At 41.5% G+C, this 72,089-nt stretch overlaps 1 protein-coding gene across 1 annotated transcript; it reads right to left on the bottom strand.

Moving 5' to 3' along the window:
* Window positions 1–5,819: 5,819 nt before the first annotated feature.
* Window positions 5,820–31,549, bottom strand: REEP3 (receptor accessory protein 3). Its single transcript, XM_059821250.1, has 8 exons — window positions 31,527–31,549; window positions 23,247–23,319; window positions 18,834–18,910; window positions 18,193–18,313; window positions 16,760–16,873; window positions 9,385–9,532; window positions 6,742–6,893; window positions 5,820–5,954 (listed from the first exon to the last, which is right to left on the bottom strand). Exons 2-8 carry the CDS (start codon window positions 23,304–23,306, stop codon window positions 5,898–5,900), a joined length of 729 nt encoding a protein of 242 aa, XP_059677233.1. The 5' UTR covers window positions 23,307–23,319; window positions 31,527–31,549; the 3' UTR covers window positions 5,820–5,897.
* Window positions 31,550–72,089: the final 40,540 nt, after the last annotated feature.

Raw genomic sequence — 72,089 nt, forward strand, 5'->3', positions numbered from 1 at the left:
ATGCTCTGCTACCCCGTGGCTTTCATCCAGTTTGCAGAGTGCCACCTAAAAGCTCCACATCCTATGGACAACAGGAGAAACTCCAGTTAGTTTGGCAATTCTAGTATTAAGAATCAATACATTAACTACTATTAATTAGACCTGGGGAAAAGGGTTTTGACAAAGCATGGTGAGTGGCCACCTTTGGTGTAAATCCTTCAAGACTATAATACAAGCGGTTATACTTCCATTTTTCCTAGCATTAACATTTGAAGATGTGGCTTTACTATTGCACTAGCTTTATACAGGGGTTTTGTTTTGCTTTGAGGGTTTTTTTTAAGTCTTTCTCCCCAGTTAGCCATTATCAAGAAATTCTTTCCTTTGAGGCAGTAAGTTAGGATGAGCTCCCCTTAGGATTCTTAGTCCAGGAGAACTAAAATTAGCGGAAAGATTGGACGGGACAGCGCAGCTCACTGAGAAAGCAGTGAGTGCCACGTGACATAGCGGGTATGTTGCCCAGGAAGAGCTAAGTGAGGGTCAAAGTGCCACTTACCTTGGAACTGTGACAGTGTGGATAAAAGGGACTTTCTAAATCATTTCTGAGCTTCTTCATTCATGTAGCCCCTGTACATTAGCAGACAGTAGTGAAATCCTAGGTTTTATTTGAAGTCCTTGCTGTTTCTGCTCCAGCTGTTTTTGTGATTCCTACCCTAATTCAAACAGAGCAATCTGTTGCTGAACCTCGGCAAAGGCACACAGACATGAACAAGACAGGGTCCCCTTTTGCTCCTGAATAGATCTACAAAAAGGATGAAAATAATTTTGCAAGTCTACTGATTTTACAAGACCCATTATGTTCCCTCTCATGTTCAATCATCTGTTTTCCCATGTTAGTGTGAAAAACAGACAACACTCAAGGTCTCTTAAAAGGAAAAAAAAAAAAGCCCCAAAAAACTGTCACCATTGCTGCATCTGCTTTGTCTTGATCATTTTAGCCTAGGACATATGTACCAGCACTATTTTAGAATCACCAGATAATCATTCCCTGAGTAGGTCTCACAAGCATCATGTTAAACAGCAGGAAGACAGCTTTTAGCCCACATTCACGAATGTTCCTGCTACCTGCTAGACATCAGTTGAACAAATAAAGGAAAAAAAAAAAATCAGCATTGTTTTCTGACATCCACAATTTCTTCAGTAGGTAGGGGGTTTCTAATTATGAACTGTTCTGACGTTAGGAATTGAATCACTACAAGGTCCCTTACAGTCAGTCTGTGCTTCTGGGATGTATTTTCATAATGATTAGGAGACAGTATCAATAAATAGTAGTTTTTAAGTCTTTCTCCTCGATTAACCATATCAAGAAATTCCGTCTGTTGAGGCAGTAAATCAGGAAGTCTTGCAAAAAAGGCCAAGGAAACAAGGTTACCGAGGGTTTTTTGCTAGGGTTTTGCTAGGGTTGTTAAAAGCTTACTTGAATTGAGGCTTGAAAAAGTAAAGGCTCAAGTTTACCCATGCATCTGCTTCTCTGGGTTACCAGAAGAACTCTGTCTGACTAGGAAATGCAACCCAAAATCTGTTGGCACAAACAACAGTAAAGCTACATCAAATAAAAGAGACTAGCATTAGAAGTGGTTTAACAAAAAAAAAAAATCCAACAGTTCCCCAGGAGGCCATACTCTTTTGGGAGACTAAGCATCTTATTTTGAGTTTTCTCCAAATTGAACATCTGATCAAAATAGGTAACACAAAGGCAACTTGAAAATGCTGTAAAGTCTAAATCAGCATCAGGCTCCATGGCAAAACCTCAGTGACAGTTTAGTCATACTTCAAACAGTTTTAAAAGTCTCTTCAAAATTCAGGTATGTTGTTTCAGCACTGGAATCATTATAATAAATAACAGAATACAGACCACATAGTGACTGGTTTGTTAATCATAATTCAGGTAATAAAATACCCCCTGCATCCTGCTCAAAGCAGCATTTATTAAAGATAGTATCAAGATAAGTCAATGCATAATGAAGCTTTCCCTCCTACAAATATGTAAACAAGTTGACAGCAAGTTATTATTACAATATAAAAATTAAAGCTTACATTGCATTTTTTTTTTAAAGCTACTAACTTCAGTCTCAATGTAGACAGTCTCTGGCCTATAGCATTTAAAAAGACGAGTTCTCGAAAAATGTTAAAGTATTGCCTTTGCACATACGCATTTTTGTAGAAAAATACTTAAAAATACCAACTTCCCATTAATAAAAGCAACACCAAAAATAAAACGCATCTTTTGTCACGAACAGCATGTAAATACATCTAGCATTTACTCCACCATTCTGTTTAACCAAATTATCTTCTGTGCATTTTAAAATTCATTATAGTTTGCAAAAAGTATCTTGGATAATATTCAGTTACTTTCACATAGCAAAGCAATTAGCATTAAGTAGCTAACATTGGCAATTACCTTGTAATCAGAGCCTGGCCTAAGTTTATTTGCAACTGAGGCCATCAATTTAAACGTCATCTCGAACTGTGTATTTTAACATGTACACTAGGCTCTTGCTAAGAAATCTGAGTCAGTTCAGGTATATTTTGGAAAGGCTTGAAACCTTTATATGAGCTAACAAGAAATACATATTCTTTTTTAAAGTACCTTTAACCTCTATGTAAATTTTTCTTTATTAGCAGTCCTGTTGGTAGCAGTCAGTCAATACTCAGGAAACACTTTGTTCATGAGATATTATATAATTTGACATGAACTACATTTTACATTCCAAAACCAAAAGGAATGTTAAGTTAAATTTTGATTTTTGTTTAACATTTTTCCAAGAAGTCCACTGGCAAGAGCTAGACAGATCACTTTTGCAGCTGCTAAGGCAAAAAAGCTTAAAAATTCCCTGTACACAAGGTTTAAAAAAACCTGTGTAATATTTCAAAACCAAACTAAACTAAATTCCGCAAGCAGAGAAATACTTATCATTGGGATGAAAGCTAATCATGCCATTGTGCCCTGCCAAGCATCAGATGACAATGAATAGCAAGGAAAAAAAAAATTAAGATAATACAGTGAACCAGTTTCAGGATGAATTCAAAGAGAAAAACTGAGCTGTCAAGAAAAGAATTTTACAGTAGGATATTAGACTGAAAAAAAAAAACAGCTAAGAAAACACCGGGAGTTTTATCCAAGAGAACACAAGTACATTTATATGCAAACAGTAATGAATATGCATAATACTGCCAGCTTTCCTAGTTCCATGCATAGTTCAGAAAAAGGAGGGTTTATTTAGCCTTTGTCACTGCTTAATTAGCAAGTTAAGTCTGCCAGAAGTGACAGCCTCAAGTACTAATGACAAGTTGAGCAACTTACTGACCACGAATGTGGTAGAGCCTAAATGATCTCTAGCCCTGGAAATGTGAAAAGAACACAATCCCCGTAACAGGATCTACACACACCTGTAACAGGAACTGTAATTCTGGAAGAAGGGCTTACCCTGCTCCTTCATGCAGGATTCTGATTTGTAGGAAGACGACAATTTTATTGCCATGCTTGCTGATAAAACAAACATGACAAGTTAAAGCAAGATGTGGCAGCATGTGCTCAAGGAGGATGCTCAACTGGAGAGTAAGAGTTAGAGATTCCACCCAAGGCCCAGGTTAGTCTAATTTTCAGAGGGGCGAGATGCAAATACAAAAGCCTCAGTTTCCTCTAGCGTCTTACATACCTTAACACACAGACAGCCTTCCCCTACGTTCAGGGAAATGGATGAGAAGCACAAAGATTCCTGGGGCACAAGTGATGAACCATGCCCTGGGGAGTCTGCCTTTCTGATCACTGCCTCCCCCACAGAAAACAGCTCCTTATAAAAGCTAGATTACAAGTTGCAGTTCTGGTTAGAGAATGGGGTTTTTGCACTATACTCATTTGGGAGAGGGCAGCCTTCCTGACTACTGGTACAAAACCGCATCTTCGAGTAAACTGATACAAGCTTTGGCCTTTTAGTCACATATGGACCGTTGCAACTTCTTACTAATGCTTTTAACTTCCTAGGAGATGCTAAAAGCACTGTGCCATCAGTATTGTTACATTCGACCAAGGCTTGGCACTTGGCTTACAAATGCCTACAAGAAGACGTGAGTAATGCAATGCCGATACAGACCAGCTGCATTTTTATCCATACAATTCAAACCCTGGCCCAAAGTCTACAGACGACTACTTCAAATGCCAGTATATATTAACAGGCCGTTAAGTGCCTACCAGCAGTCAACCTGCTATACCTGTAATATAAAGAACAAAGAACTGCAGCAGGCCCAAGCCTTAAGAATATGCTTAGAAGTGCTGCAGTAGACTTGCAGATGACTGTCATACCTGGGGTAAGGTGTAAGGATTGGAGTCTGAGACCCAAGGATTAGAAGGATCACACGCCATTTTCTCTTCAAGAATAGGAACACCATCTCTCCCCATGCCAAGTAATAAAATACTATCTACAAAAAGGTGTTTTCTCCCTGAATCCACAGTAGAAATATAATCACACAGAAAACTAGAATCAGCCTAATTCTCAGAATTGCAGAACCAAAGGGGACCTCAGAAAGTAATTTTGACAAGTCCCTGCCTTGAATGACATTCCAAAAATTTATCTCTGTGCAAACAGTTATGCCATGGGACTCTAGGTTATAAAATGGCTGACTAAATCAGCTAGACTTTTAGAAAAAGCTATTTGTTTGTAAATATTTTAGTAATAACTTTAGCAATAAAAGAAGGTACTACACAGCCAATTTTAGAATCCACATATGATATGAAATATACACACATACATGTTCTAATATATTTTTTTTTTTTGTTTCATTCTTAGAGCAATGCAGAGCAAAACCAAACCAGGGCCTGAATAATCTATCATACATGTCAGCATGACTTCCAATACACAGCTGATGGGCTGATCAGATCCCTGAGGTCTATCACTGGAATTGCTACAGGTTTTACTTACCACAATTTTAACCAAAAACTGACTTAAATCATGTTACATCTCTCTAGGTGAAGGAGGAAGAAAGACACAAACTAAACAACAAAACAAAAAACCCCACACAGACAAAAAACCACACAGCCTTGTAATACATAGAAAGGCACCTGATAATATTAAGTGTTAGTAGCAATTATCTAGAGCATCCTAAGTGTACTTAAGCAATTAAGATAAATTAAAATAGATCATGAAATACAAGAATTGCTGGCATTCAAAAGATAAGTCTAACCTACCTAAGAAGTCACTAAAATGACATGTGCAGCTGTAAATCAGTAAGTGTGCAAAACTATACAGTTTTGCATAAAGTGCTAAATGTACCCCCAGTTTGCACCTATTAGTATTACATAAGTTTGTTAAGCTTGGCAACATGATGCAAGAAGATGATCTTAAGGATGTACCATATCTACCTTGTCTTTCCTTTTCCTTCTCCACCATCATCCACTGTCCTTTAAACTGTACACTTTTAAGTTACACAAAGGCCTTTTCAGGAACGGTAGTTCAGAAAAGTATTTCAAGTATACCTATCTTTCCATGTAAACTTGGGGACACTATGGGTTTGATTTTCACAAGTTCCAAATACTTACAACTTCTGCTAATTCAACTGGAGTTGCAATTATTTCGGTCTGTTCAGTACCTCTGGAAAAAGGCTGTTTCCTGTTACTCAGTTAACTCCCGTTTAAGGAGTGCTGAAATTCATATTATAACTTGTCCAGATTTAAGTCTAAACAATAAGCAATTACAGAAAAGCAGAGTAATACTTTATCCAACCATTTAGGTTGATAAAACCAAGTCCTACCACATCTATTCATACATACTCATATGAATCATACACAGATCTTTAACACTTGACACACTGAATTCAAGTTATTATAATACAGCAGTTTGTCTTGCAGGCATTGTGCAATACACTTAGAAGTATACAGCGGGTCTCTTCTTTACTCTGTATTTCAGTGATCCATACCGTATCTGAGGGGGAAAAAAAAAGGATCATAACTTAACAAAGAGTTGAGATCACTTCAGGCAGAAATATTATTTACCTTTCCACTAATCCTATCTAGGAAGCGTCTTTAAATGCGCTTTGGACACTCCACAGATTCTGTGAGAAAATCTACCTATGACTGAATGAGATACAGTTTCAACAGAACTGGGCAAGAAGGATTAAGTCTCAACCGTTTTCCCAGAATTACCCAAAACCTTTTACGAGATTCCATAGACATTTATCCTGAAGTATCTTTAAATTTTGTGATGCATGGAAATACAAAGCACTTTGAATCCTACATAGAATCTTCTCTTTGTGGGTTGTAAGTCAAAGCAGGCTATATGTCTATGGGAACTAAAAAATTCTCAATCTTCTTTACTCCATTAAACAGCAGATGTTTAAGTGCACACAACCAAGACACACAAATGCAGATGACAATACCACTATCTACACCCCTTTCAAGGTGAGCAGTTCCTGGAATTTGGGCTTGGTTGTGTCAGAATTAGCATTACAAGCACAGAGTCTATTTCACCTCTTCTCTTTTTCCTCACTTAGTTCATTTCATTCATTTATTTCCCTTAAAAACCCCGAAGTACAAAAGCTCCCAGCTTAGATATTATCATCACATACTTCCTTCTCCATTTAGCATTCTACAACCCAGTTATTGTTGATAACTCTTCCAAACTTAAGAAAAAAATTAAATGTCTGCATTATTAAAAATGTCAGGGTACATTGTTAAAAACAAACTCAGTACTTAACTAAGATTATACTTGCCTCTTTACGGCCTTTAATAGTTTTCACAGATTTCATGCTCTGAGTTCTTCGAAGGCCTCTCTGAGCAAACATTTCATCCTCTGAATGTGTCCCCTCCATCTCTTCATCTGTTTTATCATCTCCAGGATTTTTTTCCAGTGGAGTTTTGTAACCTTTAAAAAACAGTTTTATAAAAGTGTTTAGTAAGAATTAGCTGTAACTTTTAGATTTGTTAGAAAGCCATGAGTTTCATCTTTAAACACACATCCTTTACTTTTTAAACAATACAGTCAGTCTGCCAGCTGTTTCAAAACAGCAAAACATGTAGTCTGCCAGGAGCTTGTTACTTGCAATTCTGCCGTTTTCAAGCAATAAGCCATTTCATTCCATAGATGTGTAATGCAGTGGTCCCTTAATTGTCAGAAGTTAAGTCATCAATCTGCTACCATCTTCTGCTTTACACTGAACTACAAAAAACCTCAGTGGTCATCTTGAGAAGTACTTAAGATTGTCGGCCACAATCCCCTTGGAAGCGGGGGTTGGACTAGATGATCTTTAAAGGTCCCTTCCAACCTAAACCATTCTATGATTCATAGGATCTTTCTTCATACTTGTATACCTCTCTGCATATTTAATACCAAAGTTCCTTTCAGATAGATGCAACATGGGAGTACTATTAAGGGTTGTTGACATCCCGCAAAAACAGGACCGAGATTATTACCAAAGATTCTCACTAGAGGGCACAAACTGCTTAAAAACCACGTGCTGAGGAGCTCCTGGGGCCCAAAAGCCCTGCCTCCCCAGCACAGCCGTAGCATAGAGCCCCTAAATGTAGTCTGGTTCTTTCCCCCCGCCAAGCTCTCCTTTTATAGGGCCATTCCAGAACCTACAAGCTGTAACACTCGAAGACACCTTTTAGACTCCAAACCCAACTGTATTCATGATCAACATACATTTCATCTTAAGCCTATATTTTATTTAGGCTTAATTAGATTGTTTCGCTTTGGTCATTTAATTTTTTTTCCCCTGAGATTAGAATCACGCTCACCTACTCCACAGCTACTTAAGGCAGACTTGCCTCTTCTGCCATTCCAGAGGCAACAAGTCTCTGCCTCCAATACAGTTTCAATTCATCTTTTTCAATAAGGAAGATTTTAATCTCATTTGTTACTCATATAGTTTCTGACTAGGGATGTTTGCAGTGACACCAATACTTCCTTATCTCTATTTGTAACACCTCTTCTGATGCATCAAAAATCACATTTGCCTTTTTCGCAGCAAGCATGCTGGCAGCTCAGTCATCCTACAATCAATGTCCTTCTAGAACTAGGTCTTTTCAACTGATTTGCACAGGAGCCCCCAGCTCAGATTACAAAAAACTAACATTCTGTTCCTAAGTCTATCTGTGGTTTGTTCTTTTTCTTAGATTACTAATACTAAGGAAACTTCAGAGAAAACAGAAGAGATGTGTACACTAGATTTAGGTCCAGGAGTAGAAACAATTAAGTTAAACTAGCTCTAAGGAAGCATTTTGATGTGTGAGTTTGAATGTCAGAATCAGTGGTTACTTACACAGTATAATCTGTACCTGAGTAATTAAAAAAAAAGGGAATCTCAGCATTTTCAAGGTGTTTCAGATAGATAACTAATGCTGTCTTACTGAGGAATAGCCCCTGCACAACAGCTGCAGGGACATCATCCCTAACGCAGTTCTTTCTGAATTCATGGGCTTTCTCTCTGGCCAGTACCCCCTGCCTTTACACTGACCTGCACAGGATACCTTCTGGGCTCAATTAGCAACTCAGCTTAGGGCCATTCAGGTGGCCATTTATTCCTCCAAAACACCACTGGCTACCAAGCCATTCCTGGAATTCCTTGCACTCCACAAGCACCACCCCTCCCCAAAATGGAAGGATGAGAAGTGACAGGCTTAGGGGAAAATAGACCAGAGTTATTTCTTTTGTAGGAAATACCAACTACTTCACATTGTAGCCTCACCATTCAAAAAGGGGCAATTGACAGCCTTCCACTGAAACCCTCCTTCAACCATTATAGGCTCAAGAGCAAAGTGATGATGATGATAATAAATGTAATATAATAAAATAATAAGACTAATAATAAAATGTTTCTGCAAAAACATGTATTGGTCACCACATACCATCTTTTGAGTGTTGATGTGCATCAGCCTATTAGGACAACTTAATGCCTTCGTTATTCCTATCACCACAACCAATTTTACATTTTGAACTATCATTACAGATCTACTGAATTAATTTCCATTAATTTTCTCTTCCTATTTATTGAGCTTCCATAAATTTTCATGTTTAACTTTTTGTACATTTGTGACAGAAACACCACTTAACCACATATTTTTTCACTTCCAATTAAGCTTTACTTTGGCAAGGAATTCTCATTGCTAATTGGCAAAGATAGGAGTAATGACTACAGTACGACTATGCTGTTAGTGGCTGCAAGAAGAAAATAATTCAGGAAGGATTTCTCAACTATCATAATATATCTTGCTCAAGTCAACTCTGTTCAAGTGTACTGGAATTTTTTGAGGCCTTTTCAATTTCTAAATGGGGTAAACGTATTTCTGCTTTCCCACTTTTGCCTTCGATGAATTCTTCTTTTAGCTAGAAAAAAAAATAGATAGACACTTACCTGAAGATTCACTTGCTGAGGCTCTGGTTTTCTTTTTTGCTTCTGGTAATGTCTGATAGGGTCTCTGTCCCACTGGCTCATCTCCTTGTATAGTAGTCAAATCATGCATACTGAAACTTCTCAGTTTCTCAGTTATCGCACCTTGACTCTGAAATATAACAACAGCATCTTTGAAAACAAAGCAGAGGTTTAACTTTGCTGTTCAAGTTGGCTTAAGATGTTTAAGCCCATGCTTCCTTCTTGCACTACAAAATTCATGAACATAAGCATGCAGTAGGTTTACATTTGCTTTAAGTATTGCTTTTATCCAAACTTAACTGTATATTGCTCCTAGACGAAAAAGTTACAGATAAGCTAGCATTACAAATGTCTCATTTCACTCTTTTAATCTGAGCAAATAATGCCTTTTTGGGTGAGGGGAAGTGTTTAAAAGAAAAAAAAAACCACACATCAGAAATGCTCAATTCACTTCAAACATGGTATTTCTCTAGCAGTGCTAAGTAGCCTGACAGTGGGTTTAACACTTCCATTTTAAAAAGTGTGGTTGAAGATAAAGATTTCTGCTATTTTATATTTTACCCTCTACAGATTTGAATATCCATAAGAAAGGGAAAAAAGTGTTAAAAATACACTCTGTAACATTAACTCAAGTGACTGAGAAACTGGCAGCACTACAAAAGCTCTAGTTGACAGAAACTTGAAACCACAAAACAAAGAGGTCCTGCCTGGACTACAGGCTAGCAGGTTCTCTTACTGATGTAACTTTACAGACATAATACCAGCCCAAAATCTAACGCTACATATAAAGATAGTTGATCACATTTGAACATTAGTATTCCTTCTCCGATTGTCTTTACATCTTTTCGACATGGGACATACAGAAAGTTCCCCTTTGGAAAGAAGGGTCATCAAAGCAGCTCGCATCTTACATCAGATGACATTATTAAAGCATTGAAGATTAATTTATTGTATAAGCAACTAAAAGAACAAGCACATTACTCAATGTCATGTTAAAATAATATTTAATTCTTCCCTCTCTGGCATATGAGGCAAAAAATATGCGTTTCAGAGGAAGGTTGACAAGCCTGTACATGAATCCCACTTTGAGCAAGGGTTCAAGATTTTGTTTCATTCTTACAAATGAAGCTTAAGTAAAATTCCTCATTTGAGCATTATGTTAGCTAGCAGTAGCAGAAATCTGGGTACAATTCCACACACCTTTCTCTGCCACCAGCATAAGGCAGTTGTTACACCACTGGCCACAGCCATTCGTTCCCCCACTCTCATGGCAACAACTGTTCACAGATGGTAGACCAGTACACTAAATTATTCCATGTTAAAAATAGCCATGTAAAGTGAAGAGACAGTAGAATGATACTCCTTAAGCTTGCATGGCTATCAAAGGGGGGGAGGGAAGTGGCTGAAATCTAATACTCATTTTCTAATGACTAGTCATTAGTATAGCATGTAAAACTAAGTGTGCTACACGGGCAAAAAGAGCCTATTTTAATTCTTACACCACCATTCACACGTTGCCACTAAACAACAATGAAGAAAGGGTTTCTTATGAGAGTAGAAGCCTTTACTTTTCCAGTTCTTCCTACATACATGTAGGATGACTGACAGTTCTCAATAGCACAACTACAGCTTGCCTTTGAGTTAAAATGCACTACGGACACTATACAGTCTGTGTATTTAAGGCAGGAATCCTGCCCTTCCACTACTCCACTTCTTGCTTTGAAAAGCATTTGCACAGTAAACCAAATCAGGAACCAGCTATGCCTGAGAACTTACAGTCAGCTGCTAGGACACTAGAGAAAAGAAGAGAACTAGGGAGACAGGGCTGCTTCTTTTGACAACAAGTAACAGCTTAACAGCATCTGCTGTAACACATGAGAGTGTTGATCAGTCTGCGTCCACTGCTTGAAGAGATGCAACTGGACTCAGATCTCAATCACTGAACTCTGATGAATGCATAAAATGGACCCAGTTGGTTCTCAGCAGACTCCGTATAAATTCAGCACAACTGCACTCACTAAGCGTGGACAGAATCTACTATAAAATAGTGACAAAAGCTGGATTTGGCCAGAAGCAAAAGTCTAGAAAGACGTACCTGCCAAACAGTTGCACAGTGAGTTTATTCATTTTGTGATATACCACAAAAAGACATTTGGAAATTGTCCACAATAATGGAATTAAGATTCTAATAACTACCATGCTAAGAATAATTCACATTACAAGCCTGTATTTCCTATTCCACTGTAGATATAGAGGACTAGATCCAAGATGGGAACGTTCAGCCTTATTTTTCAGTGCAGTTTTTGGATACAGAATTTTGTCTTTCAAAGGGGGAAAAGTCAACTATGTGCCATAAAATAACATTGTGCCCTTAACCAAACTGCATGCTTGATAAGAAGGCTAGAGCTCCTGTGGAGCACTGCCTTATTCAGGGAGGACATAATGGGTTCATACAATGGGCCCTTCATTCCACTACTTGCCAAGACGGAAAGTTTTACTCAAGTTACAGCAAATATTAAGAAGTTTGAAAGGATACGTATACAAATAAGAGATGCAGTGCACATGCCTGAGAGTCACAGTAGGAATGGGGGCTACACAACCACTGCTGTACTGCACAGTCATGGTCACACATTATACTAAACCTACGCAGGTACTCCCTACAGTCCCCCCAATCTCCTGCCTGAATGCAGTCTCCATCCCACCCCTAGGAAGATCCAGTCCAGCCAAATCAAGATTGATTTCTAATTCACACCACTGCATAGACTAATTGGAGGACAAATTTCAAGAAGCTTTGTGTGTTTTTTTTTAAATTATTTAAAAAAAAAAACCCAACAAACCACCAAACACAAACGACCACATCACTGTGCTCATACAGCACTTAAGATTTATGAAGATTCTTCCACCCCCCATGCCCAAAAGAAGCACATAATTGCCTTCTGCCAAAACAAAGCATTCCATGAGGGTCTGGATTACTGTCAGCTCAGAATGAAAGTCTGGCTGAAAAATACTAAAAATCCTCCTACTGCAGGAAATGTGAGAGTAACATTCACATTTAGAATATTAATGCATTAAGAGCTTTGATACCTGTTTGAAAGTTCAGTTACTAGCCACAGCGTGAAAGCAAGATGTTTGCCCACAAAACAGAAGGCAGAGCAATCCAATTGCAGGTGGAGCTGAAGGGCTATCTCCCGCTTCCACATTCGTGCCACAGGTATGGCAGCAGCCGTCACCTCTCCCCAGCCATACACACAGCTCCAAGATGCTGCTCATGAGAAGATGGCAAAGCAGTTGCCACGCCTGCACTGGTGTTCCATGATTTCAACAGTTCCTACCAGTAAGGAAGAAATACAGTGGGCTGCATCCAGCCCAGAGGCTGCCAGCTGAACTACACCACGAAGATTGAGACACACACATTTACAATTACAACGTGGGCAAAAAAGCACTGAACAACATCAGTGCTCAAATTTCTATGTAAGTCAACATTGAAGAGAGATGAACTGTGAAGTTTGTGTTGTCTTAAAACGCAAGTCTTAAAGAATTAGTTTATTTATTCAATCCTATTTCCTAAAACATATTAAATGCTTATCAGAGACCACAGTCATTACCAGTGACCAATCTGAAACACTAATTAAACTTGCAATAGGTTTCTAAATCCAGTTTTTGATAAATATAGCCTACTTAAGGGACTCCTTTTGAGACTACTCATACTCTAGTAAGCCATCTCATCAGCTGACCCTCATATATGAAATGCCGTTCTCTATTTTATTACTGAGCATGTATTTTTATAGTCTATATACTTAACCCAGGGAAGTTGCTATAAACAGACACCACACAGTATGTCTGCCTCAGGGACTCTTTTTTTTGTTGTTTAAATTGGACTTGCACCCCCCTCAGTGGTCAGGATCACTGAATAAAGCTGCTTGCTTTCATTGGACAAGTTCTCAATGGACTCTGCATCCACAGAGCTGCTTGGAGCTTTGTGGGCACAGAGCTGCAGTGTGCAGCACCCACATTCCCAGCTGTTCTCTCCCTGATCCGAGACAGGCTGACAGGGAATGACTTCTGTTCCCTCTCAACCTGGAGAGGGAATGCTGTCCTGTGAATGACCTCTGCAGCATGCCAGGCAGTCCCAGCAGGGAGGAGGGATGAAAGCAATATTGCTGGTGAGCTGAGCGGCTCAGTGATACTGGCTGTATGCCACAGCTGGCTGCAAGATACCTCCTTCCTCTGCCACGCCCTGAGTGGGAAGAAGGGGAAGTCTGAGCAAGGCCATTAGAATAATATTCAACCAGCAAAGAGGCAGCAGATTCAGGATGACTAAAAGGCATGCAGAAACACAGTCCTCAAAATATATTACCACCACCAAATAATGTTTACAAATGAACAATATTTGTGTGACCTCATAAAGAGGGACAGTGCATTTCACAGCTTAATTAGCAGCCGTCCCGCACATGGTGATACAGAAACCAGTTTTGACTAGTAGTTTGAGAAGTCAGAATCTGTGTTGGCAAAAATTGAAACCTACAGGTAACCAGCACCTCGGACGATCTGGAAAGCAGATCCATCAAAATACAAGATATATCAGTGCAACTTAGTGTTCTGAATATAATTTCCACAAATCCATATACTATTGAGCTGAAAGAGCTCCAACAACTTTCCTATCATTAAAGGCATCTTGTTGTCGATTCTTGTATACCCCAAAGAAAATTTTTGTTAGTAAAAGCAAGCCTAGAGCATATTTCATCTCTCAGTCTCGTGAAATCAGGATTTTACAAAGATTTATTTTCTGTCATGTTAATTTTAGTAGAACAATTTATTTTGGTAACATATGCTATTTAGCAGGTTTTGAAACACTAAATTTTATATGAACAGTGGCTAACTAGTACCAGCTAAAAACATCAGTATAGGTATGGAAGCTGTAAGCCATGACTCCTGCCAATTACATTTCAACTGAACTACAGTGGAACAGGTTTAAATCTATGTCAGATTTCAGTAGACTGACCTGGCGGGCTGCCCCAGCCTCCCCTACACAGCCAGCTAGCCTTTTAATACTAAACCCCTATTCCTTTGACAGCCCTTGGAGAAAACTGCTCTTTCCCACACTTGATCTTGAAGATATTCCAGATAATTTCCAAACAATTTTACCACCCTCCTAAAGTCAGCATAAGCAGACATTATAGCATCTTTCGCCTGGACACTTTAGTGAACAGAAGCTTGTTCTGTCCTCTTGTGTTTAACCTCCCACATTCTCTACCCCTAATTTGAGCTCTGATATCTCAGAACAAGCATGCCTGCTCCTTAAAAAAAAGAAAAAAGTGTGTCTCCTTCCCATCAAAACTGATCCCACTAATAGGATTCCATTCCTGAAATCCTATAGCATGCTCCACCAGCTTATGCTGAAGGGATAATCTTTTCACCTGCTGGAGGCAGCAGTCAACTCTTGAAAAACAGGGAACAAAATCAAGAACACCTCCATTTGCTTGCATGGAGCAGTCACGCTCAGCTTTTTGGAGTGACAAACTGAAGAGAGGTTTAACATGCCAAAATAAAGTTTTTCAGAGAGTGTCCTCTTTCATACTGTTTAAAAGTCATGCCTATTTCAGGTCTTTGGTATTGTGGTGATTGTTTTGCCAAAGCATCTCATCTGCACAGAACTAATTCTGTACAAATATTCATGAGCATGTTTAACAAGTTCTAACAAATAGAGCAGGCATCTTGCCAGTCACAGCTGAATAGCAAGGAAATCTAAACACAGACATTTAGGAAAAAGTTATTCATTATTTCAGAAGAAAGTGGGAGGAGATATTTGTGTTATTTATTTTACAGTATTTCTGTAATACTGTAAGGATTAAACAAGGAAATATCCAACCTTAGCCAGACATAAGGAAAACGCACAGGGCATAAGTATCATTACAGGTGCACATTGTAATAAATTATGATTTGCTGTTTGGCAAAGAATTTGCATTTTAGCATTTAGCATAGTTCTCAAACTTTTTCCAAATAGAGTACTTTGAGGTTTTGTTTGTTGGTTTGGTGTTTGTTTTTTTTTTTAATAACCTATTTTCACTCTGGATAATTCCATTCCTTTAGAGGTGTACTCTATTTCATTCTAAATTATTTCATGTCTCAAGGCAATACTAAGAATTTGAACAACAGAATAACAGAAAAAGAACCAGTGATCAAATTGAATCACATTCTTAGTATTTTAGGCTCATTATGTCCATATTTTAAAACAAGAAAGTGGTATTTTTCTTTACACTACCACCCACATATATCCTTAAAAAGAGAGAAAAATTAAAAAACAAGATATGCATGACTATTTTTCCAAACCTTTTTGAGACAGCACTTGAAAATGTAGTTTTTAGAAAAGTCTTCTATTTGTAAATCAAGAAGTTCACGTACAAGCACAGAAAGCTAAGTTAAACGCTAGCTGTACCTACTTAACTTTGACAGCCAGGCATCTCTACATTGCTTTCTGTTATCTACTAACAGCATTCAGGTTTTTAATCCTGTTACTATGAACACAGCAGTTTCATTTATTCCCAGGAAGAAATTAATCCTGATCACCTTAAAACTACCATTTAACTAGGACATACACATCTTTCTTCCCATACATTTTTTGTGTTTTGGTTTAAATGACTTCGGTAGGATACACATTGTCTAAAATTATACTCCTTTTGGTGGGGCACAAGTTGCTTAGAATCTTATTTATAAGCTTGTATTTTGTTTTCCTAGACCTAGAACCCTCTGAATTTCAACTGAAGGTCACAATTTTTGTAGGAATGTAATTCGGGAACAACCACAGGTTACTTCATGATTTAATGGAAATTACACAACAAAGCAAGAGTATGCTAAACAGCAATATGCAAGCTTATGCTTAGTGTATTAATTTAATAATTCAATCAACAAGTTGCAAACAAGTTAATTGTGTCAAGATAACTTTTATCTGTGGTAGTAATCTTTCATGCCTTACTTCATATGTGGAGTTACCTCAAGTTGATTGGAGAAAAACAGCAGAAAAGCCAGAAATCCTTTAAATAGTTTGTTTACCAACAAGAAAGCACAACAGAGACAGAAAAGAAACAACGGTCATCTTTACCAAAAGCCTGCATAGAAAACTGCATGGTATCTTTCGAATTACAGTAAACTAATCCCCATCATCCAAGAAATAACTACAAGCCATCTTAAACAAACAAACATAGTATGAGGAGGACTAGAGGGCTGTGACCCTTAAATCATGTTTCAAGTTTTCAATACATTTGCAGAATTAATCTTTTTGTCAGGAATGGCAAATCCTCAGTACAATTACAATGTTCTCTCTCAAGGCCAAAAGCAATTAATGCAAGTAGAAAGTTACCTTTACAGCTGCTGTCACTGCAGCAGTTGCTGCCAAATTCAACCCTTGCCTTCCAAAATTCACCATGGTCTCATAGCCTCTTTCTTTGGCTTGTACGATGTACTCGTCAATCTCCTAAAAGAAAAATACATTTTAGAGGGCTGTGCATAAGAGTCACATTACCCCACAGTAGTATTTTTCCATCAATAAAGGAAGATAGTAGGATTCTTTAAGAAAATATTTAATGGGACAATTACTTTCGCCTTTGTATACTGACATTTCATTCACTTATACTCTCTCATTTAAGAAAGGATTATGTCTGGTCAAACAAGAAGATAAAATAGATCACTTTTGTCCAGCTCAGAAATATTGCAGCTACATAGCAAGTTCCTCAGAGAGAGTAAGCTTAACTTGTCAGACAAAAGTGGTTCATGAAATAACATGCTTAAGATGAAATCGGAGAGCTCCTCAGAAAGGTAGAGCCAGCTCACAAAGAGCTTCTGAAGCCAGAGCTTTGACACAGTTAAGTACCAAGGACAATACAGTCATGACATTTATCCCCAGCTGTGGTAAATGCCTGGAGTTGGAGATAAAAGACTTCAAGGTAGTTCACAACAGCTAGCAGAATACAGGGGAAAAATCCCTTTAGCTTATGAAATTGCAAACAGTTTATAGTTCAGCCTTAAGAAGGTCAAGATAACCTTACTCTTCATATCAGTGGCAATCATGTCAGCTACCTGTTTTGCTTAATGAAGGCCAAGCCCAGCACTGACCTTTATGAATGCTATTTTTTGTACTGTTGAGGTTTTTCAGTGGTAGTCTTCACACCTTTGCTAATCGCTCTTTCCACACATCCAAACAGGATACTGAAAAACAGCTAAGCAGATCTGTGGCCCTGTCATACTTTGGTTAAAGCTAAATATTCTTTAGCTATTTTCTGTTTGGGTATTTTCAGTTGCAGGCTGGTCTTCCCTTAAACCTCAGTAGAAAGTCTCTCCTCTTATCCTGTCAGTCTGCACACCAGAAAAGTCATTGATGTAATTTGTCCTGAGAAGTTTTATTACTAGGTTATGCTAGAAAAAACAGTAACATGAAGAGCTGTTGCTAAAACTACATTCATGCTGCTGCACAGCGAGTACTGCACATGTTCTTCCAGTAGAAAGTCAAACTGCATCACTTCCAGTCAAATGGGCTCCCCAAAGTGCACTAGGTAGACCAGAGAACACCAAGCTCTCTCATGTCAATAGATAGTATTACATTGTCTGCTCATGAAAGTTACACAGAAGCATATATATGGGCAGTCATATGCACTTGCCTCTGCTAGTCCAAGTTCATGCTGCCTGGCAAGCCCGTAACACACTGATCTGCTTTTATCATGTATCTAGCAACAGTTAGTATTTCAGCATATGCTATTTCCATATTAGGCATTAAAAATATGAGAAGTTTTTTCTTACCCTTTCTTTAGAAGAAAGAAGCGGGTGAAGAAATTTTCTGTAGATTAAACTTGCCCCTCTAGTATATGGGGAAAGGAGCCAAATAACAAAAGCTATCTTCAGTTCATAGTACAGTGGAAACCTACAGACAAGGTAAAGGTTGCATGAAATCAACAACTGCAGCAAGAAAATGCACAGTAATTAATCATCATGAAGAGATCTCTTCTAAAAACACAATTACATATTAGCATATAGGATTCTTCACATACAAGAAGTTGTATTAGACAAAAATTAAATAAATTCTAGACCTATGGATTTAATTTTTTTAATTGACTGTACTGTCATTTAAGAAATGGAAACAGTTAATTACTTGCTTTGCATTATTTCTCAGTGCAGGAATGTATTATAGTCTATCCTTTTAAGAGTTCCATTCCCCTATTCAGTTTCTACAGCAAAGGTGGAAGTTCTATAGTCCCTACTTCAAGTGACAGTGTATGGCAAGCTTGAAAACAGATGTTATTCTTCACATACACTGAGATCTTTTCCTAAAAAAAAGGTTATCAACAAGCACAACTTCTTTATAAAAATTACATCATTACAAATCAAAGAACATCAAAAACAAATATAGTTTTACCCACAGTTCATAAAAAGCAGGCTCTTACCAAGAGACTGTTAGGTCAGTTATTGTTTCAGTAACTGTGTAAAGGGCAAACACGATCCAATACATCATCCAGCGAACCTGAAAATTAAAACACCATCTTCAGTAAGAACTTTGATTTCACCTTTACACAGAATACACTATACACTGTACAGTCAGAACTGTCAAAGCAAGACATTCAACAGTATCTCAGTCTGCATCGACCACGTTTAACGTAAAATTATATGAAGGTCCTAAGGGTCTTCTGTTCCTAAGTAGAACTGGTGGCAACTGCAACAAGCTAAGTGAAATGGCTGGGTCACCAGGGTCACAACCTCAACTAGGCTGGCTTCACAGATTTGATTCCGCCTCTAGAAAGCTTTAGTGGTAAGAAAAAAACACTGCAAAGAGTCAGTACATTATCATAAGATTCTTATGAAATGAAATTCCCACTATAGCACTAAAGGATATTTCACTGTCTTCCACACTCATCCACATGTTTATACCACACACACAAAAGTCAGCATTAGTAAGTCAGGTAGCCCTTGCTTTCATTTCACAATATATGTTATTCAGCTATACTTTGCAGTTAAGTTCTACATGTGTGCTTAGCATTATGATATTAACACTGCAGCAAGGCAGGAAAAAAGCATTTTCATGGAAATTTAATTCTATTCATATGCCAAGAACTACAAAATTCTTATTAATAAAAGAGCTTACATGTAAGCATTTTAATGCTTCAGGGGTTTAACATCTACATACCTTTTTTTTTTTTAAGATTAACACTATACATCATTGTTTTGAAATCAGACAATGATCTTAATACAGGTTTTTAGCTCCTTTTTCTAATAGTTAACTAAATCGTTCATTCTTCTTGAACATTTGTTCAAATGTGGTTGTCTAAACCGATTACATCTTTCAGAATAAATATTAAAGAAGTAGCTCCATGCATTTGTCTTCTCTAAGATATCAGTGGCCAAATGCAATGTATTTCCAAAATAGGTCAGTGCAAACCACCACTGGTTATTCACACTAACTGAACGCCCACATGTTCTTTAAATTCCAACACTATCTATGCTAGAAAAAACCAGAAGTTTAAAAAAAGAAAGAAAAAGGAAGAAAAGCATCACCCACAAACAGATGCAGTAACCTCATTTCATTTGTGATACATAGTCTGCTAACTTTTCTGGTATACCCAGAGAGCATTAAGCACCACATTTGTTACATGTTACTTCAAGTCCTAAATTCATGGCACCCTCTTTCAAAAGGAACAATATATACTTTCCTACAGAAGACATGGCTCCGATTTTATCTTCACTTTCAAAGCAATCTTTTTCTGAAGTGGACTTAAATAAGTATTCAAAATCTAATGCTACACTGCTGCCTATTTCATAGCTGTGCATTATGCTTTAAAACCACCTCCTTTGTCACAACTTGAGACCCATTTATCTTAAATACTTTTCTGCACTTCAATTTGAAAAGAAACTCAGTCATGTGATGACATTCTTCACTTCAATCTCTCAGAGGATTTAGATATTTCAGGCTTGAATAAACTAAGACAAACATACACAACAGCTGAAGTCATCTCTGACAGGGCATGTGACATTTAGACTGGTGACCCTTCCATGAACCAGTGTCAACACCTGAATAAAAATAAGATTAACATCCACCCTTACCTCATCAACCTAAGCGTGATGCAGTGCAATTTTTACAATGCCATGCAAGACTGACTTTTTTTCCGATATATTTTAACCAGGCTATTCATTTTTTAATCAACATCTATTTATCCGATTAGGAACAACAGTAGAAGTGAAGTTTCTCTTGGGCTGCTAGGAACAGTAAGAAATGCTCTGCAGAAAAGCGCATGAGATCTGCCAGGAGTCCTGCTGAGGTCTGGGCAAAGATTCTCAAAAATCACAAGTCAAATCATATTCTAGACCAACTAATGCATTAGGTACCAAAAGTATCCTTGACAAATGAACCTGAGTGACTTACAGTGGTTTTCATACCAGAAAAAAAAACAGAAAAAACAGGTCATATTTGACGCTGCCCAGAAGACTATCATCTACTTAACTCTTAAAGATGAAGTTACAGAAGCTTTGATTGAGTTTTGCTTTTTATGTTAAAAGGGTGATTACAGATTTGTTTTGTTGAGCTTTTTTTCTACCATCCAAGTGTTAAGCTCATCTTTGTCTGAAGCACATCCTTTCAACTCAGGATTTTGAAGCCAGGATTTGAGAAGACTGGTTGTTCAGACTTCTAAACTACATTTCAGATGCTTATTGCAAGCACTTTGGAGTAACACAGTGAAAAAACTCCTCAAAGACCTTAGTCAACTCCATTAAACCAGGGTAATTACAAGAACAAATAAATCTCCTCAAAGGCGCAGATCCTAATTTCTAGAACTAAAGACACAAGTCTTTTAAATTACCAAACCAACAGCAACACTTTTTTGTCCAGAAATAATCTTTGAACAGTTTGCTGCATCATGACCTACACAGCAAGTCAAGATGTCAGTACGTTTGTTTGTTTTTTACTGGTGGAAGCAGTGGCTAAGTATAAAATTTCACTGTTACAAAGCTCTTGCAATCCAGCAAACAAAACCAGATAGCTCCTGAGCCACACATAACACTGGAAAGGAAGTTGCGCTCAGGCTACAATATGACTGGCAGCAGAGCTGTACCATTTGGAAGGCTGCAGTTAAACCTACATCCTCTCCATGAAAGAAAGTGGCCCAGCTGGGAAGATGAAAGCCATGGATCATCCCTAAGATCTACCGGGGCACTCAACCCAACCAGCAATGGAGTGGTCATTCACTGATGAATCAATGTCATTCCCTGCCCATGAAAAATTCACTGTGATCGGTCTCATTCATCCCAGCCCCATGAACATTTTGTATGCAACTGCAAGTTCAGGGACTGCTCAAAGACCACAGGTGACTGAAAAGCAGTGTTTTCACACTAAATGAAAATACACGGTTGGAAGAATGTAGTTCCAGGCCCTACTAAAGGTCATGTGTAAGTGACAGGCATCTCTAAAAAAGGATGCCCAAGACAGACAGCCAAGTCATACCTAACTGGACAATTGAGTTAAGAGTCAAAATCTCAGCATTCTACAAACATTTCTTTTTCTAGAAAACATATTGCAAGAGGCAATGGTAACCTCTTAAAGTGATTTCTTGTATTAGAGTTTGAAACTGCTATCCTCTACTTAGCCTGTGGATCCCTTTTGAGGGAGCAAGGAAGAAAAGCAGATTATAAATTCTTTGCATTATATACTTTCCTGACAGGGTAAAATAAGCATGAGACAGAGGAAATTCTTCTCTTATTTTTGATGATTTTTTTTCTCCCAGAAGCTTAGCTCTAGCAGGCACTAGCTCTATGTGCACAAATAAGCTCTAATCAGATTGTACACAGAAACCAGAAGTATGAATATGATGTCCACTTTGGAGCCTTGATGGAGTGATCAGACTAAACGCAAGACATACAAGGGGAGGAACAACAGCTACTGCATTCTACTACTAAAACCAAGTACAAAGCAGAGACATCACACATCCAACCAGCAGCGTTAGGTCACAGCTATGGCTGCCAAGTTGAAGTAACTGATGATACTGACTCCATCCTGAGTCAGGCAGCCAAGTTAAGAACAAGGTTCAGGAGAGAATATACGTTAGTTGCTGAAATCAAGTTAGGCTGCCTCTTAAAACCGGGAAGTAACTCAGTGACCAAAGCTCCTCGTGGCTGCAATTGGGTAACATTCTTGTGGTAATCATCATTGCTCACACTGAAAAGTAAATTATTTAGCAGATTAATTCTAAACTGCAGTAACTACAGTAATTGTGCTTTTCTCCCTCTTACTCTTCCGTCTGTTCTGTTTCTTTCCTCCACATCACCTTGAGCGAATCTTTTCCTTCCCTGGTTACATTTTTTCTCCTCTTTGATGAATGGTAGGTTAACCAGAGCTACCCTTTTCTCAGGTATATTTTTAATCCCCTGTTGACCTCCATACAGTGACAATTAAACTGCTGCCACTGTTCAAGTGATCACTAAGAAACAATTTGTCATTGCTTATGCTACAGGTGTTGGCAAAATTAGGAAACCTTTTCTCTACCCCCTGCCAAGAAGTGCATTATTTTAGGCACTTCACTGAAATATAGCCAAGACTTTAAGGTTTATGTTTAAAAATCCCCCTAAAAATATCCATATAGGGCATAGTATGTTGGACACATTTCAGCAAAGTCTAAGAAGTCTGAGAAACCTTCAGTTTAGCTCTCCAAACAAAATCACAAGATTACCACTAGATCCACACAGGTGTTGTATCTAATACTAAGCTAGTTGAATTGAGCTTTCATAGGATTTATTGCACTGCATAATGAAAATTTTGCGGTTGTATGTCAGCAGAGGCATTTAATTAAGCAATTAAAAGGAATGTGACTTACATATTCCTTCACGTTTTTTGTCTTCACAGCTTTGTATGAGTAATATGCAGGATACAGCATCCCAAACACCAGCCTATTGGAAAATAAAAAGATCTCTCAGAATCTGTTATACTGTATATGACAAAACAGTGACAATACATCATTAGAGCAATGCAGCCAACTTAAAAAAATCCCATTCTCTAGCTTAGGGAAAAAAAAAAAAAATCACAATGTTATAGGTTGCTTGGAGGAAGTTTAGCAATACGCAAAAATAGAGCAACGTGAACAGAAAGGGCCATATGCCCTAAAGGCAACAAACAGTTTCGTAAGACTGCCTGTAATAAATAATATAAAACTAGCAGCTCTTCTGGTTCAGCTACAAGTAAAACCAGTCCTGCAGTCTGCCCATACCAAAAGACTGTTTCTGCATTGGCAGTGCTATCACACTTAAAGAGCCTCTAACTACTATCGGTAGGTAATCAGAATCATCTACTTCTATCAGATTACCAGAATATTCTTCAAAACTAATCTTAAAACAACAAGGTGAGTTAAATAATTTCATCTCCTTTTGCTAGAACTCTGCAACAGCAACACATGGAAATGGAGGCAAGTGGGAATTAATCCAGTTTTGCTCAGACAGCCAATTTCTGCTAAAATTCATCAAAAGTAAGGTGCAGAGCAGGGTGAGAGGGAGCCAAGCAATCCATGCTGAGAGCAGGATCATAAAAAATACCCACTCTAACACAACTTTATTACAACACAGCATTTTCTAGTAAGAGTCTTGGCCATGGATTAGTGGAACAGTTCTTAACGAGAAATTGAACAGCAGCAGTTGCCATCTCCTTGACAAATGCAAGAGCTCCATACTTTTATTTCACCAGCTGGTTACACTTTGTAAAGTCAAGCAACTGCCTGCCCTTAGTTCCAGCTGGCCTAAAGCAGCAGTTACAGAAAAGTCTGGCTATATCTCTGCAGCACCGCTTACAACTTGCTCAGGATGGTTATGTGGGAGAAATTTACGCTTGTAGAAATATCCAGGGATCTTCTAAGAAAGCAGAGAACTCTTAAGTAATTTAACTTCTCGCAGTTAGGCAAAGGAAGATGCATCACGTTGTTTGGGGTTTTTTTTAGTAAGAGTCCACCTGGGACAGATCACAGAATCACTACAGTTCGAAAAAACCTGTAAGATCATCAAGTCCAACCATCAACCCAACACCACCATGCCCACTAAACCATGTCCCACAAGGTCACGTCTACACATTTTTTTTGAACACCTCCAGTGATGGCGACTCCACCACCTCCCTGGGCAGCCTGTTCCAATGCTTCACCACTCTCAGTAAAGAAATTTTTCCTAATATTCAGCCTAAACCTCCCCTGCCGCAACTTGAGGCCATTTCCTCTGGTCCTGTCACTAGTCACTTGGGAGAAGAGGCCAACACCCACCTCTCTGCAACCCCCTTTCAGGTAATTGTAGAGAGCGATGAGGTCTCCCCTCAGCCGCCTCTTCTCCAGACTGAACAACCCCAGTTCCCTCAGCCTCTCCTCATCAGACTTGTGCTCCAGACCCCTCACCAGCTTCGTTGCCCTTCTCTGGACACGCTCCAGCACCTCAATGTCCTTCTTGGAGTGAGGGGCCCAAAACTGAACACAGGATTCGAGGTGCGGCCTCACCAGTGCCAAGTACAGGGGCACAATCACCTCCTTACTCCTGCTGGCCACACTATTCCTGATACAGGCCAGGATGCCTGGCATGTAAGATTTCAACTCAAATGGTTGTTTACCAAAGTAAATAATCAACTAAAATTTAAGGCTGTGTCAGGTAGCTTTAAATAAGTGGTTCTACCTACAGAGCCACTGCAGGAGACTGCATGACACTACTGAGCTTTACGTTACTGTTAGACCTAGAAAAGAATTTTAAGAGCTCGTAGCCCAATTTACTTTTTTAAGCAACTACTCCAAGAGCTTTCATCTTCTACAAGATGTTATTTGCAAAGACTACCACAGAACTTTCCTATTACACAAGGCATCAATGTAAGTTTTAATTCAATCAGATTGATATACACCATCTTCCACGCACCACTCTGATATGCAGGCAGAAGTCTTCCGCTTGGTAGGAAGCCAATTTAGAGTACTAAAGTCATCTCCAACAGTTGACATAGTGCACAAGTGGAAAAAAAAAAAAAAAAGAAATTGTTAACAGCAAAGGTGAGATACTTTCTTCAACATCACAGATACCAAAGAGAGAGGTTTTTCCTCCATCTTTAGTGCAAGACAAACACAGTTACCTGTGAAAGGAAGCCTGTTGCAGGGGCAGGGGGATACTAGCAGAGGTAGTAATGTTAAACTATAAATGCCTCAAGCGAGAGGGGAGGACAGGACTAGAGGAAATGGCCTCAAGTTGCGCCAGGGGAGGTTCAGGCTAGACATTAGGAAAAAGTTCTTTACTGAGAGAGTGGTGAAACACTGGAATAGGCTGCCCAGGGAGGTGGTAGAGTCACCCTCCCTGGAGGTATTCAAGGAGCATGTGGATGTGGCATTGTGGGATGTAGCTTGATGGACATGGTGCTGTGTGGTGTTGGGTGGGTTGTGGCTTGTTATTGTTGTTGTGTGGCGTGGGTTTTGTGGTTTTTTTTTTTTTTTGTGGGTTTTTTTGGTGTTGGTTTTTTTTTTTTTTTTTTTTTTCTTTTTTTTTTTCAGGTTGGACTCGATGATCTTACAGGTCTTTTCCAACCGTACTGATTCTGTGTGATTCTGTGATAAAATTATGGAAGCATAATTGCAGACCCCTTCATGTTTGAAAGGGCCTTGTGAAGTCATCTAGTCCAATCTCCTGCTCAAACCAACGTCGACAGCAGATTTGGACCAGGCTACTTAAGGTTTCAGCCAGTCAGGTCTTGGAGACTTCCAAAGACAGATTTCACATCCTCTCTGGGCAACCTGTTCCAATGCTTAATGAGCCTCCTAGTACAAAGTTTTAGCTATATCCAGTCAGAACCAGAAGTTTATGACCTTTGTCTCTCTTGACTAGTCGGCACACCAAGAGAATGGGCCTGGCTCTCATAACCTCCAAAAAGTTATGTAAGACTGCTAATAAGTCCCCCCAAAGCCTTCTCTTTTGTGGCTGAACAAACCCAGTTCATTCAGACTCTCCTCACAAGTCATGTGCTGTGACCGTCTTGGTGGCCTCTGCTGAACTTTCTCAAATCAACATCTTTCTTGCACTAAGAAGCCCGAAGATGGACACAGTCAAATGTATAAATACCACACCTACATCCCCATCCTCTCCTGAATGTGTAATATGTATATATTTTCCTCATGTTTTCCTCACCATTTAATTTAAAATTTATAAAACTGAACTTAAGAAAAATCCTCAAACACTGAACCATGTATTTTCTTACCTTTAAAGAACAAAGAAGGCTCTAAGAAAAATAATTGGTTTTAATTGAATTTAGGACAATAAAAAGAATTACTACCTGATTATAAGCAAGAGTCAAAGCTAGTTAATCATGTATAGCTCTTTTCTAGGACGCATTCACTTCCACAACACAACACTAGATCTCAACAAATCTTCTGGGGCACGTTTGCAATCTTTGCATACATTGGGCCTTTACCCATACAACACTGTTGTTAATGGCCGATAGCAGCAGAGGAGCTAAAGGGCACTTCAAGCAGGCCTCCACAAGATCAGATTCCTCTGTAGTGGGAAGGGATGGTGTACTGCAGGTCACTTAGAACAGTATTGATATGAAAAAGCATAACTGGTGTACCATAGCAGCAGTTTAAAAACTGGATCTGGATGCTCAGAGTTTCACAATTCATGATAAACTGGAGTTAACAGAAGATGGATCCTGAAGTTCTTCAATATGTATAGGCAAGCTGCTATTCCACTGCAGCAGAGCTTACCTACATGTTTCAGTTGTTGAAATGCCTTTTGAAAGAGCCCAGACTACTTGAATTCTAGTTCAGCATACTAATCTGTATAAGCCTATCCAAACACAGCTCTACTACAATCCTAAAGCCAAGAAAAGTAACAGTCAAAAAACCCTGAATGGTTTTATTCCCAGCTAGGAGAAAAGCCTGACAACACAAGTTAAAAACCTCACTTCACCCAAATAACAGGAGATCTGGAAACAGAAGGAATATGAGACCAAACACTCTTCATTTTGATGAAGTTCTGTAAACAACAGCTCTTCCTCTCATTTTTGTCCCTGTGGAATACCCTGTTCAGTAACCCATCAGCTTTAATGGCTCCCATCTTTCCTTGTGCTTCTGGCTGAAATTATAACCATTAATTACCAGAGATAAGGAAAGCCTTGTTAATCCTAATACATAACACAGACTTTATATTGGCAGAAATTTATTTGTTCAAAGAAAAGACACAAAAGACTTTCCTGAACATCATAACCCCTACCAACTGTCAGACAGCTGCATAATTATATGCCAGCAGTTACTGGTCATCTATGCAACTCTCCCAAATTCTAAAAAAATAGTCATTATTTAAATAGCTACTAGTAGCCTGTAAGAAGTAAGCCTGTAAGAAACATGTACGTTTCTTGCTATGAAGCATATGAAAGAGAAACAGTTTGAATCTTTCACTTAACAGATTTTTAGTCTACATTTTTCCCACTCACTTTACTGTCAAGTAGCACCACTTCTATTTAAAAAAAAAAAAGTCATATTTTTAAATTTAAACAGCAATTTATCCACTACTTGTCTCATCCTCTCAGATCTGGTAGAAACAAGAATTGGGACAGAATGGAATTTTGAGAACACTGCTTTGGAAACAATTGATCTTCAAGCATAAGGCTTATTACAGTAACAGTAAGAAGAACTTTCCATCATCTACCAGCAGCCCTGGCTAAGCGGGGAGGTCCCAGCGGACTGAAGGTTAGCAAATGTGATGCCCGTCTTCAAGAAGGGCGGAAGGAGGATCCGGGGAACTACAGGCGTGTCAGCCTGACCTCAATGCCAGGGAAGATTATGGAGCAAATCATCCTGAGTGCCATCACACAGCACGTACAGGACAACCAGGCCCAGTCAGCGTGCGTTTATGAAAGGCAGGTCCTGCCTGATCTCCTTCTATGACAAAGTGACCCGCTTAGTGGATGAGGGAAAGGCTGTGGATATAGTCTACCTAGACTTCAGTAAAGCCTTTGACAGTTTCCCACAGCATTCTCCTGGAGAAACTGGCAGCTCATGGCTTGGACAGGCACACTCTTCGCTAGGTAAAAAACTGGCTGGATGGCCAGGCCCAAAGGGCTGTGGTGAATGGAGTTAAATCCAGTTGGCAGCTGGTCACGAGCGGTGTTCCCCAGGGCTCAGTAGTGGGGCCAGTTCTGTTTAATATCTTTATCAATGATCTGGATGAGGGGACCAAATGCACCCTCAGTAAGTTTGCAGATGACACCAAGTTGGGTGGGAATGTCGATCTGCTTGAGGGTAGGAAGGCTCTGCAGAGGGATCTGGACAGGCTGGATCGACGGACCGAGGCCAATTGTATGAGGTTTAATAAAGCCAAGTGCCAGGTCCTGCACTTGGGTCACAACAACCCCATGCAACGCTATGGGCTTAGGGACAAGTAACTGGAAAACTGCCCCACAGAAAAGGACCTGGGGGTGCTGGTTGACAGCCGGCTGAATATGAGCCAGCAGTGTGCCCAGGTGGCCAAGAAGGCCAACGGCATCCTGGCCTGTATCAGGAATAGTGTGGCCAGCAGGAGCAGGGAGGTGATCATGCCCCTGTACTCAGCGCTGGTGAGGCCGCACCTTGAATCCTGTGTTCAGTTTTGGGCCCCTCCCTACAAGAAGGACATTGAGGTGCTGGAGCGTGTCCAGAGAAGGACAATTAAGCTGGTGAGGGGTCTGGAGCACAAGTCTTATGAGGAGCGGCTGAGGGATCTGGGGTTGTTCAGCCTGCAGAAGAGGAGGCTGAGGGGAGACCTCATCACTCTCTACAATTACCTGAAAGGGGGTTGCAGAGAGGTGGGTGTTGGTCTCTTCTCCCAAGTGACTAGTGACAGGACAAGAGGAAATGGCCTGAAGTTGCACCAGGGGAGGTTTAGATTGGGTATTAGGAAAAAATTCTTCACGGAAAGGGTTGTCAGACACTGGAACAGGCTGCCCAGGGAGGTGGTTGAGTCACCATGCCTGGAGGTATTTAAAAGATGTGCAGATGAGATGGTTAGGGACATGGTTTAGTGGTGGACTTGGCAGTGTTAGGTTAACGGTTGGACTTGGTGATCTTAAAGGTCTTTTCCAACCTAAACGATCCTATGATTCTACAAGATCATAAAGCTAAGCTGAAGATGATCTCCAGTTAAATGAGAACACTAGCACAAGACAAATACAATAAAGATAGCTAGTTTCCCTCAACTAGTGAATCTTTGTGTTACTCAATACTGGTCAAATCAAGAGTCAGAAAAATCCTTATTTTAGTACTCACTTTTCTTTTAAAGAATTCTTCTAGAAACCACTTTTAAAACAAAAGAACAAGAAACTTAACACCCCAATATATCATTACTTTTTAGTGTTCAATACTGCTGTAACATGGAAATGTTAGAAAAACTGCCACTTGTTCACTATAAGTGGGTAGATAGGACTAAAATGAAAAACATTAGCACATTTAGCCAGTAATAATAGGAAACAGTACTGTAAAGTTTTTCTCTTTACAGCCAGAGCTGACATTTTAAGTGTGGCATGATGCCGCTGCCAGCTCTGGCATCACTACCTCCTTCACACAGGCAAAGTCATCTTAGTTAAAGCTACCAGGCAGTTTAACAGTAGAAAAGCCAACTTGTCACCAGTGAGTGTAGGTGAAGGTCAGCAAATTCACTTTTACCCTCAATCTATACATGACAGATTAGTATACAGGCAAAAGAAAGATCAGTACAGCTGACTGAAGCTGAAACACATAGAACAGGAGCAGCAGGGAGCCTGGGCACAATCAGTATCACTGACATAGATAGCTACAACAGCCAAGCATTTTCTAGTAGCGTTCCTGTTCGCATCGATGCCCCCAAAAATCTCAAAGCTGTTAGCAACACCGACTGCTGCGCATTATAAGCCCATCCCTCCTCTGGTATTTCTACAGTAACTGTACAACACACTTCAGGGATGTTACCAATTATTCGAAGGCTTTTCAGATTTAAAAGCTTAAGTGTTATTTTTAAAAGTGCAGTTTGTATTTCACACTGGAAATCAGCATACTGCACTAATGTAGCAGACAAAAATAAAGCCAGTTTCCACAGATGGAAACAGATTTCAGCTGAGTGTGATGTCATTTATTTTACTAGTAGATATATGGATAATCCTGCTTACCAATGTAATTTTACTGCCAGTTGTATGCCTAGCTATTTCAGTTTTTCAGATGTATTCAGCAACTAACGTAGCATTCCTTTTTTGCTACAGCCACTTCCTCTACAGACATTTTGCTCATTTAAAGAGAAATGTTTCTTAAATATACTAGGAGATTAAAATCAAGACAAAGCAAAAAAGTATCAAAAAGCCTTGAAATCTGAATAAAACAATGTGTTTGTGTATCCGTATAGCTGTATTAAAGCAAACATAACCTACCGCCTGTATTATCACAAAGCTTTAAATAGCTTTAAAGTGCACAACTATTTGAAAAACTCATTTCTGAAGCAAAGCAACTGAGTTTGCATTTGACTGATAACTGAAAAAAAAAAAAAATCAGTCACCTGTACACACACTGCTCTGGTACTGAGCATATTTAACCTGATAGTAAACAACTCTAAAGCTAATGTTTAAAAAAATTTAAAAAAAAAAAAGACACAAATGAAAGCCACCAAGTCACTCAAAAAGACAGCTTGCATCCAGACTCCCAAAACACTAAGCCATTAAACCCACAGTGCATTTAAGACTTCAGCCTGTTCACATTGCCAAAGAACTGCCCGAAGCAAGGAATAGTGTTTGGCACTTCATTCTTTTGTTCCTCTGAAATGCAGAAAGATGAGGGCCACGAGCAATCCCTAATAGTAAAAGCCATTAGGAAACTCGTTCAGTATGAGATGCTTTGGAGACAATGCCATTTGCTAAGCTCCCTTTCCTTAACAAGTTTGATAACAGACATGACACTGATTTGTCCACCCACTGACAGACTGATGATCTTGGCACAGCCTGATACAGAGCCAGACATTGGCTAATGTATGCATCTACAGTGGAAAGATGCACCTACATCCTGAAGGATCACTTGACAGCATTTGGCAGGTTGGAGAATAAAAGAATCTTCCCCATCTCCACAAAACCATGGAAGCCAATATAAATACCTGATATATTTCCAAACTTTGCTGACCATGCCCAGTTCCCCTTCCCAATACTAGTCTTTACCTGCAAGTTATGATAGACACATCTTCCATTCCTGTCATGTACACACACAAGCTTTCCTTAGAGCTGGTCAGACACCATGGAAATACCAGAAGTAACATAGATGACTTCCAGTTCTGTGTGTGGTATGAACGCCTTAACTGTACTGCAGTTTCTGCATAGAAACTGGGTCTGATGTTGCTAGTATTACTTTGCTTCTTGTATGAACTACAATTACTATCCCATGTTATGGTTAACGAGTTTAGTTTAAGCAAGATTTCTTTTGAAGGGAAGTTTGCTGATGGAAACTAAATAGCAGAATGAAATCTAGTCTGAAGAACAATGCTCGAGTCTTTGGCGGGCTGTTCTTGGCTTTAAAGAGGCAGATACGGCCATAGTCCTTAACAATGTGTCCGCTGAGGCTTCAATCAGCACGCACTGGAAAAACATATACGTTTTTGCTTAGACTGCATGCTACTCATATACTTATAAGCCACTCCTATAAAAGATAAGCAGTCTGGATTTTCTCTTTTTTTTTTTGCTATAAAACAGCAACGCTAATCAGTTATGCACTAAGTTTAACTGCTACGCATCTCTGTGTGGTACTCTCATGCTCAAAATAAGGCATAAGGGGTATCTGTAAGAAACCTATTCAGGAAAAAAAAAAAAACAAAGCTGCAATTAAATGGAAAAAGCAAGACCCTCAGTCATGACCACGAACACCCCCTGAGGGTTACAACTGAGTAGTAGGTTCTAGACCAAGCCAGCTATCTCCTAGGTTTTTACATGTCCAGAGAAACAAAAGCTTACCCTGGCATTTTTGTCCTGAATGTTTCTGAAAGGCACTACACTAAACAAAGTCCTTCTCTCCAGCACATGACAATTTAGTTCCATTTTGCTACTGGACAACATCCAGATATACAACACTAACCATAACAATCTACATTAAAAGACTATGCGTTCAAGTAGTTACAAAGAATACACTTGGACCAAAATGCTACTCTGTTACGGGGCCAGAGGAGCATGAGGATAAGCTCCTGAACCTCCCTCACACCAAATTGTACCCTACTTTTTCTTCCACCCCCCCACCTTGGGCAAGGAGGAGGGGAAATCACATAAATCCCATTAAAAGAACATGTCTGCTAACAGTAGCAAACCTTAAACTCAGCATCTCCTTCAGCAGATTAATTACCAAAAGGCAGGAATGCAATCAGAAACAGGTCTGTTAAAATCTTCATAGCATTATTATATAGAGAATATCCCCAAAAGCCATAGGAAAAAAGCCTTAACAGTTAAAGAACATACCCAGAAGCACTGACAGATCTGAATAAAGCACATTCTTGAGCAGAGCAAGAAGGCTATTAACCTTCCAGCTTAGGAAGCTGGAATTCTCCAAAGCAACTGCCAGATTCTTCCAAAGCACAACATAACCAAAAGTAATGCAATTTACTCAAGCAGTTGAAAATCACCTTAAAGTTTTAAGGGGAAAAGTGACCTCCCTACGAATCCCACTAGAAAGTGGGACTTTCCTACATCAGGAACATTTATTTAATAAGTCCTAAGTGTAATAATTGCAAGCAGTCTGATAGGAGACAATTAAGCCTTTCTTCCAACGCAGAGCTCCAGTCTCCGTTACGTGTACCCTACTCACTGGTATACTCACGGAATACTACTTTATTGACTTACCCCAAAATAGAGAACCTGTTGCCAGATACTCTTCAAGTTCTCTCAACATGGAAACAGCCCTGCCTGAATCTTGAAAGAAGTCTAAAAAGAGCACACACAAAAAAAAACTAGAAAAAACTATCTTCTGTAAGGGATGTTCTGTACCAGAATCTGTGCAGAAGTACTCATGTACTTTACGGGCAAGATACATTAGTAAGATTGATAGCTTATTCGCATAGGCTCACCAGGTTTCTCTCAGAGAAAACAAGATTTAGATGACAAAAGCACATTCAAACCTTTCTCTGCAGAGAGATTTCTTTGAGTCTAAAATGAGCATTTTCCTTTCCTGCCATTACCTTATGCAAAATTAACCTATAAATACATCCTCCTAAGAATTCCCATTTGTTTTCTCCATATGCTCACAAAGAGTTTAAAGCACTGGAAACTTTCACAGCATTTTCTAGATTGCCTGTTACTCATTCTACTTGCTACTACAAAACCCTACATAACACAGTAAGGATCAGAGAGTGGTCTTAATCAACAATTAACTTGATACCCAAACACACATTAGATGTGCTACCTCCTTCAGTAAGAATTAACCTTGAATTTCCAACTCACAGCCTACATACCGCTTGCAGCCTATTAAGCCAGCTCAGTCAGCCAGCAATATATCCCAAACACAAGTCCCTGAGTCCCACTCTCCCAGCAATGAACCTATTGCATGTGTGTCGTAACAGCCCTCTCTCAGGGGCCTGTGGCAGTCTGGAACAAGGTACTGCTAAAAAACAACTCCCAAACCAAAATCCAGGCTACCCGCTCTAACAAGTCTGCCTGGGAACTGTCTTTCGCATGGACAAGCTGCATCAGTGCTCTAACAACGCAGCTCTCCCAGTCACTCTTTCACAAGAGTTGACAGGACATTACTGGTATACAAATTCTATGAAACAACTCGTGTCTTGCTCCATATAGATCACATACAGTGCAGAAGTACTTGGGGAGAAGCTGTTGCATATCAATCTCGCTAGAAGAATCTATGCCTATGTCTGGAGATGGTGTCCAAAACCATCTGGAGATGGTGGACACAAGTCCAGGACCAACCAACTTTTCTGGTGCTGCTGGACAGCCTAGGCATATTTTAACAGAAGGGTATAAGCCTGTAGATACCATCACCATGTCACAAAAAAAAACAACCCACCACCACCCAAAAACTCAGCTCTCAAATCCTCTTCAAAACATACAGGCAAATGGCCCAGCAAACCCACCAGTACAGAAAATTCCAAAAAGCTATACTGGAAAGCAAAGTGGAAAACATAGTAGGAATAGAAATTGTTATAAAACTCATAGTTACTTCTCTGCATGTCTACCTAGTCATCATTTTATTTTAACATACGTGTTTGACCACTACTGTAATAGCATCCTGACTATCCCTGTACTATTTCCTGTTTACAGACTTACTAAGCTCAGCCACGTGTGCAGAACAGTCAGCAGGTGAGCTCATAACTTCCAAGCACCCACACCAAGGAACTGAAACATGATGCATCTATAACATTTCCATGTGATAAAGAGCAAACACTGAAGGCCTTCAACACAGAGTAACCCTTATTAGAGAACTTAAATCTTTCACCTACCTCTTACCTCAAGTTCAATAGCAGAATTTCATCCCTGCTGCAGAAGATTAATTTCCAAAGCTATTCACACTTACTTAAACCTCTAATAAGTTATCTTCCTTCAAATCTACCTTAAGTAGTCCCCCATTTCACCTGTTGCTACAACTGTTTACCATTAGAAACAAAGTATTTGTGGCCTCACAGCAGCCACCTGTAGCATCAGGCAGGAGCACAACTGAACACTGAGAACTAGCCAACAATTAGGAATGACTGCATCTACTTCTGACACAGCTCTGAAGAGAACCTGGCATAACTTTGTTCAAAGAAAAAGATGTGTCCTTGTACTGAACTGTGCTTTTCTTTTAATGATCAGCAAGGACTGACAGCTGGATTAAAGATACCAGTTAGAAGAGACTAATTGACTAATTTGTTATTTTTCTTTTTTTTAATAAGGTCAAACCAACTCTAGCTTTCAGCAGATATTTTCTATTTTTATTTAGTACATGCACAAATGAGCTTATTCCATGGAGCAGATAAGCAAGAACATAATTAAGACCACAATTATTTTTTAAGTTTGAAGATGAAAGCTGATACCTACATGGATATTCAAAGAAACTGTCGCGTAGCAAACTATTTTAGGTGATTATGCTTTAAGAGAGTTTACATAAAGGTAATTGACATATAAGCACATTTATGAGCTTCCTTGTTTTTGAAAAGTTCTTTACACTTACTACTCTTGGAGGTACTACAACCTACATGCACAGTTTTCATGAGCAACGTGAGCCTCTCGATTTAGGATACCTTCTGATGAGCTCCTAAAAGAGATCACTAATTTAATGCAGATGAAGTGCTAAACAAGATTAACACAAACAGTACAAATTTAAGAATGAGGTGTTTAATTTTGTCATAAGGTTTAAAGTTACATATGCATTTGATATTTAGTTTCTTGGCTTTGATAAACTGAAGTAAAAAATTACCAGTCCTCTTATTTACCTCCTTACTACTCTTAGCTTTGCGTCTAGTGTCTTAAAAATAATTTTGGAAGCTCCTACAACTTTTTTATTAGGTCTTAATTTCTGTACAAGAATATGAAGTCCTTCCTATCAAGGATACTCTAGAAGAACCCAGGAGAGACCTTGCAAACACCTTCCATTTTAATTTAACTGGTACACTGAAAAATTGTTCATTGCAATAACTTCAACTAACTCATGTAAAGTCAGTGGCCACTTCTCTTCAAAGGTTTCTCTGCTCCATGCCACAGTAAATTTTGAATCAAGCAAAGATAGGTGGATGTCTGGAGAGCCAAAGCTAGAATAAAAGAATAAAACAAATACTATCATCTCAGTACTGCCAACTCCTGCACATTTTTAAACACCCTTAACAGTCTTAAAGCTTCAGCTCTTGGAGATCTCAAAGATCCCAATTCTGGTGAAATGACCAGGTAAGAATCAGATTTACATATGAAGATGATCCAGTACAAAATTGGAACAGAAGCAGTAAGATAGCATAGCTGAAGAACAGCAATACTAATTAAGAGACAAAAGTTCTGCAGTTGATAGAAAAACTAAAACAAACGCTATCAAAAATACATGAACACCACATCTCCAGAATGAAGCCCAAAAAACCCCAAGAAAATACATTATCATTACAGCAACCGTACTTCATGTTTAAAGTAGCCTCACTCATTAATTTAAGTCCCAAAGCAAGATAACTCAGTATTTTAAGTGGCAGTAATCCCTTTCAGTGACAGGAAAAAGAAATCTTTGGTTGTCCGAAAGGATCCAAGGCCAGCCTTTTCTTTGTTAGCACTAACTTGGGCATATTTACTCTAAGTTATGTTATCTTCAATCAAGCTTTGGAATGCATGATAGGAAGCCTGTGCATAATTGCACAATATAGACAACCAAGTCTCAACTGCATGAGATGGGGAGAAATTCTTTGTATTAAAGTGTTCAAGCAGTGTCTCGGCAGCTACATAAGGAAAAAGCAACTTGATGTGTCCAACACTCGAACTATGGAAGTTCAGTAATCTAGTATTTCTAAAATTATTTTCAATATTAGAGGAAAAACAGTTTCTAGTCTCTCAAGTTAAGACTATGAAGTAATGCTCATTCTCAACTACTTTTGGAATCTAAAGCTTTCTTCGGCTTTGGAGAGTGGCTTTAAAGCTAGCCACTGGACAGGAGTTTCCCCATACTGGCCTTGGCCACCACTTAATGGTCTAGACTCATTCCCCCTGATACCTTGGAAGGCCATATAGTTAACAAAAAAAAAAAATTGGATTTCCACTTGGATTGTTACCTTGTCAAATTTGCTTCTTCGCCTTACATGGATCTGCTAGAGACTTTGGAGAATCTCACATGTTAAAATCCACAATCATGCCATTGCTTGCTGCTCTAAGAGACTATCTTCTCTCCACATTTTTGGAGCACCATCAAAATAACTGGCTATAGGAAACTAACATTTAAAATAGGAGTGGTCCCAACTAAGAATTGCTTCTGCTTGTTCCAAGGAAAACCACATTCTATTTTTGAGCCATTTGTAAGTGAAAGACAAACCACACTGCATGTAACCGTACATTCATCATATGAATTGCATGTTTTTTTTAAACGAAAAAAGTGTCCAACACTGCTATACAGGCCACGCTATGTGCAATATTAATCTGGCTGCCTTGTTCTAGAGAGGAAAATGAACTTCATAACCCAAAGGCCCAGAAGGCTCCTACTTAATCGTTACACATCCTAGAACCTAAGGGTGTTGTTGCAGACCACCCTCAAGGTCCTGCCTCTCCCATCAAAATGCTACAGAAAGACAAGAATTTGAGCAAAGAAAAAAGCACAACCACACAACACCAAGTCTTTAAGTAAAAATTAGCCTGTCTTATCTCTTCCCCAGACACCTGGGGTTTTTTTGCTTTTGATCATCAGAAATTATTTACATCTCAATTTTTCCCTTAAGGTCCCTGATTTCCAAACAGTTCTGTTACTCTTATGACCCAGAAAAGTATTACTGAAGCCTCTTAGAGCATTCAAAAACCAAACTTCCCCAAGAAAAGGCTTCTTCTACGAAATCTGTATTTGGCAGATACTGTTGAGGTAACATCTGGACTTGTCGTTCCAAAGTATACGTGTTTCCTCAATTATAACCGGTACTTAGAGAACTCTGTGAATACGCTGTCAGACACCAAGTCAAGAACCGACAACATGCAGAATCTCTACCAAACTTATTCATGTAGTTGTATTAATAACTTAACCTTAACATCAAAAATGCCATGCTAAAAGATATCTTCATTTCCTCCCTTCTGAACCCCAAGCATTTATTGTTTTTTCTTTAGAGACTCATGCATTAATAAAGTAGTTTGAAGGGTAGGTTTTGTTCTTAAAAACCAACAATGCACACTATGCTTATTAACCAAAGGTTCATTGTTGAGAGAAGAATTCTGTTAACACAAATATGCTTGATTGGTAATACGTGAACAGGCTAAGAAACCAGAAGATACAGAGGGAATATAAGTGTGCCTTTTCAGAAACATCATTTACCAAATGCGAATGAAAGGTAAATTTGCCTGATTCACATTACCCTCTTTATACAAATGTAAATTCCATTTTGTCTCAAGCATTCCAGGTTAACTTTTATTCAAGAAAAACTACCACTCAAAGTTCTATATGTAGAATAGTAAAACCAACACTGCTTATATTGCACCTATGGCAAACTAATGACTGGCAGAGCAGTCATTTAGAACTTGTATTTTATGTTTCTGTGGATATACTGTCTTCCCAGTAAACTTGAAGCTGTTCGCTGCTGAAAAATGTGAACAGGTCAGCTTCTTCTCTGGCTTCTAAAACAGTCTAATAGTAAATACACTTCAACTGAATAACACTAGACATGCTTCTAGACATAAGGGAAACCACGTGTTCTAGAACAAAGTCCTAGTCGGGGGAAAAAAGGTTAGCAGACAAAAATGAATAATAAGAGCACAAAGCCAAATAATGAACTTTTTTTTTTAACATTACAGTCTAGGGTAGTGTCACTATACTATCAAAACTAATCAAGGTATCTCTAAGCTAGTGACCATTTTGCTCACTCTCCTTTCCATGGTTTTGATCAATGAGTTACAAAACGGGATGGGGGGAGGAAATAACAAAACCAGACAGTGGTAGGAAGGCACACGCACAAACCGTTTTCTGACTTTCCCCTTCGAGCACTGCAAGTTCCAACAGCTTTATTAGCAGAAGAAAGCACAGCATTATGTCAGACTTCTGACTTCAGGAAAAACTGCTTTGTGAATCCTTGCATTTAAACACTGGATTAAAGGCTTTTGAAAGAAATTGCACTTAGTTTTCAACATCCAGTGCAAGTTCCAACTGTCTTCAGGATACATGAGCAATATTTCAAGGTTGATAAACACAGGGAAAACATTCATCTAGTTAAACCCACTTCCATGTTGATGCTTGCAGACTAGTTGTAAAACACAACAGAAACAGAAGTAACGCCCTACTATTTTCTCAGTGATAAACTGCACTGGAAAGTAACAGTGATGGTTGACCAAAGGCTCAATACAGGTTTAGACACTATGGAGTGTTGTATTTCCCCCCATGTCCAAAAGCATCTCATCAGATTGGTTATTCAGTGCCACCAAGACCAGTCAGTCATGTCTGAAGTCAGATTGGTCAGCAAAAAAACTGCAATAATCTTTCCTACCTAGACTCCTATACACCTCCTCTCATTTGTCCCGTAGTAAATTGTTGCAATCTAGTTTGGCAGGTCTTTAAAATTTGAAAGATTCACAACAGATCATATTGTTCTCAGCTGTAATATTTTCTTCTCTGGAAACCTAATACTTTCACACAATAGTGCAGGTTTTGAAATTCCAAAATCTCAAATGAACAAAGTGATCAAAAACTCAGAGAAAATTTCTTTACGCATGAAGCACCAGAACAGGGGGTTTTGCCAGACATGTTTTTACATAGATTTTTCAAATAATTTCTTATCAAGGACTAATAGTATTGAGCCAAAGCAACTTTTTTTTTTAAATATCAGAATTTGGCTTGGAATCTTCCTCAGCCTTATAGAGCCAACTCCTAATATGCTCGTACATACAAAATAACCAGGAAAGACAAGCCATTTCATCAGGTTGCAGAAATGCTCAAGAGCCTAGAATATGCTCGGTCAAAGCAGACATTAGTTTGTGGAATAGGCAAGAGTGGAGGTTGTTTGTTTTAATTAGAAATATCCTCTTGAGCCAGACCATGCAGTTCTTGGTATTCCTTTATCTACAATGCATAGGACACAGATGTGGATTTCAGCACGTTTTGTAACAGAGTACATGCCAAGATCATTAAGTAAGAATGTCAGCCTCCACAGCACGCCTCTAGTTGTGCTCCATCTGTTTTGAGCGAACTTTAGTCCACCCGCCTGCCATAGGCTGTGAACACCGACCACGCATGCTCTGTATCTACACAATCCCATGAACACGGGAGAGAAAAGAGCAGCTCGACTGTGTAGCACACTTTGATTTAAGGAAAGGTGTGCCAGACAGGCAGCAGGGACACTTATTTCTAACAAATTGTCAGAGGTAGTCATTTTGCGTTGCACTAACTTACAGAATAGGTATTACAAGTTTAGTCAGCAGACACTTTTTGCTGTACATACTAGGACTGCCTAACTGAGAAGCTGAACTATTGCAGAGAAGTGCTCTGATGATTTCATTGTTCGATTATGTAAATTATTTTAAACCTTCACAGAGACAAGACAATACACTTAATCCCTAGACTTACATATGCTTACAGATCTCAACCTATAAAATTTAAGACCCTTTAAAAAATCTGACACCCTGTTTGATTAGAACAGCTGCACTGTTATTACTGGAACTAGTTTCACTACAAGAAAGAATAAGCAGCAGTGTGCAAGTGAAGAATGTAGTTTCGGAGTATGTTTTAACCAGTCTGGTAATATGCTGATGCCAAAAACAATGCTGTTTTCATCCTGCAACTTTTCATTCTCAACACGGCACTTACCTAGCAGCTACTTGACAGCAGCATGAGCTGGTGTAGTTTGCTGCAACTAACAAAAGATTAACCTTTCAAGCATGCTAATTTTCATTTTGGTCGACAAAGCAACTAGAGTCACCCTGTGGCCACACAACTTTTGGACCCTGTGGAAAGCGAAGAATGAGGAGAGGGTGAAGGGCAGGATGGCCCCTCTGAGCAATAGGCCAGCAAGATCTGTTTAAGCATCACATGAAGTGCCAAGGATAACTGATACATGGTGACTGAATCTTTGCAGTTCTGTGGCAAGACAGACATTTCAGCACATCTCTCCAGCTCAGTCGCTCACACTATGACAGCAACTCCTTTTTCCCCACAGGTGCAGCAGCAATTTATAGGCCTTTAAACTGGAAGGATACCGGAAGGCATTCAGCATCCAAGAGCACGCAACATCCTTCATACTTCAGCTGGAACCATCCTGCCAGGAGAAGAGCAGGCTACAAACAGTCAAAGAAACTCTCCCACAAATGGCCCTTCTGACTTGAAGATTAGGCTGTATATAGCTATTCCTTCTGCACAGCATGTGGAGGTATCGTTACTTAATTCCAGCTGATGAATTATGGTTGTTTCAACATAACATGTTTGACAGCATGTTAATTGGCAAGCAAGAGGGTAAATATTTTTGTACTTACTGCTTTTAATTAAAAAATTTGTATTCCAAGAGCAAGACACAATCCAGGTTTACAAACAAAGCATACACGGTTACATAAAACATCACCACCACACTAAGCCAGATATTCCTGACAACAATCCAATCAATACAGAAGCTATGGCTTCAGCCACCCGTTCACAGATGCCTAGTAATTCTAGGGGCAGCTGGATGCCTGGAAATGTTGAAAAACAACAACAAAAATGTTAAAAGTAGAGTAAGAGAATGCCTTGGAAACCACCATGAAAGAAACAGCTCCAATCTGTAAAACAGCCAAAGCTGAAAGAGACTAATGCTACTACCTACCTTCAGGTCACCTCCTGTGTGCCCCAAACAGTCTTTGTCCAGCTTAGTGTAGTTCTAATCCAATCTTAGAACCAATGAATGCTTGTGAATCTTTACTTGTACATCTTTTGCTCCTTGCAAGGCTCTAAAATGGGGGTGGGGAAGGTAGGCATTATAAGTACAAGCAGACAGAAAAGTAACTACTAGTACCCAAGACAAATACATTCTCCTACGGACCACTGCAACTCTCACTTCCAACAGTCACGACTGCTGAAGAACTCTACTGAAAACAAAACATGTACTTAAACGTGAGGGTAAAGAGAGTGTTGCAAAGCAACACAGATGGGGGAACTTTCATTTTTAAGTGAGGAGGGGAAAAAAGTTAACAGATTACAGCAGACAGTCTGCTTTAACAGATTGCAAGAACAAAATGGCCATCTACTTTGTATTTAGGATGCTTCACATCTTTGCTTGGCACAAGAGGATAGTCTGATCTCATCCATACCAGGCTGTGACTGACAAGTACTCAGCGTGTTTACTATTAAATACACTGTCTCAGCAACTGATGTGTACACAATTGCTCAGACCTTACAAATGAAAAGAATGAGCAGTCAAAGCAGACTAAAAGTCAGGCACAGGCTCTATTAGAAGTTAACAAGACGGGCAGCCACTAATTTAAAAAGCTATTCCCACCATTAAAGACTGAGAACTTGACAAGGTGTACCACTTGGAGAAGTTTCCTAAGACTCTGAAAGAAATTACTATCATCTTGTTGGGTTTGGAAGTGAAAAAAGGAAAAACCCTGCAGTAATCATTCTAATAACTGTTGCAATAGCCAGTGTATTTTAGAATTAACGATGACCTATGCTTACTATAGCAGCACCCTCTAAACACAAAACTTTAAAATTAAAAGATGTTCTAATTATGTGTTTCAAGTCTTCTGCTTCTTGACAGAAAGGAGAAGACATGCAATTAGTACAAGGTAGTTCACATGTTTAAATGCCTAAGCCTAATAGTATTTATAGAGCAAAGGAAAAAGATTTCATTAAAACAAAGTTTTGCCGAAGATTATTATGCGGAGCAGTGAATTTGAACCACTCCCTGTTTCCTGTGCATGACTCTTCAAGACAATTCACATGCAATTAAGAATTCTCATTTTCTACTAGCTCCATTCCCTAGTTCCTTAAAGCTTTAACCAAACTATTTTAGTGGAGTTGATTAACCCCAAATTGCAAACTCTCAAACCGAATCAGAAGTCAGCTTGCTTGGGACACGCGTGCCTGAACAAGTCCTCCACGTCAAAAGTCAGCAGAGGGCACTGCGACACACCTACAAATTAATATATTGCTGCTCTTTTCGCCCTGAAAAATAGTAGGTCAGTCAGGAGAGAACTCTGCTGGAGCCAAAACAACTGCTGTTCCTTCCAATCACCAGTCAAGACAACAGGTATTCCTGACGGCTGCCCAAACAGCAGGGCTTCCTGGACTTGCTATGGACAGCAAAGGATATCCATAGCTCTCATACACAACAGAAAGTCGCCACACCAAAATTAAAACACTACATGAGAGAGAACCTCAGTTGTTAGCAGCTACGTAGTGGTTAAAAATATTTCCGTCTTTCTTATGACGTTTAAGGAAAAGGTAGTATACACCTTCTGAACTCATGACACACAAGTCAGAGAAACAAAGCCACTGGAACAGGTATGTCTGGAAAGAGAGCAGGAAGGAAAACAGATCAAATAGAGGAAGATAGCATAAGGGAAACTGAGAAAAGAGGACAAGGAGGACAGTCTTAAGACCACTGAAATTAAGACCTCTTATGTCACACTACACCAACTTCTGTGCTATTTCCTACCTTCCTTTTCCACGTGAATTTTGCTCTATTAAGCAAAGTTAAACAATAGTCTTGAAGCTGTCCAAGTTCTCATCGAATACTTCCCCCTTTCTGAGAAGCTGAACACTGGCGAACTAGTTAAGTCCCACAGCTAGGAAACAAGGACACAAGCAGGTGGAGAGGATTTATAAATAATTTTAAGGACTCCCTTTTTAGCAAAAATAATTAGGGCACACAAATGAGTGACCAACGGCAACCCAAAAACCAAACTACACAGAACTGCACAATACATTGTCCTTTATTGTCTCTTGCAATAAATCTGTGGCTAGCAGTAGCTATTCTCTTCATTTCCTGTGCTATTAGTTAGGCCCATAGAGGACTTAATCCTCAAAATGCAAATAGAACCCTTAGTCATTCATTTCACGGAAAAAAACAACAAACTTGACAAGAATCTGGCCATTAGAAATTGAGGCGCTCAGCATCACTGATGTTACCTTTACAACCAATGCAGTCTAAGTTGTTGTTAAAATAAAAATTCTCTGGTTGGTGCTTTTATGTAACAAAGTAGAAACAGGTTCAGCAGCTATGCTTGCTGTACGGAAAGTAAGCATATGCCTCTTCCCTCTAGTGTTGTGTATTGCCCATGGGAAGATCACATTGACAGAGTGCACAAACAGCAATTCTTCCCACAGCCTCTCTCTTCCAAACCAATATCATCCTTTGCCAATCCTGGAACACGATGCTCTACTTCGCAACTTTCAATTATCTGACAAGTCTCAGGGAGGGTAGGGAGAGGGAGAAGGACTGCTACTTATCTAGGTGACCAGATCGCACGAGGAACACGTACGTGGCAGTATGAGAAGGCTTCCTGACAACAAATAAAGTTTTCAGATGAAATTATACCAGACAGCATAAGGGGGATGTTTGTCAACAACAAAACAGGGAAATCCTATTATGCCCTGCTTTGGGTCATACACTCCTGCTACATACTTTGCACTAATTCAGACATTTGTTGGACTGCTTTGTGAGCAGATTCATTTCATTTGCCTGGCAAAAAGTCACACCCAGCAAATCTCAGCTCAAGCGACCCAAGAAGCACTGGGGTCCCCACAGACACAGAGCTACTCAGCAAGGAGCACAAGGAAGACTCAAGTTGCTCAAATACTGCTCAACATTTATTAGGCAATATTATTCAAAGGAGCAAAATAACCCATCAGTTTAATGAAGGAACAGTACAATGCCTAAGAAAAAGACCAGAGGTTGCACTGGAGTTTACTCTTTCTCAAACAGAATTTGGACAACACTTAAGATACTTCTCACCTAAGAAAGTTTGCCCCTTTGGTTGACAATAACTCAGTTTTACAAAGACCAGTACACGATAACACTGCCAGTCTCTCTCTTCATCAGCTCATGACCTATACTCAGCACAGATCCCCATTTCACATTCCCAAGTGCTCTCCCAGCCTTTCCAGCTCTGCCACAAGTTAAAAAAGAAAACAGTTACTGAACAGATTGATTTGGATCTATTTACAAGCAATGCTCACAATTTATGCATGACAGGCACCAGTGGCCTGAGCTTCTTGGCTCTACAGCCCTAGGAAACACGCACCAACAGCCGGAGAGGCATGGTGGGACCAGGAGAGACAATCTGTGCTCACCAGGAGCCCGGTGCTGGTTTTGCGGTCGCTTCTGGGAGCACAACGACCCTCTGAGGCACCAGACAGCTCAATCGCTGCCAGACAAGCGTCACTCTTGGGCAGAACCGCAGCTCCCGCTACCTCACTCCTGGCGGGGGGCGCGGAGAGCACTGTGAAGTGATTACATTCCTAAAAGCGAGTGGTTTGTTACAACACAGCACGTCTAAGCCGTCGGTTGATGCAGCACCGCGGCACTTCGGCCTAGACACCGGCCCTGGCCGCCCAGCCGGCCCCGCACGACGCGGCCCGCGCCGCACCGGAGGAAGCCACCCCCCGCCCCACCTGCGCGGGCAGCGGCGAGCCCAGGCCGTGCCGTGCCGGAGCGGCGAGGCGAGGCGGGCCGCCCTGCCGCCCAACGGCCGCCCAACCGGCGCACGGGGCAGCCAGCTGAGGGGGACGGAGGAAAGGGGCGCCGCCTCCCTCCCGCCGCCCCCGGCCCAGCCCCGCGGGGGAAGCCCCGGGCCCGCCCGCGCCACTGGCGACGAGCCGCTCCCCGTCCCTCCGAGGGCCGGCGCTGCCCGCTCCCCCCGGCCCAGCACTCACACGACGGCCCGCGAAATCATCCAGGAGACCATCGCGGCGGCGGAGCGTCCCCTCAGCCAGCCGGGCCCCACCGGCCGCGGCCCCGCCTCCGCCCGCCCCATTGGCGCGGCGGCGGCGCGCATGCGCTCTGACGGCGGCGCGGGCCCGGGCGCGGCGGCCAGGGCAGGTCCCTGCCCGGCGGCGGGAACGGACAATGGAGGCGGTTATCTACCCCGGCGGCGCGGCCGGACCCTCGCAGGGCTCGCCCCGGTGCCGGGCGGGCCCGGGGACAGGGCGCGCTGGGAGGGGCTGCGGGCAGCGCTCCGCCGCAAGGAGGGGGCCGCGCCTCCTGTCCGCAGCTGCCGCCTCGTCCCCCCGCCCAGCGCTGCCCCTGCCTGCGCGGCGGGGTCCGTCCGCCGCCCTGCCCTCTGTTTTCAGGCCGACACGTTCAGGCAGCCCGTCGGGCCGGTGCTCGAAGGAGACAGGCAGGGACACAATTAATCAAGAAGGCAATAAGGCACCTGTCTCCCCTTCCCATCTCTTCCCCTCGAAGCGCAGCGGCCGACGCTAGCGAGGAAGGCGTGTTGGGGTGCGCACCCCTTGCCCGCAATTTTCCCCTTGGCTCCCGGTCTGCTCCCATCCTATTTGCTGTAGGACCCACCAAAACATTTGTTTCACGCATTCAAGTCGCCTCACGTCGGCCGTGCCGACCTGGAGGGTGCTGGCTTGCTGCGGGACAGAGCGTCCCAAGCCCCGTGTGCGTGCTGGAAGGGTTAGATAAGGGCACAGAGCTTCCCCCGGGCTGAAGCCCTCCCTTCGGGGCAGAGCTGGGGAGCCAGCTGCCTCCCCAGGGCTCCAGCACCCTCCGCACCGCCGCAGGAAGGTGCCAGCTCCGACAGCTTTCTCCTCAGCGCTTGTTTACGAGCCCCCAGTACGAAAGGCTGTCTAAGGACACGTCCTTATGTGGGCCGGACAGACTGCTAGGTGCAGTTGATCCAAAACTTCAGGTGACCACGAGGACACATGTGGGAAGGATTAAGTGCCCATGTGCCCTGCTACCCCTGTCCTGTCCCTAGACACCTTGTTATCGGCCGCTGCCCAAGGCAGGACACTGAGCAAGACAGTCCACAGCGTGACCCCCCCCAGGTACCCTTGACAAGCTCATGGCCTGGCAGGTTGAGACATGCAGGAGAAGCTGAACACGCCCTGATACCTTAGCTAATCCATTGTAATCCATCTCTGCATACCAGCTTCATACTTCATGCAGAACTGTTTGTACACATAAAAGGACGATATTTTGCTGAAACAGACGGCTTTGTCTTTTCTCAGAAGAGGAGGTTGTTGAAAGTTCTGCCCATGCCATCGCTGGAAACATTCAACTTCACTCTTCCAATACCAACAAACATAACAGAGCAATACCTGAAGCGATAGATACCGATGCTACTGAACGTGCCACTCGGCAGTTAAGGTAGAGAAAGAGGAGGTTATTGCTTTCAGCATCATTCCCACCGACTCTTGTGGTGAATCACATGCCAAGGTCAGCACCACAAACTGTAGCAGAAATTAGTTCTTCAACATGTCTTTACGTGGGGATAATACAAAGTTTTCCTACCAAACAGTGAGAAGAAATGGCTTAAGCTTCGTAAGCTATTGTCTTATTCAGGTGGGAGCTGCTAGGTGAGCGCAGGATGGTTTCTGTTCCGCAGGCAAGCACCAGAATTCCTCCTCTACTCAAACCAGTAAAACCCAGTCACAGGCATCTTCACTCCTCTGCAGCCTTCAAACACAACACATGCAGCCAAAAGGCTAAGAGTGACCTGGAAAAGAACGAAGAGGGTAAATAAACAAGCACAGAGCATTTCAACAGTGGCAGTGTTTGAAAACTGTTGCTCTAGATGTATACTGTGAAATTTGAAGCTTGAAATGGGAAAGTAAACAATAATATAATTTTTATTTTTACCATGCAGGGATTTGGGTCTTGAAAATAATGATATTGGCCATCTTGGGTCTCTCCTTACCTTGGCCTCTGTAGGGGGTAACTGATGCAGAAAGAGGTAGAGAGGAATTTGTGGGCAATTTAGAGTACACCACTCATCAATCTTATTTTTGAAACAGGCCTAACCTGGATGCATTCTTCATCACATTCAATGAAAGAAGAAATGTGAACCACTACTTATATGCCCCTTGAATAACAAATCTCTCCAGTGGTAGACTGTACAAAGCAAACTTGCACAGCAAAGCATGTGAAATATAAATTACATGGGAGAGATTACATTTTAGACTCCAGTTCTGTAAACTCCTGCACAGAGGCGAATCCTGCTGCCTGCATGACACTCCGCTGAAATTTGTACCATTCCAGCCCATCTAGAGCAAACTGCAAGATGAGAGCACTGGTTCATAGCATCTTAAACAAGTATACAATAGATCTCTTTACTGCAAGCAATTGTGTGTTTGATACGATCTCAGAGAACCGCTCCAGGGAAAGACTGATACTCTTTTTTACTGTCCAAGGTAGCGTATGCTTTAATTCCATCGCTGCGTATTTTATTTCATATGGAGTATGTTTAAGAGAAAAAACCACTCTTTATTTTGTATAAAGACATTTATTTTTTGTGCGTTTGTTGCCATGGCAATACTGTCTCTGGTGGAAAGCTAAATTTACATTTGAAGAGGCATTTTTTAAAAGGTAAAGGCAGATGGCTCCTAAGAGTAATTTATCTTGCTAAGAACATTATGCTTTATTTCATAGACTGTTTTGAGACTTAATTCAGGGTAACAAGCTGGGTGGTGTTTGCTGGGCCCCCAGCAAACAGGTACAAGGATGCCACACAGACTTCCCCGTATTCCGGTTCACACAGAATGATAATTCACACTCCTGCCCAGCAGAAACACAGGGAGCGGCACAGCAATTAAATCCACACTGTGTACTTATTCAAACCTGGGGTGTCTTACTCATATGTCTGTCTATTTTTACATAAGGAAGAGACTTACGGCTATCTCATTATAGGATATTTTTAAGCCCCCCACAAAAGCCACTTAATATAGTTAAAAGTTGCTTTAAATAGTTTTAACAGTGTTTGGAAAAATCACTTGTAAAGGTCACCTGCCCTCAGTTTTCTTTGAACTTCTTTTGTATAAGACAATGTATGTATACAAATGTTAATGTTTAACTTTCACCTCCTTTACAAGTAAACAAACATTTTTCTGACTTTGCAGCTGTGAAAACAGCAATTGAGCAACATTTAGGAAGATGCTAGCTAGTTTCTGACACAGCTTTTGATGCTGACTATGGGATTTGTGGGATTCAGACCCCTGCACTAGGAAGATGAGCTCCCCAAAGACAGCATCACTTTCATGCAGCTCCCAAAAATGCATATATGTTAATCACAGTGCTGGGTTTTTCTGAACTTTACTGTTTTATATGAATATATTCTAAATGAGTCTCAAATATAGAACAATTTAAAAAAATACAGAATTCTTTCAGTTACTGAATCATACCAGAGATGTTTGTTATTTTGGAGCCAGAATACAGAACAGATAATACCACTTTGTTCGCTGAAACAACAGACTACAGAATGGGTGAAGATTATTATTTCTTAGAATACTCCAAGCTGGTGTGATTCCCATAACTGATTATTAATGAATATGGTTGAAATTTATGGTTTATGCTACCTTCAAATATTTAACTCTTCATGTATCTTTCCTATGCCTGAAGTGACAGCAAAGGTAGGCTCTGATCACCAAACAGCCCAGGAGTCTGACCGCCTTAATGGGATTTCATCTGGGAGTGATCGTTGGGCAATACTGTGGGCATTTCACAAAAATCAAAGCAGCTGAAGCTTTTGCGCAAAGTTCTGGACATGCCCCTTCTTGCTCCCATGCATGTTCCAGCCTCCCAGTGCAGCATCTCACTGGGGAACACGGCAAAGCCAGTTGGTGTCTAACACAGCTGTGTCTTAAGTGATTCTTACAATACAGAAACAGACAGTATACCAAGAGGCTGTAAGTTCATTTTTTCAGAAATATGTTTACATGAAATTTATTACATTCCAAATGTGGATGTGAAGCATCCAAATTAATGAAAAAAGGAAAAGAAAAAAAGTTTAAAATGGGTATTTCTGCATTTTTTTTTTAATCTGGTAGGTTTAAACCACTGTTATTCTCATGGTTTTGTTCCACACAGTCTGACATTCCTTTTAAAGCTCTTGCTTCTATATTGATGAGTAAAGTTCTTCCGTTTTGGCTAATTTCTTCCCCTCTTGTTAGCAGATATACCTACAAAGGCAAAGCCTGAAAACAACAAGCAACACAGTGTTAAATTCATGGTTTAAGCAGTTTCTTCAAGTTAGTTTCCTGACTTTTGGGGCCCTAACAATTTCAATTAGTATTAATTTTAAGCAATATGGAATTTGGAGTTAAAAAGGCATCGAACAGGGGTTGTAGGATGACTGAAGTGCATAGTAGAAAGAAATCTTTGCAAGAAGAGAAGTTAACAAATGCAACAAGAGGCCTAGAGGTGTTTTTTTAGAAGAGCACAAGAGAGTGCTGTCTAGCACTCTTAATGCAGTGAGCTACAGGTTAGGGAAAGCAGATAAGGCCAAGACAGCACTGAAAGAAATCCAGAACAGCCCTCCTGTCAATATAAAGCCAAAGCTTTTTCATCACTCCAGCACTAGCCTGTTTTGAGTGCAGCATGAGAGAATATAACCAGGCAATTCAGGCAGAATCTGATTCATCTGATTAAAAGTATGAATATTAAACAGGTACTCTGCTTACTCTTTTTTTTTTTTTTAAATTCACCGTGCTGCGAAAAGGCTTATCACACAACTGTTGATTGGTTGCATCAGTTTTTAAAGACCAGTTGCAATGGGTTAAATGGCTCTGGTTCCTTGTTTCTCAGCAGAAACATAAGAGCACCCCTTAGGAATTTTTTCTTAAGGGAAACATGATCTAAAGAGGAAGGGGAAAGTTCAGAAAGGCTCCATCTGAGACTTGTTCTCCTGGCAGCAGTCATATGTCCATCCTACCTTATTGCTTCCATTTGGAGTGGAAAGCATATGAGATGCAGCCCCACGAGGGCAAGCAGCAGCAACAGAGGAGCTGATTTCCAGATCATCACGAGTACCTAAGAGACTCTCACAAAGCAGCAGAGCCATACCTATCGCTTCCCTACTTCTGTATTGATAAGCTATAGATAGGAAGGTTTTCGACACGTATTGCATGTGGATCTGCAAACATTACTCTGTAGGTAAGTGTAACCACACAGCAGGGTTATACAGCAGTGCATCTCAGAAGGGCAGTCCACTGGACAGATTCATATAGTTTATTTTTCCCCTGTTCCCAAGTAGAGTGGCATTAAAGTTGTTAACTTGTTCAAAAGCTGCAGCTGAATGTTACAGTAAATATATGCGTCTCATGAGGGCAAACCCATTTTAAATGATGGGCTACACATAGTCTGGTATCTGATGATCCACCCTCTTTCTGTGTTTTGAAATCTGTATACAGAGACACAGACCAAAGCCATATTATTCCTTCCTGTCTGGGTAATATCATCTCAGCTATATTCCATCACTACTTGTGATGCATCACATTTAATAATTATAGCAATCTGTTGGAGATTTTTTTTTTTTAAATACACTTTCTGCTTTTGATGTTTCTGACCACTATGGAAAGCTTATGCTATTTTATAGTCTGCTGACTAAGCTCATATGCACACCAGCTGCATTTTATCAGGGAACAATGTTTGCCTTTTGAACTGGCTGATAGATTTTACTTAGAATAAAGAGGAGATATACATTCTTTGGCAACACTTAGAACCTTGTTCAGCACAATATCCATTTGCAGAAAGTCATAGCCTCCAGCTAAACAGTGCACCAGCCCATGGCCATCAGCCCAAGAAAGGCAAAAAAGAAAAAATATCCTAGAACCAGAAAGGACTGCAAGTTTATCTGCTGCATAACAAAACCAGGATCAGCCCATGTCATTTGGGCAGATGTTTTGTCCTACCTGTTCCTGAAGCCTTTCAGCAACAGAGATTACACACCTTTTCTAGGCTATTTATTTACTAGTCCTTCAATACTCTGCTAGGAAGTTTTTCCTAGTACCAAAGTTAAGCTGAGTCAAAGGGTATTCAGGACTTTTTATCCCATCCCCCCCAAGCATGGAAGGAAAATTATTAATTTCCTTTTGTAGCAACTTCAAAACCAGTACTTACACTATTACATCTTCCCTTGAAGAAGCAATCCCAATGATTCGATCATTTTATGGCACATTTTCTAGACCTTTAGATTCCCTTTATTACATCAAAGTCTTTATTGAAATGCAGAGCCCAAACCCCCAGACGCAGCTCCAGAGGAGCCTAATCGGTACTGAGAACTGAAGGGCTACATCATACATTATCCAGCAAGTCAAAAGGCTGCCAGCAAAGGACACCGAGCTATCAGGTTTCCCTTTCCTTCTCTCCTACCCTTCCCGGGCAGCACAGCATGATTAGCTGGGAGAGCAACTCAGCTGGACCAGTGCCGTGAGCAAGGATAGCAATTCCTACGTACAACCAAAAGTTCGTCTTCAGCCAGCTGACTTCATTTTGCCTTCCCTGTTCATCTTAAGACAGGTCTAGTCAAAACTACTGATAACCAAACGCATTTAAGGAAGCTGTCTTATTATATAATATCCTGATGTTTTTTCTTATTGGAGTAATGCTTTCTGTCCTTTTCTCCCAAGAATTGTCCTCTCTCTGTGTTTTCCCCTAAATTGGGGAAGAGATCTTTTTTGATCTTAAAATTGGAGGGAGTATCAAATAATTTCATCTCACTTAAACCCAAGACAGGAATCATTCAGTCATGTGTGATATAACCTTTGTTCTCTAGAAGGGATGCTGCCAACAAAGGATATTGATTTTAAGGCATCAGAACATTGATCTTGATTTTTTTAATTTTCATCAGTAAATTGTCTTTCCCTATATGAAACTGTGCATATGCTTTTAAACTTCGAATTTGCCTTTAGTTTCCAGTCATTGGTCCTTGCTATGCTCTAAGTGACAGATTAAAGAGCTCTTTCACACTTGTTATCTCTCCACAAGGATTTATGCATGCTTAAGTCACCTTTTAATCTCTTGAAAAATTAAACTGCAAGCTTCTTTAAATGGCTTTTTTTTCTAGTCCCTAAATGCTTTATGGTAGATTTCTAGCTCTATCCCCAAATTTTTCCAGCACTTTCACATATTGACATTGTAACTGGATTTGTCAACTTCATATGACTTCAAATGGCATAAGATAATAAATTTGCCACCTACCTTTTATTCTCATTAATAGAGGTAACAAGATGTTATACTTTTAGCCACTCCATCATACTGGGTGCTCACATTCAGTTGTTTGTCCTCTTTGATCCAGGCATCTTTCTTGCATGCCGCTCCTCAATACCCTGGCTACCAGTCTGAAGACTTTGTTGATGTATATGTTTAATACAGCAAAATCTACTTTGCTTTGAAGAGCCCAGGTTATTAAGCACTTACACAAGGATGCTGTTCTCTGTCGCTGGAAGTTAGGAGGGTTAGCATGAGGCTCCACGGGAATCTTCAGCCACCCAGGAAAGAGAGGGCTGGGACGGACTCCAAAGGCACAGCTGGATAGAAGCACCCTCGCGTCCTCGCTCCCGCAATTGATACAGGGATTCAGCAGCCCACGCTGTATGGGCTGACTGCCATCCCTTCCTCCCCACCTCTGATAAAGCCTCTCAGGCTTATCCTGGGGTCTGCAAACAAAGCTTAAGGTTTCTATGATATATAGCACAATCATACACAGTGTGCAGGTAGTTTAACAGCAACAGGATCATCAGCCCTTATATTGTATCTAACTTGCACAGTTTACAAAGCTTTTAAAGGCAGCATTCACTTCCACCCTGCGGGAAACAAGTACTTGCTTCTTCCTAAACAGAAAGCAGCTAAGGTCAGCACTGAAAATTGACAAAAGTTATATGGAAAATTATACGGAAAAAAGTTTGGCTTTTTTGTTCGATTGCTTGTTCAGCATTGTTAAAACAGCAGATAGGCACAGCAAAATATATCTGTTGGTGCACAGGTCCCATACTTTAAATGGAAACCATTTGTTTCTGCCTCAGAAAGCTCTTTACCATCTTCTGTGGCAAGGAAGTCACCCTTTAGTCCTTTCTTCTGTTATTTTAACAGGACATTACCAGCTAACAGGGTATGCTTCTATGTAGTCTTGTATCCTTAGAATACACGTGCAAGCTGTTTAAGACATTAGCAATAATTGTCAGAGGCCTGAAGCCTCTCTGGGGAGCAGGGGAAGGCTTGCACAGGAATTTTGTGCACTGCTAGGAATCCCTACCAGACTGCGTTACTCTGTACTCCCTTCAGAAGGCAGCCTGAAGATGCATCTCATACTAGGAACTCTGCCACCTTCTCTTCCAAATAGCCTTTTAGTTCTTAGGAAAGTTGACTCTGAATAAATGGAGCACAGACAATCTTTCAGCCTGTCTAGACATTCTGGATGCTGAATGTTTGATGTCCTGGTATAACATAGCTGGACTATAGCAGTGGAAAGTGATGAAGGCAGGAAAAACAATAGGCAGAACTTCTGGTTTAACAGGCATAAATACACAGCTGCTTTAACTGCTCTGAGCTGGTAGTCTGCAGGAGGCTAGGGAACAATTATCTACAGTATGTCAAGGAAGCTGTGTCTAGACAAATCAAAACTTCCCACACAGGTTCACCCTTTTTTGCACACCCCTTGTCTCCCAGAAGTTGCTAGAAAGAACTGTTAGCCATCAAAAATTGACACTGAAAGTCACCGACCAACAAGTCAAAGATGGTAATCAGGAGCTGGTTTATTACAGCCCCCTTTCCCACCATATTCCTGTATGGACACAGTTCTTCCACATCCTCTTTTTTCATCCTCTCTCCTAAGTTTGAAAAACAATTCACCAAGATACATGAAACCAGAAGCAACGTACGGGGAAAAACCAAAAGACAACCCAAAACTCAGGAACCTCAGCAGCTGATCTCTGAAGTACTTAGGACCACTGACTTCACAAGTGATGGATGTTCAACAGTTCAGTGGGTTGATCAGCTGAATTAAGAAACATGAAGTCAGCTTTATGGTTTTGAGTGGCTGTAAAGTTTACCAGGTTGACCCACTTGGTTCTCAGATACAAGTCAAATACCCAAGTTCCATCAGCCTTGGCATAGAGCAAGTCTTGTAGCTAATGCAAACGCTGGAAGACATTAATATATTCCCTTACTTAATTTCCCTGCAGATGAGTTGCATCACAACTGTAACCACCACTAAATCTCTTGTAGCAATGACTTCAGTCTTCAATTGGATTAGCAATTAACAAAAAATGGGTGCTTTCAGCCTCATTTTTGTATAAAAAGGTTAACTTGAACAACGTGAAACACGAGTGTTAAATTGATGGGACATAACTTAGGCAGAGGGTTCAGAGCAGGCTAAGACGAAGTGAACTGGAGTCAGCATGAGGCTCTGAGGTGGCATTTGTTATAACCATTTCCTGAACTTCCATTTTGCCTTCTGTTGTTGGTAACTTCAGACAAGAAAGACAGCAGATTTGCATTACATTCAGGCATACGCGAGTCCCAAATTACAGGTTTAATAAGCGCCATTTGAGGCCTCTTCCTGCAAAGGGAAGTTAACCTTCCAGTCCAGGACATCAGTGCAGCCACGCAGGCTGGCTTACCACCCACCTTGGACCTTGACCTTCCTGAATCATCTCAAGTAGAGCTCTGTGCAGTCATCTAAAGTCTGCTTCAGGTGAATAACATCACTGGGATTACAAAGCCAGCAGAAGTGACTTGCTGGCCTTTTCTGAAGTCCGGGTTACACGTAGTGCTTTTAGATACAGGCCAGCTTGTGCTGGGGAAGTTTCTGCACACGGTATTCTCTCATTGCAGTAATGATTGCAACTCTGTGTTTCATAATTTGAGGTCGTCTTTCTTTAGGTGTGGTCAAATAATGAATATTCCCATATAGTTACTGCTGCCAATCAGTAATACTGGAGCAAACTTTTCTGGAAACAGCATTTTGATTAAAAGGAAAAAGATGACGGGGAGGGGAAAAACAGAGGGCTGAGACGCAAAGATTTATCTTCACTTACTATTCTGCCTTTTGCCTCCCTTCAGCTACTTCTAATATTAGCACTAACAAGTATTTTGGCTTATTACTCTTAAAGCATGATCAGTATCTAAATATAGAAAGGGTAGCACAGTACTCCCTCTGGCACCCCTTCGGTTCTTGGATTTAGGACTCGATAGCGAGAGCAAGCCCCAGCTTCAGACCACTCACTGGAAGGAGGTAGGTTTCCTGCAGACCTGTGCCATCTGCATTCAGGTCTGTGTCCTGCATGCAATCACCAACACACACCTTACTAAAATTTCTTCAGCAGGTGTTGTATTAAGACTGTTTTTGAATATTATCAATCTGCACATCCTAAAGCAGATTATTGCTTAGGATTCCTGCATATCATCCTACAAAAGAGTATGGGGCAGGACTAGGTAAGTCCCTGTATAGATAAAAATTTGAAGAGACTAATTTCTTAGAGTTAATAGAAGCTTCCGGTCTAGAAGTCATACGCAACAGGAAAATAATGATACAAAAGTGTGAATGAGCAGCAGTTACACTGGGAACAGCAGCAATGCAGATACTTGCAACTACTGACGACTGAGCACATCTTTCTCCACTAATCCTTCTTTCCAAGAATGTTTTTCCTAATTCAATCACGTTTACCGTCAGTGATGCTCCAGCTACAAAGTATGCGCTTCTCTAAGTTTTAGACCTTTACCTGTAGTTAGGACTTACCTCAGGGAAAGAGATAACTCCCCAGTTTGTACACTAGGTCTGTGCTTGCATCCACAGAACTGATTTGCTGAAGACGAGAGCTATCTGCTGGCTGAACTTCAGCAAACTAGATGAAGGGAGCCAGTTTCTGCTTCTGCCTTTTCTAGTCTAGGGTCATGAGCACTACCGGTACGCAAGATACAACTTGAGCAGCAGCAAGGATGCAGACATAGTGAGCAGGTAGCACTGCTGGGACAGGAACCCAAGAAAGATAACTTGGGGAGATGGATCTGGACAGAGAATTGGATGCCTTTGGCACCACAAGATCGATAATGAATGTATAATGTAGACTTGGTAATAGTCAGGGTGTTATTCACACAAATAAGAGTGGTTGCTGGAATCTTTTTTGAAGATGGAGTAAAAAAGGAGCCAGCCTCTTCTCAGCGGTGCCCAGTGAAAGGACGAAGGGCAATGAGCACAAGCTGAAATACATGAAATCCCATTTAAACTTGAAAAGACTTTTTTCACTGTGATGTTGAATGCTGGAACAGGTTGCCCAGAGAGACTGTGAAGTCTCCAGCCTTGGAGATACTCAAAACTTGACTGGACATGGCCCTGAGCAGCCTGCTGTAGGTGGCCCTGCTCTAAGCAGGGGGGTCAGACTAGACAATCTCCAGATGTCCCTTCCAACCCCAACTAGTCATGACTCCGAGACAATCTCTTCATTCAATTAAATGACACAGCAACAGCCAAACACAATCTTTTGCTCTTAAGTACAAGATGAGCAAGTCCCTTCTCATCTCTCTGCTTATGTAGGTCTGCACCTTTTCAGATTGTCATTGTAAGATGTAATGTTTCATTACAGTTCTTGCAGTAAAGGCAGACTTACATCAATTCCCTTCCCGCGACCAATTTTCAGTATAGCCTAAACAAATGTGACAGACAGACCCTTGAACACCCCTAATGAGAACAGTAAATTAATCAAAGAAGTTAGTGGCTCAGTAGAAAGTTTGTGATAGTTTAATTGGGATAACGGTGCCAGGAAAAATAAGAAAGTCCTGTTGCTTGATCAGCACGGAATCAGTAACATCATTTGTTTACATCCTGTGCCATACAACACTACGAAATATTAAGACAATCCTTACTAAAGAGGTAAATATTGTTAAATAATAGCTATTACTGAATTGCAGGACACAATTAACACTAATTTGTTAGCCTTTCCTGACAGAAAAACTCAACAAGACAGGCAGCTGGAATACAGGAAAAAACCTGCATATTGATTTTAATCCAATTTGGAGCCAGTTTGCTGGCAGGAGCAAAGAAGAACCAGCATCACACAAAAACAGACGTCAGAGAAGTTTTTAAAGAGTAGTTACCATGTGTGATAGTTACTGGTTTAGACAAAGCTGATATCAAGCAATTGCGCTTAATAATATAAAGATATAGGGAACATATTTGGATAGCAGAGTAGTAAGAGAGGGAGGTGAAGACAGACAGAGAAGTAGAGGAAAAAAGCTAACTTTTCTTTTTGTAAGGTTCTGTAATATCCTAAAAGAACTTTTGTTTAAGTGATTACAATGAGCTTTTCTTTCTACCACCGTTTCGATAAGAACCAACCACCTTTCTAGTTTTTTCCAGACAACGAAGTAGCCACAAGTAACATTGTCAAGTCATTTTCCCTACCTAGTACATAGTCTAACAATAGCTAAACTCAGCTCTTTCTCACCTCAGCTTTAGAGCTTTTCTAGACCCCGAAACTTCCCATTAGCTTTTTATTATGTAGCAGCATGCTAAGCTATTTCCTTACCATAACCATCACCTGTTTTAGTTATGTCAGGATAAGTAATAACAACATCCAAGTGATTTCAATCTAAAGCTGCTGTCAGCAAGAGCCCCTACTTCTGCAGGGGTCACAGCCCCAACAGAATTCATACAGAAACTGGAGGTTCAGCACCAATACAGCTCCCAATAGTGATTTTTTTTTAAAGATGTTTAAGCAGCTTTGAGATAAATATTGAGAAAGTTACACACAGAGCACTAATCAGATTATAAGACTTCTGCCTCAGAAGTTAGAGCTGTTAAAGGTGCTCACAGCACCCCACACACGGTGGATTGAAGCACTTGGAATGGAAGGTTCCAGCCAGCTCTAGTTGTCCATTTTCCCTTTTTTATCTTTACTACACAATAGACCAGCAATCTGTAGTGAGGATAAGAGTCCTGATCCAGCTACCAGTTAATTCAAAGAAGATCTATACATTTATTTCAGTACTAAATATATTCTATTCTTGTCATCAGTAACAGTATCTACTCAGAACGTGATCTGCTTTCATCCAACACAGTTCTTCTACAAGATTCTGGAAGACTTTAGCACATCTTACAACTGAGATAAAAGCCTGCTATAGAAGTAATAACTGCCTTTGTGGAGTTGTTTGTATTTTCAAGGATGTTTTATGTTTCTGGTTTGTTTGGTTTTTTTTACTGTTGTCTATCTGCTAATCTTAGAAACCTACTAATTCAAAAAACACAGAGATAGCAATAGCCAAGCATTTAGTGCTATGTAAAAACAAATAAAAATACTCACACAGTGGATAACCCACAAAGTTGGAGCTCCAGGAACTTACATAAGAGAGACAGGCATTTCTATATCCCTAGCTATACTACTACCTCTTGCTCTGCTAACAGTAGCAATGCACTTACTGGCCTTTATACAGCTTGGGTGCGAGTAGGAGGAAGAACTACTGAAGGTGAAGGTTCCCGGGAAGGTGATTAATTCATTTTTTAGGATGATTGTTTTCAGGTTTTATGTGTGAGTGATTCACAGAAGAAGGGATCATCGTTGCTGGGAGCAGCCCAGAGAAAGGTAAGCCTTTTCAGGAGGAATATCAGTGCTGCTGAGGTTGCTTAGGCTCTGAATAATCCCATCCCTTCTGGAGTTTTGCTCTGTAGGCAGATCCCCTCAGCTAAATAATAATTTGTTCTCAGTTCTGGTGCTTTCTTCTGGGCGTTACAGCATTCGTTGTCCCAAGAGAGCTCTGTTAGGGGCTGACAGATGTGAATCCCTTCCACGCTGCGCCTAAAGCTCAGTCTGATTCCTGAGAAGTACCAAAGCCTCAAGCCAGCATCTGCAGCTCACTGAAAGGTAGGGAAGAAACTTGAATGGAGATCTAATGTTGCTAGGATGGCCACAAAATAGCCACAAAAATGTTATACTGCTGCAGCCTGTGCATTGTCCTTGCTCTCAATGCTTGCGCTGTGCTGAGTGACCATTAGCCAAGAAAATGGCATCTTCCATCTCCAGCTTGGAGAAACTGAGAATGTTTTCCCCCAAGCAAATTCAAAGACGTTGTTTTAGATGGGGATATTATCTGATCAGGCCAAAGCAGGGCCCTGAAGTTTCATCTGAGAAACTAAGCCTATAGGTATTCAGAGAAAGGTGGAGACTAACTGACAGCCTTGTTATCTCTATTCCCCCACCCTCTACCTCTATAGGGTGTAAACTCATCAGGAGTGAGAGGAGCTGTTTCTTACCAAGGTGCAGTGCTGGTCTAATGATGCTCTGCCCTTGGGCTGCTGTTAAATACCTACTGCAGAAAGCGGTGGCATCCCCAGCTGGAGGGAGGTGGCCAGCCCCATGGCAGAGGACATCTCGGTGAGGACATCTCGGTGAGCACATCTCGGCAGCTCCAGGGCAGGAATCCCAGGGCTCAGCAGAACCTGTCCCTGCAGCCTCATCGGGCTGAGTGCATGCTGGAAACAGATGTGCGATGCTCATGAGGTCTGTTTTGCTGGCCCAAGTGTATGGCAATGGCGAGTGTTTGAGGGTGACAAGAAGGAAGGGGGGAATATGGACGAGTTCATATCTTACAATGTCAGCAAGCTTCTGAGGAAGGCCATATTTACTTAATTTGTTCAGCCATTTTTTGTGATACCTCATTCACTGGAACAGAAAGAAATGTTGGAATCAGAGTTTGCCGTGAGTATTCATCTGTTCTAGGCTGCAAATTGACTGTGAAACGTCACATGGAGGCTCAGTGGTGTTCCTTACTGCTGTCAGCATTGACGCAGTGGCACCCTGTGAACTACAGTGTTTTTCTAGTGCAGATATGGCTGGAGTGATTCGCAAACGCAGTAAACTTACATCTTCCTCCTTTGTGGGCTGTAGCAGCAGCCAGGATGGTATTGAGGAAGTCCTGAAGGCAATACCTGGGCACGGTGGGGTGCTGCACTCACCTGCAGGGTAAATATAGCAGTAAATTTGCAGCCTTTTTACAAGAGAAAGCCGAGACAAAGGAAAAGATCAAAAGTGGTCAGTCGACAGCCCCAGATGGAGTTGACTGGCTTCAGACAGCCAGTGATGTGAGTAATAGCAAATCACCATATGGGATGTCAGTGGTAGAGCTGGGGAGGTAATCCCATGAACCACAACTCTTACTGTCATGCACCCCCAGGTGTTTAATGCAGCTCTTGCACCTGCATTAAATAGTTGTCTTTAAATAATCTCATTTTCCCACTGACCCTGTGTCCCATGTAGTCCTCAAGGACTGCCTCACCACTCAAATAATTATGTTTTCAAAGAAGATGTTTTTGGTAGGAGCCATTAAGAAAAGCTCTTGGACTATATGCAGAAGATAAGGTAATACAGTTGGAAACCAAATGTAAGCTTTGTAGTAGAAATAACTGATGTTTGAGGAAAAACTGGTTTTCTCTTGGCTATGAATTTTCAAGTTAGAAAACTTTTAAACCAAATGATGCAAGTTTCTATTAAATATAGGTTCTTAATTTTCTGATGCTGAGCCCTGGAAAACATTAAATGTGACTTTGCAAATTTCTGCAGAATTATTAATTCAGAGGAAACTGATGTTTGCTATCTCCCAGGGAAAGGTAAAATGGATCTAGAAGTATACACCACAGAATTTCAGGAAGAGCTGGTTCAATATTCATTCTGTTTAAGAGTTGTGACAGTGACAAGTCATTTTGCTGCCTTCTCTCAATTTTCCCTCCTGTAAAGTGGAAATAACCATTCCTAAATGCAGTATTTACCTGTATGGAGAAGGTACAACTACTGCCAATACAGGCTGTGCTGCATTTCATCCTGAAAGCTAAAAATAGCTCCAGTAAAGATCTTAATTTTGTAACTGACCAATGTGTATACTTTCAGGGAAGTGGGACTGAAAATATTTGGAAAAAAATGTTTATTTAGCAATTTGTGCTATTTAAAGGACGCTGTTAATACACTATATGCATGACAGCCTTTTCAGGTGATTAAATGCCCAGCTGAAGTGGGGTATGTAGCCATAGAAGCCATTTGTTGAAGACATAAACAGCACCATCAATATTTTTTCAATTATAGCAAAAGATGGAAGATGCAGTGATTTTTGAAATCATGGAAAGAGCTTTTCTTGCTGCTTGAAGGGATAGAAAACTGAGTCTTGTTTTCCCCTATCTTCTTATTCCCATGCCTTTGTGGTAGGACCTGGTTGCCTCTTTCAGGTGGGCTCAGGTGGTTAACGTGGGTTCGATGTGCAGTTTGGGTGAGAGACAATGGACCCAGCTGGTCATATCTCTCGGTGGTGGTGGTTTTCCTTTGTAGGGATGGCTGAAGTTTTTTACTTTGCCTGTAAATCTTGATGACTGAATTGATCAGTCACCTTATTTACTGCCAAAGCTGCGCTGGGGCCACGTAGGAGTGCAATGGGGGAGTTTCCCCCCCCCAGTCCATTTCCCAAGAAGAGCCCTCCTTCTCTGGGGCTCAGCCGGGAGGTGTTTTGCTTTGGTTTTTTTCTGGACTTCTCTAGCCTGAAAGTGTCAGCTCTGTTTTGTTGTTGCCTATGGGCAGCCAGCTCTGAGCATTGCTCCTGAGCTCCAAGACAATTCCTCTGGCCTTCTCAGAGTAATCTACGAGAAGAGGCTTCCTTATGCTACTTTCTTCAGAAGATGCATCGATTCATACCATCCCTAATCCTTTCAATCCTGCAAATGTTGGTACTTTGGATTTTCAGTTCAAGTATTGCATAATATTTATCAAGGAAATAGAGGCGGTGTTGCTTTGAAAGGGGAATTAATGTATTGCTTTGACACCTGCAAAGGCTTCTGAGAAAGGAAGAAGTTCTACTGAAGTGTGATAGAGCACAGACTGTCTAAAAGTTAGTCTCTAGGCTACCTTCAGGCCTCGGGCCACAGCACCATTACTTTAAGTTCTGTTGCAGCTGGAAGCTTTGAGTTGACTTATCCACAAGTTGAGCATTTAGCACTCTCCTGGTTTCCAGCACTTTGCAGGGAAACAAGGAGAGAAAGAGGAAGCAAAAAAGAAATGGGTAAGTGAACAGAGGCCAAGAAAACAAGTTGCCAAAGGTGGAAGACATGTTCAGCAACCTGTGGGTCTTTTGTATGCTGATCCACCTGAACGTAGTCATTTTGACCTTCCTAAAGCACATACGGGTAACAAAAGCTGTTAAAAGCTGAATAACTGGGGAAAAAAAAAAAGAGAAGAGCTGAGATGCGGGATGGCTGGGGAGTGAAACTGGCCTGATGATAAGCCGAGGCTCTCCCTTAAGCTCTCTTCTCCTAGTCTATGTAAAAAGCTGTTTGAGCAGCACTGTGTTGGTGGTGTGGTGGGGAGCTGGGCAAAGGTCCTCCCCTTCTCACTCAGCATCTGGGAGCTGGCAGCCGACCATGGGAATTAACACCTAAATGTTGATGTTACTTGATCTTACTGATATTTTCAGGTGATAACTGTAAAATGATACAGCATTGAACAATAGTCTTTAGTGAATTCTAATCTATACTAGAACATAATTCTGGTGTCAGCACTTAGTGATGTGATTTTTTTTTTTTTGAACAAATTAAAAATACTTGACTCTTAATATTTTGGTATTCTGTGATAAATTCACAAGTTCAGTCTATTAGAATCATGTAACTTGGCTTTTTGGGCATATTTTATGGTTTGTTGCTCACTAATGTAATCTACTTAAGTGTATAATTCAGTAATAATCTCAAATTACTCTTTGGCTAAACAAGAGGGAATCTAATAAAACTATAAAGAGTTTTGATATGATTAATATTTATTGTCCCTGCAACTTCTTATTCATAACTTCTCTTACATAATGTTTGCTTGTTCTACAAGACTGCAGGGTTTATGGTTGGACTTGATGATCTTAAGGTCTTTTCCAACCTACTTGATTCTATGATTTTTTTTTTTGTCTGTTTAGTATTACCTTGAAATGTGGATGAAAATCTTGTTTAGCTCAAATGCACTGTGGCTTCTTCTACAGCTTCTAAGGAGCACACCTCCATGCAGCCCTAGTCTACTGCCAATGGGATGCCAGGCAGCTATAGGTTCTCACATAAATGTTATGTCTCCTAAGTTATTCTAATACTGTGAACAAACTTGTCATGGTGAATGATGAATTGATTATTATTTTTTTGACTTGCTGTTAATTAACTTATCTTGTACCAGAAGTTATTTGTTCCACTGAAATAAATGGGAATGTGCTAAGTTGGCACTCTTGATTTATTGCTTTTGCCTCATGATCTATTTTTCAAAAATGCGCTCTTCAAATTTGCTTTCTAGTGCTAGATGAGAGATCATTAACCTGCTCTCTTGAGAGCAAGTAAAGAAAGGCAGAAGTTGTTCACAGAAGCTACACTTCTAGATAACATGAAGAAAAGACTACGCAAACGTGGCATCGCTGCAGCATGACTACAGGCATCACGGGGGAAAAAACCCAATAAACTGATAGCAACTGCTACAGAACATGGCTTCATGATGTGTTACAACCCAAGCTCTCGCTTGACGCCCATGCCAATCTCGGAGCTGACTGCTCTGATACCCTCCGTCGGCTTGCATTCAGTGGTATCAGAGAACGTCTTCTAGGGCCGAAGTGCCACACCTGTGGAAGCTGAGGACGGGCTCAGCCCGCGGTGCGCTCCCCTGGGGCCTCTCCCCAGCAGGGAAGAGGGATGGCTGTCTTTGTCTAGCGGGCGAGGAGAAGGCGCTGCAGCCCTGGCCCTGACTCTTCCCGCTGGGCTCCTCGGCACCCTGGGCCCGCCGGCCCGGGCTCTCCAAGAGATGCTCCTTAAAGAGGAGGCGGGAGAGGCGGCCGGGCCGGGTCGGGGGACAGCCGCTTATCACAGCGAGGGGGAGAGCCCGCGGGGGGCCGCGCCTGGCGTCCCGCGGCAGGACCGGAGTTACGAGGCGGCTGCGAGACTGCCGGTGCCGGAACACCGCGGAGCTGCCTCCCCGGCGGGCGCCCGGGGCTCTCCCTGCGCCTCCCCCAGACGGCGAGACGGGGGGCAGCCCGGCTGGCGGGGCGGGCAGAGCTGCCCAGACCGGGGGCGCCCCGGCCGGCAGGTGAAGGCCGCGCTCCCCCCCCACCTCCTCCGCCGCCGGGCTGGGCAGGGGGCCGCGGCCCGGGGCTCCCCCGGCGGAAGGCGACTGCCGCGGGGAACAGTCGTTCTGCGAAGCCGGCATGGCCGAGGCCGCAGCCCGCCCCGGGGACCCCGCACCGCCCCGCCGGCGGCGGCGGGAGGAGCCCCCCGCGCGGGGCCCCGGTGCCGCCGCGGCCGGACTCTTTGCCGCGCGGCGGCCGCTCGCCCCCTCCCCGCGCGCTGCCTGGCGGAGGGAGACAGCGCGTGGTGCCGGTCTCCATGGCAGTGGGCTGCGTGGGCGGAGTGGTCGGGGCCGCAGCGCGGCGGTGAGCGAGCGCGCGAGGGAGGGAGGGAGCGCGCGCCCCCGGCCCTCCCCCGCCCCTCGGTGTTTGTGTCAGGCTGCTGGCGGCAGCGGAGCGGCCCCGCGGCGCCGGCCCGGCCGAGGGGCGCCGACCCAGCCCGCCGCTGAGGCGAAGAGCCCCGCGCCTGCCCCCGCTCCGCGCCGCTCCCGCCATGGGCGGCCCGTAGAGGAGCGGGCTCGGCGGCTGGTGCGGTGCCTGCGCGGCGGCGGCCATGGCGGTGGCGGTGGAGATGCGGCCGGAGCTGGTGGGGAAGCGGTTCCTGTGCGTCGGCGGCGGCGAGGAGCCGCCGGAGAGCGGGCGCTGGCGGGCCGGGGTCATCCGCGCCGTCTCGCAGCGGGACTCCCACAGCCCTGACCTGGCGGTAAGAGCCGCGTCCCGGGCCGGGCCGGGGGGCTGCGGCGGGGCCGAGGCGGCGGCGCGGGGCCTGCGGGGGCAGCGGGGCGCCCCGGGCGGGCCCGGCGTGACACAGCCCTTCGCCTGAGGGGCGGCGGGTGCGGGGGGAAAGTGCGTCTCAGCGCCCTGGCGGCGGGCACGGCTGACGTGGAGCCCGCCCCGCCGCGGGGGTCGAGGCCGGGGCGAGGCGCGTTTCCCCTCGGCGTGTGCGGCCGCGGTGCGGGGGGACGGGGGCGGCGGCGGCGGCGGCCCCCGTCGTGCCTCTCGCGCGGCAGGCGCGGATGCGGCTCCTGGCCGTGCAGCCGCCTCCGGCTGCAGCGGCGGTAGGAGGGGGCGAATACCTGGCCTGGCCGCCGAGGGGAAGTCGGTCTGCTGCCGGAGCAGCAGGGCTCGGGCCGGGGGCGAACGCCTCCCTTCCAGGGGAATGCAGAAACTGTCGTCGCGAAGCGCTGACCGACTGGGTGTAGCGTAGTGGACGCGGCAGCGAACGTTGCTACTGAAAGAATGTCATTGTTTCCCCTCCTTGTGTTGTCCGCTGTCACTGTTTTCCTAAGGGGTGTAGGAATGTGCGCGGAGGTTAGCGAAGGAGCTAGGGTATGTTCTGTTGCGCTCGGGCACACTCTCACTGGGGGGGGAAACACGACCAGGATTTCCTTGGGTTGGTGTTCTGAATGCACCATCTGTAAAATGGAGATTTATCGTGCTCCGTGGACTTGGCCGTTATTTTATTTGTGAATTCTGTGGTCTAACGAGCGTCATGTTACTGCTGTGGTTGTCTCCTTCCATGTTTTTACGTTATTTGGTGCTTCTGAAAGCACATTTTAAAATATCCCGACTATGTAAACGGGCATTACGTAGGCTGAAAAAAGGAATCACCGAGCTGCGCTGGGCAATCCGTATTGCTGCTGGTAAGGGGGGGGGCGTTCACAGCCGCGCACGGTTCGGGGTGGAATGTTGCCTTTTTACAAACTCATCAAGCAAACAATTGCCTGGGTTTAGAGATTGTTGATTGCTTGGTGCGAGAAATGTGATTCATAAAACTAAGAATTCTTGCTTTCATGCGGCCCCAGCTTTAAGCGTTGTTTTAGAAACAGAAGGTATGCGACACTTGAATTATAGCTGGAGAGTGGAAAAAAAACAACCCACAATATAGTAAAAAAAGTAGCATTTCAAGTAGCATGCTGTTCGTGGCCTGTGTTTTCAACCTTTGGTTATATGCGAGAATCATCTAGAATGCCTTATTTTTAGAACCTATTTTGGATGTTATTCTTGCAGGGTGGTAGTCTCTAGAATCTATATACAATTATGGAAACACTGAGCGATGTTTAAGGAGTTGTTTACTAACATTTACAAGTCGGAGCCCTAACTTGTAAACTCTGGAGGCAGAGCTGACATGAAGAGAGAAAGGGTGCTAAAAGGAGGCGTTTCAGGGGTTGTATCTGTTATGTTAAACAGGTAATGTATGCTGCCTGTTCTAAGTACTTGCTCCTCTTCCTAACTTTGCTATCCAAGTGTTTTTTCTCTTCAGATACTCTCATTACAATTCTTGGTAATTTAGGGAAGAACTGTCATGTTATGGCTGGTTTCAGAGACAGGATGGCTAAAGATATGCTTATGTGTTGTAGTGGAGTGCTATTTGAATAGATCCAAACTACCTGAGAAGCAGGATGGATGCTCTAGCCTGCACTTCAGCCTGGGTGCAGTGCAGTGCTACTGTGGCCATACTCCTTCCGGGATTCGAGCTAGCTACGCAGCGCTGCGTTATGCTGTGTAGATATACTCCTAGTAACCTAGGAGTGCTGGAAGCCGAGGAAGGGTTTGGAAATACTACCTAGGTCTAATGAGTCCTAGACTAGTACTTAACTACTGGAGCATCATTGCCCCCTTTATGTGCAATATTTGTTTTTTGTGTAACCTGTTCTCTGTCCCCAGGGCACAAACAAGTATAAATCACAAAGGGAGTGGGTAGAGGAAGAAACAGTAAGGTTTCTGTTAGCAACAGGTTGTTTCTGTAGGTTAGGCTCTCCTTTTGTATTTCTAATTAACATTAACCTCTCCTTACTTGATATTTGCTAACCTGAGTATCCTCTTCCCCTGCCCCCAGTGAAGGACAAGGGCATTCTTCTGTTAGCCCTGGTTCTGTGTGTTATCCTAGATGGAGTGAGTGCTGCTGTTACCTTTCCATGGCTTGTGTTTTGAGGTGGCCATCCCTATGAATAGCTCCAGACCCCTCTGCTACTTGTCAGTGGAGTGAAATGGTAATTCTTGTCGACAGTTTCATTGCTGCCTACAGGGTGCAGCATAAAAATGTTGAAATTGACTTTTTGTCAATTTTGTGTATTCCTGGTGCCTCTGAGTGGGATGGACATTGCAGAAATACAGAAGATGCCTCCAGCTGCAGGAAGGGAGGACAGCAGCAGTGGGCATTTTCAAGATGATTTGCAAGCAAGCAGAACTGAGTTACCTTTTAATCCTGGCTTTGGAAGGAAGTATCATTTACATCACCTCTGTGTCTTTTCTTCCTTAATAAGTGTGAGCCCCTCCAGTCAGTTACAACCAATTTAAGAGCGGGGATAGATGTGAGAAAGATTCCCTTCCCCCAGTCTGTGAAAGCTGACATGTGAGGGGCCATGAGAGCTCTCCTCCCAAAAAACCATGAAGGCAAGGATGTCGTGGCATTTTGTGCGCTCCTCCTGGAAGCGAAGAGGTGGTCTCCAGCTGGCCGACCAGCATGCGCTGAACTTCAAACCAGCTACGGCATATGCTGCCTCTTGCTTAGCACCAGACAGAGATAGGTAGGTGATGGGGGATGGAGCTGATGGTTGTGAAGGTGGGTTTAAGGGCATGAGAAAGAGCTGAGCATTAGCAAAAGCATGAGAGCAAGTGTGAGTATTTGGATGTGGGACTATAGGGGCAAATGGAGAGTTTTATGAGGTGAAGGATCTTAGGGAGATATGGGCAAGCTGAGAGGCAAATGATGTAATTAATGTTAAGTGGCCACAGGGCTTGTAGGAGCAAATCCGCAGGAAACCAAGCTTCGTTAGTTCTGCTGTAAACAGAACTACTCATTAAATCAGGAACTTCAGACCTGAAGGCTGGACTAGCTGCTCTCCGCTGGTGAGCAGGCAAATGAAGACTCCAGTTTTTGTATGCTACTAAGTTTGTTTCATGATTTTGTCTTCATAACTAAATTAATGAATATTTTAATAGTTGAAATTATTGTCCTGGTAAGAAAATGAAGACAAGAACTCAGTTATCCAGTGTCGACTCCCTGATAGGTCTCTACTGCTCCATGAAAGTACGTTAAATGACTCTTCCCTTATACTTTTCATGATTGCAACATAGCTGATATAGTCTCTGTTTTCTCTTAAAATGGATTTTTTTGTTTTTTTTTTTCAAAAAAGAACAGTATCAAAGTGTCTTTTCTCCCACTATTTTATGGAAATTTTGCCTTCCTCAGCTTTCCTATTAATTTACTGCTAGTGGGGAATACAGTGAGAACAACTGGCACTGGTTGTGAGTGCTGTTGGTCTTCTGGAAGATGAATGCTCTTGCCGTTACATGCTGATCCTTCTTGCCAGGATTTGGAACCCATGTTTCTTCCTTCATCTTCCTGTAATATTTAAAAACACCTACTGTACAGGTGCAATGTGTCCAATGTATACAAGTTAATCCAGGAGTTTTCTTGATGATTTTCATGGTCTGAGTCACAACTTGATAGTTAGACCTCTTGATCTTTCACTCTTGACCATTCCTGTTGCATGAAAAGCATTTATTTAAAAATAAAAACACAAGCAAAAAAAAATTTCATATACATACATATTTGTGTGTATATATATGTGTGTTTCACTAGTCATTGAGAGAATTCATAACTATTTTTCTGCTTAAGTAACAGTGGGTGTTATTAGAGGAAGCTGGGAACTCTATTTTCCCTTACTGCTAACTGCCTGGAAAAGCCTGTGTGCTGCTCTGATTGCAGTGATAACTCTGGGCAAATAAAGAAACGGCCAGGAGGAGAAAGGTGGAGTCAACGCCATATGATCTCCCCCATCTTTGCTGTCCCATAAGAATTGCTTTCTGGGCCACAGGTTGCAAAATGTCTATTTTAACCCAACTGCCAAGATTTGACATGGTGGTGGCGGAGGTGTGTTCCTATATTGTGCGTAAAAGGTGATTATTTAGAGGAGTAAATTTCTTAAAATATAAATCAAATTATTCAAATTATTTCCCTTACCGGAAGTGCTTCAGAGTTCTGGGAATTCTTGTGGTCCTGCAGTTGTATATTGAATACAGTAATATAGTCAGCTGTATATTTTCTCCACATGAAAGAGAAAATGGAAATAAGCTTTCAAACACATAATGTGCAACCCTTAATAAAAAGTATAGTTATAAGTTGCAGTGATTTGTAATTGCGTATTTATTGATGTGTGCATTTTGCTGCCATGACATCCGTGGATTGGAATACAAAGTCAAGAACTGAGTACTTTGGTAGTCTTCAATGTTTTACAATAGGCAGATGTAACATTTAGTAACTGTACATAGGGAAATATATTGTGGCAATAAATCACCATGTTAGATATCCTTCATAAAAACCTAAATATTAGTGATAGTTTGAAGCAGTTGTTTGATTTTTTTTTTTTTTTTTTTAATTTACAGTAAAATTAGTAAGATATACTGGGGGAAATAATACATAAATAGTTTTGGTAAACTGTATTTTTTTAGTATCTCATCTTTGGTAATTTGCAAACAAGGAATTGATAAAAATTCACTATGTCTGGTGAAACCATTTGAAAAGAACAGCGGCAGACTTCGTGTGTCTGTTTTAACTGAATTTGCCCTCCCTTAACAGTAAAATGGAAGGTCACAGAATGTAATGCAAACTTATCAGTACTGTATTACAGATAACATGACAATAATTTGAAGTAATTGCTGATAATTTGAAAATAAAAGAAGATATTTTGGAGAACTACTCCATATGCTGAGAGTTTCTTACTAAAGATGGAGTTAAATTTGCCTTCACTGTCTGTGGAGCTGCTCTTACCAGTCTCTTTACGACCTGTAATTGTTTTAATCTTCCTTCTTCTGCATTCCCAAACTTTGTGAATGCGGTATGGCTTTGTCATATAGGCGCAGAATTGCACTTCTGTACGTTACGTTTCTTTTCTGCCATATACTGATTTTTAATGCAGTGTTTTGCATTGTCCTCTGTTTTCCTTCCACTAAGCTAGTATTTAAGGAGAAACTGTATTAATTTTTTGAATGCATTTGAGCTAATCTGTTTAAAAATGAAATAGATTTTTCATTCCTTATTTTAGAAGTACACACTCTGCAGCTTTTACTTCTTAACCCTGAAATAAACTGGAAGATGCAGAAATATGCTTTAAACTAGTGGTGCATAGCTTGTTGGTGGTTAATGGAATATAAAAATACTACATATTTCTGTACCAGCATCTGGGTTAAAGATGAAGAGCAAGTTGTTGGTGAGGATCTTGTCACGTTATTTACTCCAGCTAGTGGAGATGATGCTGAAAACATGCCAGCACGTATCATGTCACTGCTACCTCTGGATCCAGGCGAGGAGTGGTGGTGTAGGATGCATTTCGTGTCTGTTTTGAAGTTGATTTGAAAGGAGTGGGAGAAGCTCAAAATGCAACAGGGATTTAGACCCTCTTCAGTTGTTTCTACTGTTCTGTATCAGTATTGAAGCCAACAAGAGTCTTGTAAGTTTTGGTGCATGTCAGCTGGGCAATCTTTTCTTGGCTCAGCAGTAAAGAAAACTTCCTATTTCCTTTCTGTGTTTCTAATAAGATTGAGCTTGTCATCCTGTGCCTGTGAATGTCACCTCATCTGTCTTCCAGAGTTAGTTCAGTTACTGTTCAGGAAGGAGCATCTCTTTCATAGTAATTTGACAAAAAGATGAAACACAGGAGTGTTCCTGTGAAACTGACTGCAAGGATGCAATGCTTTATGTTCTGCCCTTACCCCCTCTTTGCTGTTGTACTAACAGAAACCTGAATATGATGTAGATCAACAAGTAAATATAATTACACTGATGGATTTTGAGGAAGGTTTATTTGAATGTCAAGATTGCAAACAGAATTTAGGTGTCCTGAGCTAGGGATTAATAGGTTTATTAATTTGCTGCATAGTTGCAAAGTATGCAGCAGTGAACAAAATATGGAAAAAGGATGGTTGGATCCTATACTTAAATCTTTCAGGAGGCTTTAAGAAAGATATATCAGGTATTTTGTGAATCAAAAAAGCATTCACTTTTGCCTTTTATATCCCATGCATACAAATAATGT

The sequence above is a fragment of the Gavia stellata genome, chromosome 9 (genome assembly GCF_030936135.1).
Source record: "Gavia stellata isolate bGavSte3 chromosome 9, bGavSte3.hap2, whole genome shotgun sequence".
Lineage (NCBI taxonomy): Eukaryota > Metazoa > Chordata > Aves > Gaviiformes > Gaviidae > Gavia > Gavia stellata.

Excerpts from the sequence above, each read along its gene's own strand:
- REEP3 (XM_059821250.1), bottom strand. The coding sequence starts at position 23,306 with ATGCTGTATCCTGCATATTACTCATACAAAGCTGTGAAGACAAAAAAC. Across the intron at positions 9,533-16,759 it reads CAGTGACAGCAGCTGTAAAG|AGTCAAGGTGCGATAACTGA; the intron begins GTAACTTTCTAC and ends GTTATATTTCAG. Across the intron at positions 5,955-6,741 it reads CTATTAAAGGCCGTAAAGAG|ATACGGTATGGATCACTGAA; the intron begins GCAAGTATAATC and ends TTTCCCCCTCAG.